This window comes from Aegilops tauschii, chromosome 7, assembly GCF_002575655.3.
Source record: "Aegilops tauschii subsp. strangulata cultivar AL8/78 chromosome 7, Aet v6.0, whole genome shotgun sequence".
Lineage (NCBI taxonomy): Eukaryota > Viridiplantae > Streptophyta > Magnoliopsida > Poales > Poaceae > Aegilops > Aegilops tauschii.
In genome coordinates this window covers 4376263-4448351 of record NC_053041.3, presented here as the reverse complement: position 1 = coordinate 4448351, position 72089 = coordinate 4376263, and the positions used below count along the sequence as shown (strand labels likewise).

The window sequence follows — 72089 nt, the reverse complement described above, 5'->3', positions numbered from 1 at the left end:
ATACAACGCGGAGAATCAGAGGATTCCAACCCCTCGCTATGAAGCTATCAATCTGATTCCCCCGGCTCGCCAGCACACCTTCGCCCCGGAGATTAACCCGGCCGGGTTAATTGACGAAGAAGCTCAGTTCGAAGCTCTCAGCGGCATCAACTGGAAGTCGTCGACCTTCGAAGCCTTGGGATCAGCCGAAGCAGAAGATGAGCCGGGGACTTCAACTCAGCAGGCGTCATAATCCGGCTAGCGGCTCACCAAACAACGCCCATCCTTGAAACTTTGAAAGATTTTTGTAATAGAGTAGGTGCAACAATTTATCTCTGCCGTGCCATCGTGCACGTAATGAATGCTGAAATCCTTTGAAGTCATTCTTTTGATGCTCCTCCGGGTCGGAATTATCCCTTTGTCCTTCTCAACCTTAAAAAGTGCCTTTAAATATCTGCATAGAAAGGCAAATTACAAGTCGCAAAGCGGCTTACCGCCCTGAGAATCAGGTGTTTGAGATGGATAACCCGGGATACGAACCAAAAAAGATCGGTCCTTAACTATACTCGAACATAGCTGTGATGACACACTTAACAGCCTGTAAGCATACTTCCGGGTTAAATAACCCGGGTAGCACGGTTGGTACCTTAACTCGAATTTATTTGTCTTGATGACATCCATGATGCTCAACTAACAAGATAAACCAAAATTAAACCGGCAAGTGAAACCCGGCAGTACATGCTTTGACATGATCAAAGCAAGTTTGTGGTAAAATATAAAAACTTAAGGGCTTCCGGTTCGAATACGACCAGAAACTCGGTCCAAAGGGGTTAAGCTAAGATTCGGATACGATCATATAGCCCCCAGTGGGTTTGGCGATGCCAATCAAGAGGGTATCGACAGCTATGTTCTCTTTGGTTCGAATACGACCCATGTTTGAACAGGAAGCCCCCAAGTGATTCTGAAAATTTGTTTAACGACGCTGATTCGAATACGATCCACGTCGGTTCTCAGAGGGGTTACACTATGATTCAAATATGACCAGAGGCAACTTCCCAATGAGCTCGGCACTTTGCCAATCAAATGGGTATCGACGGCTATGTTCTCTTTGGTTCGAATACGACCCATGTGTGAACAGGAAGCCCCCAAGCGACTTTACTGCTTACAGCTAGATTCGAAGATGATCATAAGCCGGATCTTCTGTAAGTCAGCATGTAACAACACACATTTTTGGAAGAGAGCAAAGGACAGAGGTCCTGCTTTATTGCTTTATCATAATATATACATGGCTGAGATAAATATGTACATCACAAGAGTCGGAAGCTCAAGTGTAGTAAGGCCGAAGCTGAGCTATGTTCCACGGCCGACGGGTCTCCTCCTCAGATTTACGTGAGTCCTTATGCTCCCGGATATCAATGAGGTAATATGACCCGTTGTGCAAGTTCTTACTAACCACAAAAGGCCCTTCCCAAGGTGGGGATAACTTGTGTGCATCTGTTTGATCCTGGATGAGCCGGAGCACCAGGTCGCCCTCCTGGAAGACCCGGGATTGGACCCGGCGGCTATGATAACGGCGCAGGTCTTGTTGGTAAATCGCTGAACGGGCGGCTGCCACATCACGCTGTTCGTCCAGCAAGTCCAGAGCATCTTGGCGCGCCTGTTCATTATCCGTCTCAACATAAGCCGCCACACGAGGTGAATCATGACGGATGTCGCTGGGGAGAACTGCTTCTGCTCCATAAACCATGAAGAAAGGCGTGAAGCCTGTAGACCTGTTAGGAGTAGTGTTGATGCTCCATAAAACGGAGGGCAACTCCTCCACCCAACAACCTGGCGTCCGTTGCAAAGGGACCAAGAGCCGGGGTTTAATGCCCTTCAGAATCTCCTGGTTAGCTCTCTCAGCTTGACCATTGGATTGGGGGTGTGCCACTGAAGAGACATCAAGCCGGATATGCTCTCTTTGACAAAACTCCTCCATAGCGCCTTTGGACAGATTAGTGCCATTATCTGTTATGATGCTGTGTGGAAAGCCGAAGCGGAAGATCACCTTTTTCATAAATTGAACCGCCGTGGCTGCATCACACTTGCTAACTGGCTCAGCTTCCACCCACTTCGTGAATTTGTCCACTGCCACCAAGAGGTGGGTCTTCTTATCCTTGGACCGTTTAAAAGGCCCGACCATATCAAGCCCCCAGACCGCAAAGGGCCAAGTGATCGGGATCATCCTCAATTCCTGAGCCGGCACATGAGCCCGTCGTGAGAACCTTTGGCAGCCATCGCATTTACTGACCAAGTCCTCTACGTCAGCGTGAGCCGTCAGCCAATAAAAACCATGACGGAAAGCCTTGGCCACAAGAGATTTCGAACCGGCATGATGGCCACAATCCCCTTCATGGATTTCGCGCAAGATCTCTTGACCTTCCTCAGGGGAGATACAACGCTGGAATGCCCCTGAAATACTGCGATGATGCAACTCGCCATCGATAACAATCATTGACTTAGCCCGCCGGGTTATTTGCCTGGCCAGAATTTCATCCTCAGGCAACTCTCCCGGGGTTATATAAGCCAGGTATGGTATTGTCCAGTCTGGTATGATATGCAGAGCCGCCACCAGTCGTGCCTCCGGGTCAGGGATAGCCAAGTCCTCCTCTGTAGGCAACTTAACCGAAGGGTTATATAGGACATCCAGGAAAGTGTTAGGCGGCACCGGCTTTCGCTGAGAGCCTAGCCGGCTTAACGCGTCAGCCGCCTCGTTCCGCCTGCGATCGATATGCTCCACTTGGTATCCCTGGAAGTGCCCGGCAATGGCATCAACCTCGCGGCGATAAGCCGCCATTAGAGGATCCTTAGAATCCCAGGTGCCAGATACTTGTTGAGCCACCAAGTCCGAGTCACCAAAACACCTCACCCGGCTTAAGCTCATTTCCTTAGCCACCCGAAGACCGTGGAGCAAAGCCTCGTATTCCGCCGCATTATTAGTGCAAGGAAACATCAACCGTAGCACATAATGGAACTTGTCACCTTTAGGGGAAGCCAAGACAACACCAGCCCCCGAGCCCTCCAGCTGCCTGGACCCATCAAAGTGAATAGTCCAATAAGTGTTATCCGGCTTTTGCTCGGGTACTTGTGACTCTGTCCAATCATTGATGAAATCCACCAAGGCCTGAGACTTGATAGCAGTGCGTGGCACATATTTAAGGTCATGAGGTCCAAGCTCTATAGCCCACTTAGCAATTCTCCCTGTAGCCTCTCTGTTTTGGATAATATCACCAAGAGGGGCGGAACTGACCACAGTAATGGGATGACCCTGAAAATAATGCTTAAGCTTCCGGCTCGCCATAAACACCCCATACACGAGCTTCTGCCAATGTGGATACCTCTGCTTGGACTCAATGAGCACCTCACTGATATAATAAACCGGCCGCTGAACCGGATGCTCCTTACCTGCCTCCTTGCGCTCCACCACAATAGCCACGCTGACAGCTCGTGCGTTTGCCGCTACATACAGTAGCAAGGGCTCCTTATCAACCGGAGCAGCAAGGACGGGGGGCTCTGCCAGTTGCTTTTTCAAATCCTCGAAGGCGGTATTAGCTGCATCATTCCAGACAAAGTTATCAGTTTTCTTCATCAATTGATATAAGGGCATAGCCTTCTCACCCAAACGGCTTATAAACCGGCTTAACGCAGCGATGCGACCCGCCAAACGCTGAACGTCATTTATACATGCCGGCTTAGCTAGAGAAGTGATAGCTTTGATCTTCTCTGGGTTAGCCTCAATGCCCCTGTCAGAAACCAAGAAGCCCAATAGTTTGCCTGCAGGAACACCAAAAACACATTTGGCCGGGTTAAGCATCATCTTATAGACCCGGAGATTGTCGAAGGTTTCCCTTAAGACATCTATCAGGGTTTCCTCCTTGATGGATTTAACCACAATGTCGTCCACGTAAGCGTGAACATTGCGCCCGATCTGCTTATGAAGGCAATTCTGCACACAACGCTGGAAAGTCGCCTGTGCACACTTGAGTCCAAAGGGCATAGACACATAGCAGAAGGCTCCAAAGGGAGTGATGAACGCCGTCTTCTCCTGGTCCTTAACTGCCATCTTAATCTGATGATACCCGGAATAAGCATCCAAGAAACTTAAGCGTGCACAACCTGCCGTGGCGTCAATGATTTGATCGATACGGGGGAGAGCAAAAGGATCAGCCGGACACGCCTTGTTCAAGTCCGTGTAGTCCACACACATCCGCCAGGTGCCGTTCTTTTTAAGTACAAGCACCGGGTTAGCCAACCACTCTGGGTGAAAAACCTCAACAATGAACCCGGCCGCCAAAAGCCGGGCCACTTCTTCACCAATAGCCTTCCGCCTCTCTTCGTTAAACCGTCGAAGGAACTGTCTGACCGGCTTAAATTTTGGATCCACATTGAGAGTGTGCTCAGCGAGTTCTCTAGGTACACCTGGCATGTCAGAAGGTTTTCATGCAAAGATGTCCCTATTCTCACGGATGAACTCGATGAGCACGCCTTCCTATTTCGGGTCCAGATTTGCACTGATGCTGAACTGCTGAGACGAGTCACCTGGAACAAAATCAACAAGTTTAGTCTCATCAGCTGATTTAAACTTCATTGCTGGTTCATTCTCCGTGGTTGGCTTTTTCAGAGAGGTCATATCTGTTGGGTCAACATTGTCTTTATAAAATTTCAACTCTTCTGTGGCACAAACAGACTCTGCATAAGCCGCGTCACCTTCCTCACACTCCAGAGCCACTTTCCGGCTGCCGTGAACTGTAATGGTCCCATTGTGACCCGGCATCTTGAGCTGTAAGTACACATAACACGGCCGTGCCATGAACTTGGCGTAAGCCGGCCGTCCGAATATAGCATGGTATGGACTTCTTATCTTGACCACCTCAAAGGTCAACTTCTCCACCCTGTAGTTGTTTTCATCACCAAAAGCCACTTCCAATTCGATCTTGCCGACTGGATAAGCCGACTTACCGGGTACCACACCATGGAAGATAGTATTTGACTGGCTGAGGTTCTTATCAACTAGCCCCATACGACGGAAAGTCTCATAATATAGGATGTTGATGCTGCTGCCTCCATCCATGAGTACCTTTGTGAACTTATAGCCTCCCACTTGAGGAGCCACTACTAAGGCCAGGTGGCCCGGGTTATCCACCCGGGGAGGGTGATCCTCCCTACTCCACACTATGGGCTGCTCCGACCACCGCAAGTAGCGTGGAACCGCCGGCTCAACAGCATTGACAGCCCTCTTGTGAAGCTTCTCGTCTCGTTTGCACAAACTAGTGGTGAACACGTGATACTGTCCACCGCTAAGTTGCTTCGGGTTGGTCTGATAGCCCCCCTGTTGCTGTTGATGACCCTGACCAGACTGTTGATTGAAGCCCCCTTGACCGTTCTGAGGACCGGAATTTGACCCGCCACCCGGGCCATGAAAGCCGCCAGCGCCGGAGCCGCCTGCGCCTGGGCTGCCGCCCGTACCAGTGGATGACTCGCCATCTGAGTAGATGGCCGTCTCACCGTCGGACACCGGTTCAGATCCCGCACCATGGATGAATCCTACGAACGCACGCTTCATGGCAGGCTGAACCCGGGCAGGACTTGCACGCTGAGCCGTCTCGACGAGGTCGGTGGAGATATCCGGCTCAGGGCCCGGTTCGCCGATCTTGCCGATGAAACGTGAATTCCGCCAAAGGGGACCCGATACCCGTACTCAATTGAGCCGGCCTCGGGACCCCATCCAGCATCGTCGATGTAGAGCTTGCCGCGACGACTCTTGGTCATCCGGCCAATCGTGTATCCCTTGAGTCCTTCAAAGTTGCCCTTTAAGAACTCGAAACCATCATGCGATAGCCCCACGGTGGGCGCCATCTGTCGTGGAATTAATACGTCAGATGTCCTAGCAAGAGGACTTAGTCGTGGAGCCATCGCAACGAGATTAGCAAAAAGGGGTTAAACCGGACAAAAGACACGGGGAGTTTATACTGGTTCGGCCCCTTGCGGTGAAGGTAAAAGCCTACGATCCAGTTGTGGTGGAATTGATGGGGTCTCGATGAGCAGGGAGTGAATCCGCTTTACCTATCTCTCGAGTTGTTTCTTGTTCCTGAACCGTCGTCAGGTCGTCCCTTTATATACACAGGTTGACGCCCGACGGTTTACAGAACACCGAGGCCGGCTCATACACGTGTCCGGCTCGGTTTCTACCTTTCCTAACTTACAACACAAGTTTACACATCTCATACCGGTTTACGTTTATGGGCTCTAAACCGCCTTTGGGCCTCTAAGCTTCAATGGTAGAGCGCCATACTCCTTGTCTTCATGGGCTTCAATACGGATGAGCGTAAACCAGCCCCTTCTGGGCGGTTTACACTCAATAGTTATATCCCCAACATATACGACAATTGATTTTATCTCATTGTTCGCTTCTGAAAATTGCTTGGCAAAGAGTTTACAACCGACTTCATTGGTTAAACACTACATCTGTGTGTAACGGACACACGACAAAATATAAGGATCCCCTAAACTAAAAAAATATGTATATGTAAACCCAAATTGTAAACACAATTACAAGTTAGAGATGATAATTAGTCGCGTGTTATCTTGTAATGCGATATCTGGGGATGGCAAGGCGTCCATTTTGGCATGTATTATGTTCCTGGATAATCTTTGGGTGTTTTTCAATGTGGTTTCAAAACATACTAGAGGTCAGCCCTTGTGGATTTAAAGTGAGGGGGCGTTGGGGATATCCAGCTCCTACAACAAGTTTCCTTGGTCATGGTTAAGATGCAATATGGTTGCCCATTAGATTGCCAAATTTTGTTACAAATACTAGAGCTGAGCTTTGGGTAGGGTTTGTTCCGTCCTGTGTGACATACTCTGTATTTTGTAATAAGCGACCATATAACTTTATCTTAATTAATATAATGGATGAGGGGTTATTTCAAGAAAATAAATAAGAAAAACTATAACTATATAACAAATTTAGAAATCCAAGTGTCAAGACAATAGTTGGACATGGTCGTGCAGAACATGCATGCTTCTTTTACCCGAAGAACATTGCTACATCATCGACCTGGAGTTCTGGACTCATGTACAAGAAGGGGCTTAAAAAACAATAATGGATACAATTTCGGGGCCACAATCTTGTGGGTATCGGTTGCTTCCTGGTCATGTTATCCACTTATCCATCTCCCTAATGCATCTCAACACGATTATTGATTAGGGGTAACCGTGACTCACATGTTGCCTTGTAGAAAAAATGGGGGGTACTTGGACATGAAGACAGCCATTGGTCACAATCGTGCATCACATGTTCTGTTGACACAAAGAACCAGATCATTGATTTGGACTAATAGAAGGGCCTTAAAAATGTGCAATAATGGATATCGTTTAGGGGCCCACAATATCACGGAATCGGTTGCTTCCGGGTTATCCACATCTGCCCGATAGACGACGACCACCAACCAGAATCAGACTGTCAAGATTCAAAGCAACAATTAGCTGGTGCAATAATGCTGATGGGTCTGATAGAAAAACAATGCAATGCTACCGTACATGTGGGAGAAGCGAAGCCAATAGACGGGAGAGAAGAAACTTATATATAGTACTCCCTTCGTCCGGAAATACTTGTCAAAAAAATAAATATATTTAGATGTATTTTTGTTCTAGAAACATCCACTTTTATCCATTTCAGCGATAAGTATTTCTGGACGGAGGGGTACTGTTTTGCCGGGTGGTGCCACGACGGCCTTCCTGCAAGTGGTAAGTTGGCGTGTCTCTTTCCTCCAGGTCAACCGTCCCTGGTGTACGAGCAGTGCATGCATTAAGTAATCAGCGAAGCCACGTGGGTGTCTCATGTGGTCGCGAAGTGTCAGGCTGGCAGAGACATGCAGGGGTGATGTGATTGGCTGGCCCATTGAGATCACCAAGTGGCACGTTGCTGACTCGACATACATGTGGCGTGGTGTATGTTATTGTGGGCATGAATTAATATGGTCGATGCACCGGCATGCTTGTAGGATCAGAATAGATCAAAAATATACTCCCTCCGTTCCTAAATATAAGAGCATCTCCAGCCGCGCCCCCAGAACGGCCTCCCCAGGTGATTTTTCCGCGCCGGCGCCGAAAAAACGTCCAATCGCGTCCCCAGGACGCCAAATTCCGCCGGCTCGGCCCGTTTTTGGGCCCGGCGATCGCAGGCCGAACCCGGCGCACTGGGGGGGCGCTCAGGGGCACCGACGCAAGAGAAAAGCGCTCCTGGGGCCACATTGGCAGGCGAAAAGTCAAGCCACCCATCCAGATTCGCCTCCTACCCCCCGCGCTCGGCCGCCACCCTGCGCCACCCTGCCGATCCCGGCGCTGTCCACCGCCCACCGCAGCTAGGTAGACCATCTCCCGCCGGGAAAAAGAAGGGGTTTCGCCGAGGCAGCCTCTTCGCCGCCGTCCGGGCAACTTTTCCGGCGTTCCGGCCGCGCAGGGTCTGTACACCGGCGGGCTTGCGCCCACCTCGCCCGCAAGGTGTTCGGTGAATTGCCCGGCCCGACGATGGACTCCGAAGATGAGGAGGCGCTCGCGGCGTTGCTGGAGGAGGAAGCCGAAGCCGACGTCCAGGAGCAGGAGCATCTCATGGTGCTCGCCGCCCTCGCCGGCCTGCTCGCGAGCAATGAAAAGCAGCGGCGAGGTGGCTCGGTGCCTGGGCGGGTGAAACCAAAGAACCGGCATCGTCTGGAAGGCTACTGCATGCTCTACTCGGACTACTTCGCCGATGCTCCATTGCACGGTGAAAAAACATTTCGGTGTCGTTATCGGATGAGCCGAAAGCTTTTCCTCAGGATTGTGAATTCCATCCGGGAGTTCGACAGCTACTTCAAGTGCAAGATGGATTGCACCGGCACACTTGGATTTACCTCGATCCAGAAGTGCACGACAGCTATGAGGATGCTTGCATACGGAGCTCCTGGTGATTCACTCGACGACTATGGGCGCATGGCCGAGTCCACCACCATTGAGTGTTTCTACAAGTTCTGCAGGGCAGTGGTGGCAGTGTTTGGACCGCAGTACTTGCGAACACCCAATGCGGAAGACACTGCTCGGATCCTGGCACAAAATGCAGCAAGAGGATTTCCTGGGATGCTTGGAAACATCGACTGCATGCATTGGAAATGGAAGAACTGTCCATTTGCTTGACAGGGGTTGTACAAAGGCGCCAAAAGCGGTTGCAGTGTGATACTTGAGGCAGTGGCCACACAGGACCTCTGGATTTGGCACTCTTTCTTTGGGATGCCAGGAACTCACAATGAGATCAACGTCCTGCAGTGCTCCCCAGTCTTTGCCAAGCTTGTTGAAGGTCATTCTCCTCCGATGAACTTCGAGATCAATGGGTGGCAGTACAACAAGGGGTACTATCTAGCTGATGGCATCTATCCGAGATGGTCGGCATTTGTAAAGACCATGTCAAACCCTGTGCCAGGAGGCAAGAACTCCTGGTTTGTGAAGATTCAGGAGGCTTGCAGGAAGGATGTCGAGCGGGCATTTGGTGTGCTCCAATCTCGATTTGCTGTTGTCCGGTTCCCTGCTCTGACCTGGTCGAAAGATCAAATGTGGGAGATCATGACTTGCTGTGTCATCTTGCACAACATGATCATTGAGAGCGAGCAGGAAGAGCCGGTGTTTGACACTGAACCATATTACAGGCAGGGTCCTCTTGCCCAAGTTTATCACCAGCTACCGGCAAACTGGACTGACTACCTCAATATGCGTCAGGAGATCCGAGACCCACAGGTGCATCAAGAACTGCAACACGATCTGGTGGAGCACCTATGGAGGCTCAAGGGCGAGGCCGGAAATGACGTGTGATGAAACTTGAGTTTTTATTTATTAAACTATATAATTTGTATTGAACTATTTGTTGAACTATTTGATTTATGTGATGAAACACGCCGAACCATGCCGAACTGTGTGACGAACTAATTGATTTCTATTTGTATGCAAAAATTCACGCCGAAACACGCCGAACCGCGCCGAATATGGGCCGATTCACGCAGATATCGGGCGGTTTTTGGACATAATTGGGCCAAAATCGGCGCCTGGGGGCGACCTGGGGGGCGACGGCTGGGTGCCAAACCGCCCCAGCGCCGAGTTTATCGCTGGCTCACCCCCAGGCCGCTCTTTTTCGGCGCCCTGGGGGGCCGAACGGCTGGAGATGCTCTAAGTCTTTGTAGAGATTTCACTATGGACTACATATGGAGCAAAAGTGAATCTACACTCTAAAATGCATCTACATACATCCGTATGTAGTTCACAATGGAATCTCTTCAAAGACTTATATTTAGGAACGGAGGGAGTATGATGGAGCAATTATGGGATATCGTTTAAGATGTCGTAGGAGCATGCATAATAATTATATATCGGTGCATGATGCAACTTGCGTACAGAGAAGAGAAGACGGTGCATAATTGAGGAAAGAAATTGAATGGATGATGCATGGCTAGGTAGGGCCGATCGATGCTTCTGAGATTAAACATGGGTGTTGGGTGGATCGGGCATGCTAAGTAGGTACGTATGTAACGTATATTGATGATCGTTAACTATATATAGTTAGCACGGTGGCTACTTAATATATGGACCGATTGGGCAGGCATGCAGCATGCAGGTCATGGAGCCAATGCACTAGCTAGAGTATTGAGGGCCATGCATGTCGCCAACTTACTTTTTCCGTCTCGTCTCTTTCATTACCCTTGGTCAGTCAGGTCAGGATGATGGTGGTATATATACATGTGGTATAGAGCTGATGAGCTGCATGTGCCAGTGGATCGATCGGTCGTTACGTGTACAAGCAATCTACACTGATTGATTAGGGACACACGCGGGGAGTTACGTCTAGAACGATGGAGCATGCAAGTGATCAATCAACTTGCCCATTCGGGTATGCCGCCGTGTCCATCATCGCATGCCAATCAGCGGGGTCATGAGCGTATATGTATTGGATGATGGGGTAGTTCCGTTCACGCCGGCTGTCTCTGTGCGGAGGAGCAACGGCACGTTGAGACAGATGGGTGATGGATCCATCAAATCAATGGCGACTTGCGCATGTGCTGAGTTCGTGAGTCGTGTGCCTTTGATGCGATGCGATACGATCCGATCCATGCATGGAGCGCGCGCGGGGGCAAGCGAGATGAAATGAAAATATATGAGGAGCAAGCGGATAAGTAACTTTCGCGGCGCCGGCGCATGCGTGCATGCATGCATGTGTGAATCCATTCTTTAAGATCATTTTTATGGTTGTGGTTTGCCGCCTCCCACTAATTTTAGCTGAAATTGTAGATCATTTTTATGGGACTATTATTCTCGTTCCGCTGCTAATACCATCGAGCAACTTGAGCGTGGCATACATATGCATGTCTGTGCACATGCAAGCTGCACTTCAGCTGGTTGTCAGTTTTTATTCAGACGGAAGCTGTTTTTTTTAGAGGAAGCTGGTGTGCACGTCCGTTGGGAGCACGATTGCCTTAGTGGGCTGGCCCATATAGAAGCACCAGATGCCATAGAATATTTCAAAAAATCTGAAAAAGAAATCAAGCACATTTTCACAACATCAATGTACGTTGCTATAAATTTTGTATCAAAATTTGAAACATTTACTAAGATATACAAAAATGATAAATTCGACATCAATGTGATAATGGGCTAAATCTAAAAGCCCAACTTACGTTATGTACTATTTAGTGTTGAATTTGTCATTTTAATTTTCTGAGCTATGTTTCGAATTTTGACTTGAATTTTTATGAAAACCTAGATTTATGTTGTGTGAATGTGCCTGTCTGATCTACCGTCCTAGCCAACTGAGTGCCTTCGCAACAGTAGCTTGTTGCGCTCATGGCTTTGCAACAAGGACCTTGTTGCAAAGGTCCACTGAAAAAGCACCACTGCCCCGCCATGGCCTGAGTGCCTCGGCCATGGAGCATCGCCGGCCGCCGGAGTCGTCGCGCCTCCTCCGAACCAGCACCCCGAGCAGCTGCCTCTACTCTAGCACGACAACAATGAACTCTCACGCCGGGCACTCCTCTGGCGATTTCTGCAACCGAAGCTATGTTTCTGAAACATGCGTCCTATTGCAAATACTTGCCCTCGTACGCTCTAACGCGGGGCGCTTACTCTGCGTTTTCTGCAACCAGGGCTATGTTTCTGAAACAATACTCTTGTTGTAGACGAGAAAATATTCATTGTTGAACCATTTTTCTTCTTTCTGAAACAAGACCTCTGTTGCAAAAACTTTCTGAAACTAGACCCTTTTGCCGAAAGAAAAGCTTCACCATCAAACACTTTTTTTTTGTTTCTGAAAATAAGATCTCTGTTGCAGAAAGCTTCTGAAACAAGACGCTTGTTGCAAAAACAAAAAAGGCTAGCTGCACGGGACTTGTCGCCAATGCGAGCGCTCGATCAAAATCAATCTAACGGCTACGCAAGCGGCGGATGTTGTGCGTGCATCAGCCGACTGAAGGTTAGCCTTTTCCATACAATTTCGGGGCCACAATCTTGTGGGTATCGGTTGCTTACAGGTTATGTTATCCATCTCCCTAATGCATGGTGACCACCAACCGGAATCAATCTAACTGTCAAAGATTCAAAGCACAATAAACTACTACTAGTACAATAATGCTGATATATAGATCCAAACGCAGATAATGCAGCCACGATGGATAGATGAGAGAAGCCCAACCAATAGAACGAAGAGAAGAAGCATCCGGATTTAGGTTTATGTGTGTATAGTGGCTACTCTTGTGGTGCCACCTCGGCACCTCGGATGTATGTGCCAGTGTTCCTCTTCCTCCAACAGGTAAATTGGTTTTCTTGCTTTCCACGTGGTCAATCACCGCTGGCAAAGGGTGCTGGTCAGATGTTGCTTCCTCGTGACCTCGTCATTTTTGTTTGTGATCCTTCTCCTCTATTTGCCTTTTGCTTCTTTGATCGATAGCTTCCTTTGTTCTCTCCGGCTCAACTGGTCTTTAGCCCTCTTAACAGTCGACGGTTACGTTGCTAGCTCCTACGTGTCAAGTCCCTAAAGCGTCTTATATTTGTTTACGGAGGGAGTAGCAGTCTCCCCATGCATCCATGAACCGCCATTGTCAACCAATGCAAAATCACCATCTCGTCGTTGACGGTTCCGAAAACCATCCCGCCTTTGTCCGAGCCTCTAGAGTGATGGCTTGGAGGCTTGGACAATCCTGGGGCTGGAGAAGATATAATCAGGTGAAGGTCTATTTTTTGTCTTGCCGACGTGTCAGAAATTACTCTCTGAAGGAGGTTACGATTGACTTCATCATAACTAAAAAATACAGACTAAAAAATACACATGTGTGTAAGGTAAGTATATGTGTACGCACATTTAATCTTGGTTGTCCGTGTTAACGCCTTGAGTTAGGCACTTTTCATACACGCAACATTATTTTTAATTGTAATCTAGAAGTTGAAATTGTCAACACGGTTATTGATTAGAGGTGACCGTGAACCACATGCGTTCTTCTACAAAAGATGTTGGCACTGCTGCACGAAAACAGCTATTTGGACAGGCATGAACATGATCGTGCATCACATGCATGTTTCTTTCACATGAAGATCATTGCTACACACCAACGATTTGGACCAATACAAGAGCCTTAAAAACGAAAAAATAGGTAATGGTTTGGGGCCTACTACGAGATCGCGGAATCGGTTGTTTCCGGGTTATCCATCTGTCTGATGCACGACGAGCACCAACCGGAATGACTCAAAGCAACAATTAGCTAGTGCAATAATGCTGACGGATCTAATAGAAAAACATTGCACCGCTACAGTACATGTGGGAGAAGCCCAGTAGACAGAAGAGAAGAAGCTTAGGGCATCTCCAACGACCCGCAAAAAACCTTCCGCGCGAGGCCAGTCCGCGGACACGGATACGGGAGGCAACCATTCAACGCTAGCCGCATACATCTGGCCAACAATTCAAACCAACCGGGCGAAATTCGATCAAACCGACGGATTTCCTTCAAGTTCGAATATAATTTACATAAAAAGGTTGAAATTTCCACTGTTTAACTAAAAAACTAGAAAAAACCTAAACCCTATACTCGTGGCCGCCCTGCCCTGCAGCACCGCCGTCTCCGTCGGTGCCATCGTCGACGTCGTCGTCCCTCCGTCGGCGGTACGGCGCCGGAAGGCCGCGACAGCCTTATCCAACGGCTGCCTGCCGCTCGTGGAGGAGCCGCTCCGCCTCCTATTGCGCCGTGTGGAGTGCCACCGCGGCCACTGTCGGCGTGGCCATCAGAGCCCTGGCGGTGGCCTTGCCGCGGCCGGCATTGGCAGAGTAGTCGCTAAGCAATCATTCCTCGCTGAACTTGGCGAGCTCGCCGTCAAGGTGGCGGCGACGCCTGGCGGCCGTCTCAACGGGGGTCACGATGCAGTGGAGCGCCCACGCGGCGGCCAGGTCTGGGTTGTTGCGGACCCAGTCTGGTGCCACATCGCTCTTGGCGAACGCGGAGCGACAACTAGCATACTGGCATTGCGTCGGTCGTACCGCTCTTGCCGCCAAGACGTGTGCTCAGCCTCAGAAACGACGGACCTCGAGCCCGAGGGACCGCTGAGGTAGTGGAGGAGGCGGCCCCGCACCTTCTTGATCGCGGGCGGCAGCTGTTCCTTGATGGCGAGGCGGCGAGGATGACGCGTCGATGCGGCCGTAGCGGCTGTGCGGCGGGGACGCAGGCTCGTCCTTGACGCGGCATCTGATATGGATGCCACGGGGTGTTGGGGTGACTGCCGAGAGGCCACGTTGGCCAGCGCCGCCCTCCCTCCCTCCGGTCACATCGCGGCATCAATGGTGGCCTCCACGTGCTCTGGACCGGCATGAATGCGGTGCGGTAAGCAGCGCGTGCATCGGAAGGAAAGCGCAGGAGGGGTGGGTGAGGGGTTTTTGGTGGGTCAAGGCGGTCAGAAGCGGGCTTGGGATCGGTCCGGACTCCCGCAAACTCCCCCCGCGTTTGCCTTCGGTCTGCGGGAGAAATCGCGTTCGGACCGCTCAGTGGACCGATACAGGTCAGCGTTGGATGGCTTCCGTGTTAGGACAGCGCGGTCCGGACGATTGCGGGATGTTTACGGGGCCGCCTTGGAGATGCCCTTAGGGCATCTTCAACGGCGACCCGCAAATTTCCTCCAGCATCCGTCTGCGGATAGGGGGACCAGTCCACGGACGCGGATGCCGGAGACCGCCATCCAACATAGCCCGCATACATTGCAAACACTATCCGAACAACCGGACAAAATTGGTGCAAACACATCCGGATTTTCATACAAACCGGACAAAGTTCATACAAGCACAGCGGATTTCCATTAGATTTCATATAAACATAACGGAATTCATTACCCCTTGTCCGTGAACACGGATGTGGGAGACCGCCATCCAACGCAGCCCGCATACATTGCAAACACTATACGAACAACCAGACGAAATTCGTGCGAACACGACTAGATTTTCATACAAGCCAGACGAAGTTCATGCAAACACGGCGGATTTTCATTATATTTCATATAAACATGATAGAATTCATTACATTTCGGACATAGTTCAACTAAAAGCGGTGCTCGTCTGATTCTAGAGGTATAATACCTAAACTAAAAGATCGCCGGCGCCCGTTCCCCATCTCCGACCATGAGCCCCGAAAAATGAAGCTTCGCCTTCTCGAGCTCCGCCTCTGTAACCTCCGCCTTCGGAGCCCCGAGAACTGAATCTGTCCGCCTCCATGTCGCCGCCGAGCGACTAATCGACCGACAATGCTCAGTCTACCAAGCTTGGTGTCGACGGGAGGGGAGGAGCGGTGGCCTTCTTGGGACCCGAGCTGCGGTGACTTACCGTACTCTTTCTCGCTACCAGCGGCGCCCGCGGACATGCCGGCTCCGTGGTCGTGGTGGCGGGGCACGGCCTCAGTGGAGCCAACGATGTCGTCCTCGTCGTCGGTCATGCCAAACACCTTGTCTGCCGCCTCGTCGTACTCCTTGTAGGCGGCCACTAGTTCCGCCTCCCGTTGACAGTACAACCAGCTGGCGAGGCAGATCTCACGGGCCAAGTAGTAGGAGTCGAACAACACCGTCTGCTCTGCGAGGTCCGCGTCTAGAGTGATCGCCCTGCCGACGACGAGTGTGGCGCGAACGAGGAGGCTGGCGTGGCCGCGTCCTCCATTGGGACGTCGCCATCCTCCGGCTCAGTGGCGGTGCCAGCGTGAAAATCATGTGGGTTCAAGTATACTAAACTATCCGATGTGTCATTTTTTTCACAAATATTAACTATATCTAAGGGTGTAATCCAAAAGGCTGTGGGGTCTGACCCCACAGCCAACACATGGAATCGCCGCTGCTCCGGCTGCCTGCCGGCCTGCCTACCGGCATCAATGGTAGTCATCTCCTTGTTCTGCTTCGGAGTCGGCCCATCCCAGAGAGCTTTGGCATGGGAGGAATCCACGATGAGAGTGGTGCGAAGAGGGATCGAAGGCGGATGGCTGTGGATATGGCCCGCAACATTTTATATAGTAATGGTGGGCGGCAGAGGGACAGACGAGTGATGCTAGAGTAACCATCTCGGCAACCGCGTGACACTAATGTGGGCGACGGACGGACGGTTTTAGAAATCGCTTGTCAAGGAGTTACATTGACCGACCTCACTTGCCTGCTGCTTGCTTGTCAAATGGAAATCGGCAGGTCGTGGGGTTCAGAGAAACCTATAGATGGAAGTAGAGACAACCGTGAGTAAACACATGTACGACAATTGATATTATCTCATTGTTCGCTTCTGGAAATTGCTTCTCAAAGAGTCTACAACCGACTTCATTGGTTAAACACTACATCTGTGTGTAACGGACACACAACAAAATATAAGGATCCCCTAACCTAAAAAATATGTATATGTAAACCCAAATTGTAAACACAATTACTAGTTAGAGATGATAATTAGTCGCGTGTTATCTTGTAATGCGATATTTGGGGATGGCAAGGCGTACATTTTGGCATGTATTATGTTCCTGGATAATCTTTGGGTGTCTTTCAATGTGGCTTCAAAAGATACTAGAGGTCAGCCCTTGTGGATTTAAAGTGAGGGGGCGTTGGGGATATCCAGCTCCTACAACAAGTTTCATTGGTCATGGTTAAGATGCAATAGGGTTGCCCATTAGATTGCCAAATTTTGTTACAAATACTAGAGCTGAGCTTTGGGTAGGTCTGTTCTGTCCTGTGTGAGATACTCCGTATTTTGTAATAAGCGTCTGTAGAACTTTATCTTAATTAATATAATGGATGAGGGGTTATTTCAGAAAAAATAAATAAGAAAACTATAACTATACCTAATTTAGAAACCCAAGTTGTCAAGACAATTATTGGGCATGGTCGTGCAGCACATGCATGCTTCTTTTACATCATCGACCTGGAGTTCTGGAGTCATGTACAAGGGGCTTAAAAACCAATAATGGATACAATTTCGGGGCCATAATCTTGTGGGTATCGGTTGCTTCCAGGTCATGTTATCCACTTATCCATCACCATAATGCATGACGACCACCAACCCGAATCAATCTTACTGTCAAAGATTCAAAGCACAATTAACTGCTAGTACCACAATAATGCTGATAGCTCAAAACGAAAATAATGCATCTACAGTAGATGAGAGAGACACAGCCAATAGAACGAAGAGAAGCATCCGGAATGGGTTTATGCGTAGTGACTTAAAAATGGATAAAAAATAAGGTAATGGTTTGGGATCAGCTGACCCCACAGCCAGCACATGGAATCGCCACTGCTCAGGTTGCCTAGCCTAAAAATGGACACGCGACAAAATACAAGGATCCCCTAACCGAAAAAATTCTACATGTATCACTACAGGAATCAGGCACTTTGCCGTCTGCCATGGCGGACGGCAAAGGCATGCCTGGCGGACGGCAAAGGCCTTTTTGCCGTCAGCCAGCAGATGACAACAGGTCCGGCCAAATAAGCTACGGCAAAGGCCTCTTTGCCGTCTGCCAGCAGACGGCAAAGAACCTGGATGGCACACGTGGCAGCTTAGGTCCGTTAAGGGGTTAACGGCGTGCTTTGCCGTCTGCTGGCAGACGGCAAACATCTTTGCTGTCTGCCAGCGGACGACAAAGTGCCCATATAGGCCAGACCAGGTAGCTGTGCTACCTCTTGAGCAGTGCGTTGGTTTTCCCTTGAAGAGTAAAGGGTGATGCAGCAAAGTAGCATAATTATTTCCCTCAGTTTTTGAGAACCAAGGTATCAATCCAGTAGGAGGCCACGCACGAGTCCCTCGCACCTACACAAACAAATAAATCCTCGCAACCAACGTGATAAGGGGTTGTCAATCCCTACACGGTCACTTACGAGAGTGAGATCTGATAGATATGATAAGATAATATTTTTGGTATTTTTATGATAAAGATGCAAAGTAAAATAAGAAGTAATAAAAATAACTAAGTGTTGGAAGATTAATATGATGGAAAATAGACCCGGGGGCCATTGGTTTCACTAGTGGCTTCTCTCAAGAGCATAAGTATTTACGGCGGGTGAACAAATTACTGTTGACCAATTGACAGAATTGAGCATAGTTATGAGAATATCTAGGTATGATCATGTATATAGGCATCACGTCCGAGACAAATAGACCGACTCCTGCGTGCATCTACTACTATTACTCCACAAATCGACCGCTATCCAGCATGCATCTAGAGTATTAAGTTCATAAGAACAGAGTAACGCTTTACGCAAGATGACATGCTGTAGAGGGATAAACTCATGCAATATGATATAAACCCCATCTTGTTATCCTCGATGGCAATAATACTATACGTGTCTTGCTGCCCCTACTGTCACTGGGAAAGGACACCGCAAGATTGAACCCAAAGCTAAGCACTTCTCCCATTGCAAGAAAGATCAATCTAGTAGGCCAAACCAAACTGATAATTCGAAGAGACTTGCAAAGATAACCAATCATACATAAAAGAATTCAGAGAAGATTCAAATATTGTCATAGATAAACTTGATCATAAGAAGATTACATCGAGTAGATCTCCACAAGAGAGGGGGAGAACATTGTATTGAGATCCAAAAAGAGAGAAGAAGCCATCTAGCTAATAACTATGGACCCGAAGGTCTGAGGTAAACTAGTCGGAGAGGCTATGGTGTTGATGTAGAAACCCTCCGTGATCGATGCCCCCTCCGGCGGAACTCCGGAACAGGCCCCAAGATGGGATCTCACGGGTACAGAAGGTTGCGGCGGTGGAATTAGGTTTTTGGCTCCGTGTCTGGTAGTTTGGGGTGCATAGGTATATATAGGAGGAAGGAGTACGTCGGTGGAGCAACAGGGGGCCCACGAGGGTGGAGGGCGCGCCGGGGGGGTGGTAGGCGCGCCCCCCTACCTCGTGCCATCCTGGTTGATGTCTTGACGTAGGATCCAAGTCCTCTGGATCACGTTCGTTCCGAAAATCACGTTCCCGAAGGTTTCATTCCGTTTGGAGTCCGTTTAATATTCTTTTTGTGCGAAACTCTGAAATAGGAAAAAAACAGCAATTCTGGGCTGGGCCTCCGGTTAATAGGTTAGTCCCAAAAATAATATAAAAGTGTATAATAAAGCCCAATAATGTCCAAAACAGAATATAATATAGCATGGAACAATCAAAAATTATAGATACGTTGGAGACGTATCAAGCTGCCACGTGGCATGCTATGCCGTCTGCTGGCACAAGGCAAAGGCCAGTGTCCAAAGTGTCCAGATGCACAGACGGCAAATCTCCTTCTTTGCCATCTCTTTCATTGATTTACAGTATGTTCAGCAATTGATATTCATATGTATAGCCCATGCATATATCACAAATATCAACACAGACCACAGGAAAATAAGAACATCACAAGATCATCCATAAAAACATATATATCATACGACCTGTATCACAAAGTAAGACGAGATCACACAAGTGTTGACAAATAAGATCACAAAGGTTGGCCTCCACATAACACAAAACTCAGGTGAGCATCATGGGATCTAGCAGCAACATCACCTAACCTACTGGATGGACACTGCAGTCCGGACCCAACTCCACAAGCACACTACATACTGATTTGCGACCGCGCCGGTGATGCAACCACCACAACCAAAATTAAAAGGGACAATTGCATTTTTACCCCTAGTTGGGTCCTACCCACGGGTTTTGCCCTTACTTTTCGAGCTTGCTCAGTTTTGCCCTTACTTTTTCCGTCGAGGTCCCTCGACTGCCCTTTGACCGTTTGACCAAAACTTTGAAAATTCATAACTAATTCATATGAACTCACAAAAATGCAAACAAGATATCAAAATGTTCAGATAAACACTACCTTTATGTGCATATCATTTGCATTCAGGACAAAAGCACCCTTTAAACTACCTGAGGTAATTAACGTTATTAACATTATTAAAAATAAAAAGGTATAAACAATATTTTTTTCATGAATAAAAATTACATGCAAATGTAGGTGATGTTTTCTGAACATCCTGATATCTTATTTGCATTTATCTGAGTTCGTATCAACTTGTTATGAAGTTTCCAAATAATGGTCAAAGTCGTTAGAACATTCTTAACAAGATGATACAAACTCAGGAAAATGCAAATAAGATATCTGGATGTTCAGAAAACATCACCTACATCCAGGTTGCTGTCTCCACGCGCATGTGTTTGCCATCTCTAAATGCCAACAGGTCCAGGTTGTGGTCATCAGCCTTCTTCATGCCATCGGCATGATCACCATTGCCTCCCGCACCCCGTCATCATCAGGCTGATTTGCTGCTGCTGCTGCTTGCTACCTCTTGAGCATTGCGTTGGTTTTCCCTTGAAGAAGAAAGGGTGATGCAGCAAAGTAGCTTAAGTATTTCCCTCAGTTTTTGAGAACCAAGGTATCAATCCAGTAGGAGGCTACGCGCGAGTCCCTCGCACCTACACAAAACAAATAAATCCTCGCAACCAACGCGATAAGGGGTTGTCAATCCCTACACGGTCACTTACGAGAGTGAGATCTGATAGATATGATAGGATAATATTTTTGGTATTTTTGTGATAAAGATGCAAAGTAAAATAAAAGCAAAGTAAAAGGCAACGGAAATAACTAAGTGTTGGAAGATTAATATGATGAAGATAGACCCGGGGGCAATAGGTTTCACTAGTGGCTTCTCTCAAGAGCATAAGTATTTTACAGTGGGTGAACAAATTACTGTTGAGCAATTGACAGAATTGAGCATAGTTATGAGAATATCTAGGTATGATCATGTATATAGGCATCACGTCCGAGACAAGTAGACCGACTCCTGCCTGCATCTACTACTATTACTCCACACATCGACCGCTATCCAGCATGCATCTAGAGTATTAAGTTCATAAGAACAGAGTAACGCCTTAAGCAAGATGACATGATGTAGAGGGATAAATTCATGCAATATGATAAAAAAACCCCATCTTGTTATCCTCGATGGCAACAATACTATACGTGCCTTACTTCCCCTACTGTCACTGGGAAAGGACACCGCAAGATTGAACCCAAAGCTAAGCACTTCTCCCATTGCAAGAAAGATCAATCTAGTAGGCCAAACCAAACTGATAATTCGAAGAGACTTGCAAAGATAACCAATCATACAGAAAATAATTCAGAAGATTCAAATATTGTTCATAGATAAACTTGATCATAAACCCACAATTCATCGGTCTCAACAAACGCACCGCAAAAGAATATTACATCAAATAGATCTCCACGAGAGAGGGGGAGAACATTGTATTGAGATCCAAAAAGAGAGAGAAAACCATCTAGCTACTAACTATGGACCCGAAGGTCTGAGGTAAACTACTCACACTTCATCGGAGAGGCTATGGTGTTGATGTAGAAGCCCTCCGTGATGGATGCCCCCTCCGGCGGAGCTCCGGAACAGGCCCCAAGATGGGATCTCGTGGGTACAGAAGGTTGCGGCGGTGGAATTAGGTTTTTGGCTCCGTATCTGATCGTTTGGGGGTACGTAGGTATATATAGGAGGAAGGAGTACGTCGGTGGAGCAACAGGGGGCCCACGAGGGTGGAGGGCGCGCCCTAGGGGGGTAGGCGCGCCCCCTACCTCGTGGCTTCCTCTTTTGTTTCTTGACGTAGTGTCCAAGTCTCCTGGATCATGTTCGTTCCAAAAATCACGTTCCCGAAGGTTTCATTCCGTTTGGACTCCGTTTGATATTCTTTTTCTGCGAAACTCTGAAATAGGCAAAAAAAACAGCAATTCTGGGCCGGGCCTCCGGTTAATAGGTTAGTCCCAAAAATAATATAAAAATGAATAATAAAGCCCAATAATGTCTAAAACAGAAGATAATATAGCATGGAGCAATCAAAAATTATAGATATGTTGGAGACGTATCACTGCTCGTCCTCCTACTCCATCTGCATAGGCAAGAGCAAGTTAGTTGAATGACATGCACGATAAAACTGCAAGGCATATATATTCATCTACATTAATTCTACTCATAGATTAAAATAGCCCGCGAAATAGCCGCGATAGCTGCGCTATAGCTGCGTGAGAGCCTCGCCGCTAAGCTATAGCCGTTGCCGCGCAAACCTCAACATATCCCTATAAATGGCTCAAAAATCAGCAAAACCCTCCAAAATCATCTCTCCCACCAGAAAATTTTCCGCTATTTGCCGCTATTGCCCGCTATGGCGGCCGCTATAGCTCCTGGGAGAGGCCGCCGCGAAATCATTTCTCCCGCGATTTTAATCCATAATTCTACTACAGTACAGATTTTGCATGGATGGGTTTGACTTCAACAGAGACTGAAAGAAGAGCATTTTCCCCTCCCAATCCAAAACCTGCAGTACAAGTACAACTCTAAGAGAAGGAACCGTGGTACAACAAGTGGCGCTCCAAATCGAACTAAATCTCAATTTCTTTATTTACTTAAGAAACAGCACAACCATAACTTCTGCCAAGCAAGCAGTTATCATACTATCAGCTAAAGAAAAACAAAGGAAGATCACTTGTCACTTTCAAGGAAAACATCAGAAGTAGATGATAGGCAAAAGTAGATGATCATCAAATTCCCTCACACTCAACAGTGAATAATGCTACTACTATTGATAGCAAGGACTAACCATTCCCACTACCTGGATGCAGCGCCCTTCATTTTGCAAACAAAAAAAGAGCACATTATCCAATTCCTTCACATACATAAATGAATAGCAGCAACCAAATTCAACGGTACTACCAAAATCAAATTACTAATATAATAGCTGGACCCCCATCATCAAAATTGGTAACATAATCCAAGAAGTTCAGTAGCTAGTATTAATTAATATAATCTAGTTGATTAAGAGGAGCAAGCACAGATTGGGTTTGAAGCAGTCAACTTACATCTGGCGCTGCTTGAGGATGGTCTCCTACAAGGGTCCACAGGAGCATATACAGTAATAGTATGAAACAAGGAAAAAAAACTGTACAAATTTAACTAGTGCCAACTTTCTAGTATAAAAGAAGTTGATTGCGAGGGAGGAAGGTTTCCTGGGATGGAATTCAGAGGTGCTACAGCTGAGCAATTTCAGAGAAATAACCATGTGTTTAAGCAGGATAGAAGCTACTTGTATTCAAATGGATATTTCTATCTCTCCATTCATGTTTTTGTGCTGCCAAACTTGCGCAACTTTTCTGTCTATTCTTTCTCCTTTTATTCAGCTTACAACAGAAATAACGGAAGAGGTGGAGTGCTGCATGCGCCACGATCCGTTCTGATCGTGCCATCCCACGACCTCGCATTGTGGTGCGCATCAACACCCTCCCAAGCTACAACTACGGAACTAAAAAAACAAAGTCTGAACTAGTCTGCTAACTGAAGAAACGGAAAAATAGCTAAGGAAACACATGTGCACGAGATTACTAGCTAACAGTACAATGCACGAAAAATTCAGTACCGGTAGCCTTTTTTCATGAAAGGAGTACAAGTAGCATTGCTTTGATTCTAATTGTAATTCCTAGTTGATTATCAAAATTCTGTATGAGAAAATATCCATTGCCAAATACTCCTACATGACAGATCTAGCACATGACCAAAAGAAGTGCTCCATAGCCACAACCAGACTGACAAAAATGCAACTAAATATGACCAATAACTACCAATTCATGGATGATCTGAACCTGTACTACATTACTGTTGTACATGGCACAAAAATAATGAATACTTAGGCCAGAGAAAGAGGAGCTTCCGTTGACTCGGGGAAAGGAGAGACGTCGCGCCCGTAGCAGCAGCAGCTCGACGCAGTAGCAGCAGCCTGACGCAGCTGCTCCCCGGCTCGTTGTCGTGCCCGCAGCAGCAGTAGCTCGGCGCAGGAGCAGCATCCCGACGTAGCTCCTCCCCAGCACGTCGCTGTGCCCACAGCAACAGCAGCTCGACGCCGCTGGGGCCTCCTCGCGGTGCACCACCACCAGTGCCTGGGCGTGGCTCTCCTAGGCGAGGAGAGAAACCGGCCGGTGGAGATGGTGAGCGGGGAGAGGTGACCTCGGGGAGGAGAGCTAGGCGGTGGGCAACGGCTGGGATCGCCGGAATCTGGCGGCGGCGTGGGGTGGAGAAAGGGGATCAAGGAAGACGAGAGAGATGGGATCCAACGTGGGTGTGTGTGTGTGTGCGGGTTGGGCGTGGGTGTGTGTGCATCGTGGGTGGGGCCCGGGGCTGTGAGGGTCGTGGGTGGGGCCCGGGGTTGTGTGGGTCGTGGGTGGGTCTGTGCCAAGTCATCGATCCGTGGGATCGATACGTGGCATGTGTTTCTTCTTTGCCGTCTGCCGGGGGCGGGGGCGGCCGTTAGATACGTTAGGTTATTTTCTTTGTCGTCTGCTTTCGGGCTCTTAAGAAAGTGGCCGTTAGGTCGTTCACGTTAGTCGGCCATTCACCCTCGTTGCCGTCTGCTAGCACACGGCAAAGATTCTATGCCATCAGCTAGCTGACGGCAAAGAGCAAGCTGACGGCAAACACCCTCTTTGCCGTCAGCTTTCTGTAAGCTGATGGCAAAGACCTTCTTTGCCGTCAGCTAGTAGACGGCAAAGAGCTGGCTGACAGCAAAGATCCGGATTCCAGTAGTGTATATGTAAACCCAAATTGTAAACACAATTACTAGTTAGAGATGATAATTAGTCGTGTGTTATCTTGTAATGCGATATTTGGGGGTGGCAAGGCGTCCATTTTGGCATGTATTATGTTCCTGGATAATCTTTGGGTGTCTTTCATTGTTGCTTCAAAAGATACTAGAGGTCAGCCCTTGTGGATTTAAAGTGAGGGGCGTTGGGTATACCCAGCTCCTACAACAAGTTTCCTGGTCAATACGGTTGCCCATGGGATTGCCAATTTTTTTTTACAAATACTAGAGCTGATGAGCTTTGGGTAGGTCTGTTCCGTCCTGTGTGACATACTCCGTATTTTGTAATAAGCTAACTGCATAGCTTTATCTTAATTAATATAATGGATGAGGGGTTATTTCAGAAAATAAATAAGAAAAACTAGAACTATAGCTAATTTAGAAACCCAAGTTGTCAAGACAATTATTGGGCATGGTCGTGCATCCCATGCATGCTTCTTTTACACGGAGAAGAACATTGCGACATCTTCGACCTAGAGTTCCGGACTCATGTACAAGGTGCTTAAAAAACAATAATGGACACAATTTCGGGGCCACAATCTTGTGGGTATCGGTTGCTTCCAGGTCATGCTATCTACTTATCCATCTCCCTAATGCATGACGACCACCAACCGGAATCAATCTAACCGTCAAAGATTCAAAGCACACTTAACTACTAGTACAATAATGCTGATAGCTCCAAACGAAAATAATGCAGCTATAGTAAGTAGATGAGAGAGACACAGCCAATAGAACGAAGAAAAGCATCCGGAATCGGTTTATGCATAGTGCCTTGTCATGTGGTGCCAATGCAAATTCGCCATCATGCCACTGCCCCGAGCGTCTAGAGTGATGGCTTGGGACAACCCTAGAGGCCAGAGAAATCGTAACTAGGTTGAGGCCTATTTTCTTCTTGCCCACGTACGTTCATGGACGTATATATTGTAGCTGCTTACCATTTGAGTTTTGTCAGTTACGATCGACTTCATAACTTAAAAAAAATACTCCCTCCGTCTCATAATATAAGAGCATTTTTCACACTAGTGTGAAAAATGCTCTTATATTATGGGACAGAGGGAGTACTTGTGTGCAATTAGATATATATTGTCGCGCATGAAAAGTCTCCAACTCAAGGCGGTGTAACAACTAACAAGGTACACCATGATAACTGCAATTAATCTAGAGGTTGAAATCGTCAACACGGTTATTGATTAGAGGTAACCGTGAATCACATGTTTTCTTCTAGAAAAAAATGTTGGTACTGCTACATGAAGACAACTATTGGTCACGGTCGTGCATCACGTGTTTTGTTGACACAGAGAGCCAAATCATTGATTTGAACTAATTGAAGGGCCTTAGAAATGTGCAATAATGGATATCGTTTAGGGGCTCACAATATTGCCGAATCGGTTGCTTCCGGATTATCCATCTCCGTAATACAATAGGAGTACATGACAACCACCAACCAAAATCAAACCACCAAGATTCAAAGCAACAATTAACTAGTGCAACAATGTTGATGGATCTAATAGAAAATCAACAATGCATCGGTACAGTACATGTGGGAGAAGTGAAGCCAATATATATACTGGCTTGCCAGGTGGTGTCAGGTATGTCAGTATGTGGGCTTGTTTGTGTGTGTGTGTTTTTCCTGTATAAGCTTCTTTATAATTTGGGGGATAGTTGTCATAGCACCGAATAGTTGTTGTGCTTCTTAATTTCTATAAGATACTCCCTCCGTCCAATAATATAAGACATAGCTTGCAAAAGCGTCTCATATTATGAGTCTGGGGAGTATAATATAAAATACCCATTGCAGTGTTTTAATGACACACGTACACACATAGTGCATTTTTAGGGTGATTTTTTCTTCTTTTTTTCGGAAAGGGAAGCAAGCCCCAGCCTCTGCATTTATAGGGTGATGAAGCCACGTGTCTGGGTCGTTGCATTGCAAAGTGGCAGGCTAGCAGAGCCGTGACTATGTTTGCTTGGTTGATGAGAAAAAAACAATCATCCTTTCCTAGATACTCTTATTATCTCAACTTTTAAGCCAAGGAAAAATAACCATCCTCCTGGACATCCAACCACAAGAGTGCCAATACGTTCACCTCTTCTCTCCAGCTCAAGCGTGCAGTCTTATGTTCTCTAAAAAACGCCTTGCATCTTTTACCACTATGTACCCACTTGTGGCGTTTATGAACGGCCAACGGTGACGTAGCTCCCTAGAACTCTCCCCATGCACCACCATCTGTCAGCCAACGCAAACTGATCATCTTGTCGATGCCCCGGGTGATGGCTTGGGGTAGATGCCTCGGTTGATGGCTTGGGACAACCCTAGACCGAATAGGTCGAGGCCTATTTCGTCTTGTGTAACTGCTTATGAAAATTGCTTGTTGAAGAGGTTACCACCGACTTCATTAATTAAAAATTACACATGCGTGTGAAGGAAGTGTATGTTTGTGTGTGCACAATTAATATATCTTGTCATGTAAGAAAAGTCCCTAACTCATCGATAACACGAAACACCATGATAACTACAACTAATGTTGAAGTTGAAATTTTCAACACGATTACTAATTAGAGATGACCATGAATCACATGTCCCTGCTAGAAAAAATGCTGGTACTTCGACATGAAGACAACTATTTGCCATGGTCATGCATGGGTCACATGTTTTGTTTACAGAGAACGTTGTTACGTCATCGATTTGGATTAATGCAATGAATAAAAAAAGTGTGATAATGGATATCGTTTGGGGCCCCACAATATCGCGGAATCGGTTGCTTCCGGGTTATTCATCTCCGTAATACAGTCGGAGTACATGACAACCACCAACCAGAATCAAACTACCAAGATTCAAAGCAACAATTAACTAGTGCAATAATGCTGATGCATCTAATAGAAAAACAATGCATCGCTAGAGTACATGTGGGAGAAGCAAAACCAATAGAGGGAAGAGAAGAAGTTTATATATACTGGCTTGCTCCAAGTGGTAAGTTGGCTCGTCGCTTTCCTCCGGGTCAACCATCGCCGGTCGGGTCCAGGACCAGTGGCTGCATGCATATGGTAATCCCTAATCAGCGAAGCCACGTGGGTGTCTCATGGGTTCGCGAAGTGTTAGGCTGGCAGAGACATGCAGGGGTGATGTGATTGGCTGGCCCCTTGAGATCACCAAGTGGCACGTTGCTGACTCGGCGTACAGGTGGCGTGGTGTATATTATTGTGGGCATGATGCACACCGGCATGCGTATGTGGTATCAGAATGAATCAACACTTATATATGGAGCAATTATACGAGCGGATAATATATATTCATATTGTTTAAGATGTCGTAGGAGCATAATTGAGAAACAGATTGAGTGGATGATGATGGTGGCTCGGTGCTTCTGAGATTAAACTTTGGGTGCGTTGGACTTGGACGGCTATATCGGGCATGCAAACTATATATATGCACACTTACATAACGTAATCAAAGCAGGATGTGTGATTAGAAAATTAGCACACATGGCGGCTAATTAATCCGGACCAATTCCTAAACACAAAATTCAATCTGGACCAAATGGATCCAGCACTATGTGTAGTGTAGCTAGGGTACTTATGGAGGGCCATGCATGCATGCGGCCAGCTTACTTTCCGTCTCGTCTCTTTCATTCCTCTTGATCAGTTGGGAGGACCGATCGTGAAAGATTCGATTCTATACATGTGGTGTAGATGGTGAGCTGCATGTGCCGGCCGGCCTCAACACTATAGGATCGATCGACGGTGCCACAAGCAATCCACTGATTGATCAATTAGGGACACACACGGAGAGTTAGGTCTAGATGGAGCATGCAAGCGATCGATCAACTTGCCCGTTTCGGGTATGCCGCCATGTCGATCATCACATGCCAATCAGCGAGGTCATGGGCGTACATCTATTGGATGATGGGGTAGTTCCATTCACGCCGGCTGTCTCTGTGCGGAGGAGCAACGCCACGTTGAGGCAGATGCGTGGAGGATCCATCAAATCAATGGCGACTTGTGCATGCATGTGCCTTCCGGCCGGTGGGCTGTGCTGTACTTTACTGACTACGTGAGTTGAGTGCCTCCGATGCGATGCGATCCGATCCGATCCGATCCGATCCATCATCCATGCATGGCAGGTGAAACGAAATTATATGAGGAGGAAGCAAGCGGATAACCAACTTTCGCGGCGCCGCCGCGCCGGCACATGCATGTGTGCATCCTCCACTACTTTTAGCTGAAATTTTGATTTTTTTTAAATTTTGAATACCAGTGGGATGAGTTTGCCACCTCCACTACTTTTAGCTGAAATTTGATTCCCTTCCTAGTGCCATCGATCGACTTGATTAATTGTAGCGTGGCATGTGTCTGCAGCATGCGTATGCATGTCTGTGGACGACATGCAAGCTCCACTTTCAGCTGGTTATCATATCTTTCATTTCTTTGAGGGAAAGCTGGTTTTATTTTTTTAGCAAACGAGAAAAAGCTGGTGTCGAGGTCGCCCGCAAAGGTTATATCTCGCTTCACGCAAGACCGAAGGATCTCTGACGTGAAGCACCTATAGTAACAGGCCGGCCCACTCGCGAACGCTTAAATATAAGAAACATTGATCCCTGGTCTCCTGGATAGTTGGAAATGGTGCTAGTTCTCACCAAAAAAAAGAAGGAAATGGTGCCAGTCACCAGGCTCCCTTTGGGTTCCTGATGAACAAGTAGGTCGCGAAATACTTGAGGCGAAACTAGACCGGTCTCAACTTGTTTTTCCCAGTTTCCCAGTATTTACTTTGTTTTTCTTCTCTTTCCTTTTACTTCATTCATATTCGGTTTTCTCTGTTTATTTTTATTTTCTTTTGTTTTTGGTTTGGTTTCTTATTTCTTCTCCAGCTTTTTGTTTCTTCTTTTGGTTTTCTTTGTTTCTTTCATTTTTTTTCTTACACATTTCCCCCTCTTTTATCTTCAGTTTTATTTATTTATTTCATGGTTCTTTCTTTCTTTACAGATTTTCGCTGTTTTCCCATTCTTTTTTGCATTTCTTTCTTTCTTGGTTATAAAGTATTTTGGCTATTCTTTGTTTATTTACAGAATTTTGTTGTTTTTCCATTCTTTTGCATTTATTTCTTCAAAATTATTTTTTAATTTATTTTTTGGAAGACATTTTTTGCGGTCTACTTTGTTTTTTTGTTTTCATTACACATTAATTGTATATGTCAAGAACATTTTTCTAATAATTTTTTTATTTTTTCCAATACAAATATAACATTTTCTGAATACATGGTCAATTTTTTTCATATGCTTGATTAATATTTTTCAAATACAAATTTAATTATTTTTTAATACATGGTCAACAATTTTTCTACACACATCTTAAACATTTTTCAAATGCTTGATTAACATTTTTCAAATACAAGAATGACATTATTCGAATAGATGGTGAAAAATTTTCATACCCACACTTTTAAGCATTTTCAATTGCTTGATTAACATTTTTTTAATACATGATTCATTTTTTAACACATAGTCAACATTGTTTCTATGTACATTTAACATTTTTTAAATGCTTGATTTACATTTTCCAGATACAACATTAACATGTTTAAACACATAGTCAACATTGTTCCTATACAAATTTAATATTTTTAAATGCTCGATTAACATTTTTCACATACTTGTTAACATTTTTAAATGCTTCATTAACATTTTATTCAAATACAAGATTCACATTTTTCCAATACATGGTCAATATTTTTCTATGCATATTTAACATTTTTTAAATGCTTGATTAACATTTTTCATGTACTTGTTCAACATTTTTAAATGCTTCATTAACATTTTATTCAAATACAAGATTAACATTTTTCCAATACTTGGTCAACATTTTTCTACGCATATTTAACATTTTTTAAATGCTTGATTAACATTTTTCAAATGTATGATTAATATTTCTTTCAAATACAAGATTAACATTTGTTAACATAGCGTCAACATTTTTATATGCACATTTAAAAAAATTCAAATGCTTGATTAACATTTTTCATATACTTGTTGAACATTTTTGTCAAATTCTTGATTAACTTTCTTAAATGCATGATCAAATTTTTTTGTACACATTGTGGTTTTTGTATACGTGATAAATATTTTCTCCATACACATTTAATATTTTTTAAATACTTGATTAACATTTTTCTAATGTTTATGCATAGTTTTTCCTAATATATATAAGCATAATATTTGTAACTATAAACAAATTAAAAAATAAGCAAAAAATAAAACACGAAACAAGGAATGAAATGAGGATGTGACCAAGCGTGCGCCTCGGCCGACTCATCTGGGGCTCCCGACGGTTCCCTCGGCCGCGCACTGTGCCGACTCATATGCTCGCGCGACTTCGGCGAGTCGGAAGGTTGCCTCACTATAAGCGAGGTATAGGCGCGCCCGCTGGTCGCTAGAGGAGCATCCATCTAGGTTGGCCATGTCGGGCCTGGCCGATCAACCAAGGGTTGCCAATTTCATTCCGTCCAATGTTCGACCCGCTGCACCTTTGTTATGTATCGCCTATGGTGTTATGTATTGTACAGATCGTCCACTAGCGCTGCCCATTTGGGGGGAGGCAGCGGTTCATTGCGACACGATTTTGACTCGTTTGAGGAAGGTTATGAAACATTCCGCCTGGTTTTTGGGAAGGTTCCCAATATTGTTTTCCAGTTTTCTCTTTCTTTTCCCCCTCTTTTCCTTTTTAATTGGTGAAGAAGATTAGTAAAATTCGCGAATATTATTTTAGTTCTTGATTTTTTTCCAAATTACAAAACGTATTCCCCAGTTTAGGAATACTTTGTGGATGTGTAAATAATTTTTTCTACTTAAAGAACATTTTGTACAATTCCTGAACATTTCCTTAATTCATGGACATTTTCTAATTCAATATATGTTTTTCAAATTCACTAAAACATTTTAAATATGTGAATTTTTTTAAAGTAATGAAGAATTTTCAATTAATAAACGTTTTTCGAACTCTCAAAAAAATTCACATTCAAGAACATTTTTTGCAGATTCGTAAACTTTTTTAAATTTGTTTTCAATTCACGAATTTTTTTAAATTTTTTAACATTTTTTAAAACTTGTGAAATTTGGAGTACAATTGTTATTATTGTGAAAATATTTTCGTATTCATCAAAATTTTCAAATTAAAATAAAAAAGGAGAAAAAATCTAAAGTGTGAAACAAAAACACACAAAGTGAGTATGCTTGGCAGGCCCTTGTAGGAACGGTTCAAGCATAATTGCAGGCGATGTGTTGTGGTATTGCTCGCTAGGAGCGATACATAGTAGTTCCCGGCCTGCTTGGCTCACCCCCGGACGAAGGCCCAAGGTTACAGTACGCAGTAAGAAGCTGGCCCACGTGTTCAAGGCCTAAGAGATCTTGGTTTGTAATACGATGTGCATTGCTAATTTCTCTAAAAAAAGTGCTCTTTTGTGCGCATGCCATGGGAAAAATAACCTGGTGCACAATTAATTGCTGATCCTCACCCTGTCCTCCTTTTTTGCACATAGCACATGATTTTTGCGAGCGCAAATATTGTATAAAAATGTGATTTAGAAAGACGCAGATCTTTTTTAATAAACGAGTATTTTCTTTGAAGAGCCAACCAACATGCCATTCTCTCAAGTCTCTCCGTACTTCACACCATCATTCACTAAATAAAAGAAGCCATCACACCTTTGATACGTTGGGTGAGCTAGTACTGAAAAATATATGGTGGCCTTCAGAACACTGTCCCTTGGTTGGTGAGTGACTGACTGCATCTCTTCGTCTTGCTCCTGCGTTCAAGAGAGCTCCAAGCTCTCTAGTACCACGTCGTCTCGTCAATTTGTGCATCGTGAAAGGTTAGCTTTCTCATGGTTGTTCCTCTGCTCTGATCACACCATCCCAGCCTCTGATTCAGTTTGTTTTCCAGATAATTACTTCTTTCAGTAGTTAGCTGTTCCCAGAGGTAGAGGGGAAAGATTGGCATCTGTTTTTTTTAACAGACTGAGCCTTTGCTCGGTTTGTGAATTTTATCCCCCCTTCTCCTTTTTCAAGGAAAAAAAACACACAGCATTCTCAGCTTCCGTCCTTAGATTTCTGGCATTTCTAATTTCAGTGTGTATTTGTGCGGCTGTTTTTCTTGATGTGGATTGGTGTTGGGTCGCATTACTTGCTTGGCAGGCTCTGTTTCTAGGACACAACATGTTAGCCTGTAGCCCCTGCAATTGTTCGGTCGTTCGGATCAGTGTTAATGCCTTGGCTACTTTTCTGAATATCGATTTTTCAGATAATGATTTTTTGAACACCAGATGACTTCGAATCCTCTATTTCCATGAGTATTAGAATATTATGTAAAATAGATGAGAACACATAGTTCGAGTCCCCAATTATGTTGTTAGGACATATATATGTTTGCTATTTTTTTCAATTAAAATTCATGAAATGAGCAGTAATGGACATGCATATGAAAACTGTGTTGTTATGCTCTATATTCATTCTGCTACTATCTTTGATAGTCCAAATTTCATTCATCAGTTACACTGTTGTCTGTTAATACAAAAACAGAGTGTAGTTACTCTGTTTCAACAACTGGAGTAGGTCACAAATGTTGGCCCTCTTTGTTGGTGCAAGCTCCGCTACTGCTTATGCTAATTTTCCATATTTTTTTATTTGAAGAATCCTAATTGTCCATTCTAAATGACCTATTATATATTTGTGATATTCTGTTAGCAACCGAACTTGCAGGTTATATATGGATGACATTGTTGATGCATTGGTTCTCAAGCTTCACTCAAAGATATGTTATCATAGGGATGCCAGTGTCGACTACCTGGAAATAAAGACCACGGTTGATAAACTCGTAGAAGCGAACAAAAAACTCAAGGATGAGAAAGTGGACTTCCAGGATGTCATTAATATGGTCACAGAAGAAAAGGAGAATTTGCAGCATGACTGTCAAGGTTTGTGATCTTTAGGTGGCGCAGTAATTAGTTTATTACTTATCAGGACCCTGATTTATTTATTATGCTGACTCATTTGGTAGCGCAGTAATCAAGGAGCGGGTGGCAAAAAAGGAGGAGCAACTTGAAACTGTAAAAAGGGAACTTGAAGAAGCAAAACATGAACATGTGGCAGCAAAGAAGGAGCTTGAGGAAGAAAAACTTGGCCATGTGGCAACAAAGAAGGAGCTTGCGGCGGCACAACAACAACTTGCTCAAAGGAACGAAGAGCTGGAGATTTTAAGGAAGAAGCTTCAAGAGAGTGAACATGTACCTTCCAAAAGGGTAAAAACTAATACATATATCCTTCTCCATGGAAGCCATTCATATTTTAGCCTTGTTAACCTTTTTATCCTGAATGCTTTAAGCATTTTTCTGCAGAATGAAAGCGTAACTTATGTTTAGTATTTGTTTTTCTTGTTGGCTCGTACTTTGATTATCGAAGTCTATGTGCTAGCAGGTAACAAGATCTGCACATAAACGGGAAATGCTACTCAAAGGATCGCTGAGCAATGATGCGGATGGACATCGCCCAAAGAAACATAGGTCCTATTAGCATGCAAGCCATACACTCTAATACAGGTACAATGATAGATCCCTGAATTTGTACTCATCATCTACCTAGAGACTGCATACACTCTAAATCAATGAGTACAGAGTACAGACATACATGTATGGCTTCAGTGATTCAGAACTTAGTACAAACATCTCGCTGATTCTATTATAATACTGGAGTATAAGATGATATGAGCACGCCGACATTTCATTAAGTTTGTCCTTGCTCCTGATTGGAGCATCGGACTAGTTTTATCGCCGGTTTTGGCTTGAGCATTAGCTTGTCTTTAATTATTTAAGGGATCAGGCTGCTACTAATTACCATTTGTTATTCTGTTTGTGCATAGTTTGTTTAGACATCATGTATACATGCTCAGTAAAAAGAGGTCAATATTTCATTATCTAAAGGGAGCAAGTTTGGTCTTGTCAATCTAGTTCCTATGCTGCATGAGTTTCTGCGTCGAGCTCATGCTTACATTCTATTGTTGCACAGGTCGAGGTGGAACAGTGTGTCCTAGCTGTTGCAAGTGAGGAAGGAAGCCATCATCGTAGCAGGCCATGACTAACACTAGCAACTAGCAAGCATGCAAGAAAGTTACTATGTTAGCTACCTATGACGCTGGTGTTGAATAGTGTTATAATCGCCATTTCATGTATATTTTAGAATTTATTTCAGAACCTTGGTGTGTAAAACATTTGGCACTTTGATTCGCGCTTCTACTATAGTAACTGATGTATAAATATTATATGACTTAATTTTATGAAACCTTCATTTAACGGTCCTTAATCGATTATTCAGTGTCCTCTCAGTGTAATGTGATGCCTGAAGAGTGATGAATAGTCCCTTGGACTGGATCTGCACATACTAGTGTATTGTTGGTTCATTTTCAAGTGAAGCTAAGCTTATCCTCTAAAGTTCTTTCAGTTTATGTTTGTGCATGATTATGTTTAATTAAATTGGCTCAAGATTAGCCCTTGTTCAGCCTTTGCTTGCTCAAATTTTTGGCCTAAACTTGCTCCCCACCGCATCAGAGAGCTAAGGACCTAGGGTTTCATGTACTAAGCAATTAAGAAAGAGCAAATTTAGATTAATTGATCAAATCATAAGTTTGAGTTGAGTTAGATGGGATGAATCCTAAACAAAATTCCCTATTTCCAAGACCCTAGAATAAGAACCTAATCCTAAGTGCTTAAAGGTGGCGGATGTGCTTGCCTTAGGACCACGGTGGCCATCACCAGCCTCCATGACCACCCCTCAGCTTAGTGAGCGTGATCGGGCTTGTAACCGAGCGGTCTCGTCGTCCTTCCTCACGCCCTTGTCATCGTCGTGGAGGATATGGCGAAGCCCGACGTCGCCGCCGCGAGGACACCCGGCCGTGCTCGCAGAGGGCACCTCCGAGAGCCGCTCGACGGAACCGCGTGCAGGCCAAGGCAGCACGCGTGCTCCGGCGAGAGGACGTCGATGGCAAGCGCTCCGTTGGATCTTCGTCCGACGACTCGCATGTGTGGCCAGCTGAGCAGGCTGTGTGGGTGCGCTGTTATCCGGCCCAGGACCAGATTGTTGTCCCTGTGACTCCAGCAGGGCAGGCGATCGACGGTGGGAGGTCGCCGCGTCTATTTCTCACATTAAGCGAGACGGACGGGATCTCTCGTCCCTGGCAACTACAGTAACGTGCCGGCCAGCTCGCGCATTTTTTTGCACTAGCCAGGGTTCAAACTAGTTAACAAGCGCTTTTTCGGGAGCCTCGCAACGATCAGCGCCACTTGACGCACTCTCAGCCATTCACCACGTGTCGCGCTCTGGGCGCTTCCTTCGTATTTTGTTTTTTTTATTTTTCCGCACGCGTTTTTGGCTTTTTAAACTGTTTTTTCTGGGGTTTTTTCGACGTTTTGGTTTTCCACCGGTCTTCCTTAGCTTTTCGATAAGAAAAAATTTTAAAAAAAAATTTTTGCATGAAAAACGTGTTTTTTTTCCTTTCGCGAGAGTCGCGGTTTTGCTTCCGCGAGAGGCACGGTTTTACTTTCGCGAGAGTCACGGCCATGCCTCTCGGAAACGGAAAAAAACGTGTTTTCTGTTTTTTCCTTTCGCGAGAGTCACGGTTTTGCTTCCGCGAGAGGCACGGTTTTGCTTTCGCGAGAGCCACGGCCGTGCCTCTCGGCAACGAAAAAAATGCGTTTTTCTGTTTTTTCTTTTCGCGAGAGTCACGGTTTTGCTTCCGCGAGACATGGTTGTGCTTTCACGAGAGTCATGGCCGTGCCTCTCGGAAACGGGAAAAGACGCGTTTTCTGTTTTTTCTTTTCGCGAGAGTCACGGTTTTGCTTCCGCGAGAGGCACGGTTGTGCTTTAGCGAGAGTCACGGCCGTGCCTCTCGAAAACGGAAAAAACGTGTTTTCTGTTTTTTTTTTTCCTTTCGTGAGAGTCACGGTTTTGCTTCCGCGAGAGGCACGGGTGTGCTTTCGCGAGAGTCACGGCCGTGCCTCTCGAAAACGGAAAAAGACGCGTTTCTTTTGTTTTTTCCTTCGCGAGAGTCACGGTTTTGCTTCTGCGAGAGGCATGGTTGTGCTTTCGCGAGAGTCACGACGCCTACTCGGAAACAAAAAAAAACGTGTTTCTCTTTTTTTCCTTCCGCGAGAGTCACGGTTTGCTTCCGCGAGAGGCACGGGCGTGCCTCTTTCGGAAGGGAAAAAACCCGTGCTCCCGGTTCGGTTTTTTCGTGTTTTTTTTTCATAAAATAAAGTTTGTCAAAACCTATCAACATGGAATCTAGTTTTGAAGATCTCGACGCGAGGAATCCAACGGTGAAAGCGGTTCGAGATTTAGACGCACAGTTAAAGAGATAAAATGTTTTGAATAAACGAATCTACGAAAAAAGAGAAAACTTCCAGGTTGCGACAAGTGGTGCACATGCAGCATGCCACTTGTCGCAACCTGGGGAAGAGCAACGAGTACTCCTCAACTAGTGATTTCGTCAAAAATCTGAGATCTCCTTGTTTCCTCAAAGCACCACAAACCAGTACGCTACCATCCACTTCACGTACAATTGCTAGGACGCGACTTAATAGAAGGGAAAAGAGCCGGTTTTTTCACACTGGTCCATTTTTCTTTTCCCTCTTTTACTGCCATTGTTTTTCTTATTTTTCTTCATTTGATTAGGTTTTCTCCTAGTTTCTTTATTTTCACGCTTTTCTTTTTTAGCTCTCCTTTTTTCGTTTTTCATTTTCTTATCAAGTTTGTGGTTTCCTTCTCCAATTTTTTTTGTTTTTTATTCACCATATTTTTGCTTTTTTTATGTTTGTTTTCGTTTTCACTCTACAATTTCGTATATGTTAAAAAGAGTTTTTAATAAGTCATAAAAAAGATTTATAAACACGTTCAACATTGCGCAAACACTTATTAAAAGAATTTCAAATACTTGTTCAACATTTTAATACTCGTTCAAAAATTTTCAAATACTCGTTCAATATTTTCCGAATACTCGTTCAATATTTTTAATATTTGTTCAACATTTTTCAAATACTTGTTCAACGTTTTAAATACTTATTCAATATTTTCAAATACTTGTTCAACATTTTTAAAATACTGTTCAACATTTTTTAATACTTATTCAACATTCTCAAATACTTGTTCAACATTTAAAATATTTTTCGAAAAACTTCAAATACTGGTTAAGAATTTCAAATACTTATTCAGCATTTTCAAATAGTATTTAAACATTTTTCACCAGTTCAACAATTTTTAATACTTATTCAACATCTTTCAAATGCTTGTTCAACATTTTTAATATTTATTGAAAAATTTCAAATACTTGTTTAATATATTTCAAATACTGTTTCAACATTTTTAATATTTATTCAATATTTTTCAAATACTTGTTAAATAGTTTTAAAAATGTGTTTTTGAAGAGTGTTTGTATGTGTGTGTGTGTATATATATATATTTTAAAACATAAATAAAAATACAAAATTAAAGCAAAAAGCAAGAACAGAAAACAGAAGAAGAAAAACAGGCTTTGCCTCCCGCGCGGCTGGGCCGGCCCATCTGTGCTCCCCCCGACGTGAGGTGTCCCCATGTGCTTGCTTAAAACGAGAAATAGGGGTGCCCATAATTGGTGCAGCTGCTGCAGTATGGATGAATGACCAAGGTGTATATTTGGGTTCTTCAGCTCTTGTATTACCTCGTGAAATTTTTAAGACACATTGTACTATAGCATGGATTATTCGTCATAACAGAAGATGATGTATAAATAAAAGAAGTATCAAACAAGACTGTAAAAACAAAGTACCAATCGAAATCAACTTCGTCGTCTTCACCGACATCTCTATCACCTTCCTCCACCTCTATTATGTGGCTCACTCTCCCGTAACCTGTTGTAATCCCTACTTGAACATGGTGTTGGATGCTATTAATTATTATATCATGATGTCTTGCATCTTCTTTATGTCTGAGTATATTATTTTTGCCTATGGTTTAGTTGGTGACTTGTTATGGTTGGTTTGAGTTGCATGATTATTATGTTACTGTCCTTTGATACCCATCATATGAGTGCGCGCGTGGATCACACCTTAGGTTTAGTTGTATGTTGAAGAGAACTATGCACAGGCCGACCAAGTGACAGATATTACCGAGGCTGGGTGTAGGGATCAGTACATATATGATTGAAGAGGAACCAATATATCTTAATGCTATGGTTGATTTTATCTTAATGAACGTGTTAGTATTTGTGCATGCTTGCTAATAGTTCCAATCATAAATACATCAGGCATGGATTGTATGTTAGCACAGGCTCTCCCACATGTAAAACTGCAATGATAATAACCGGTCTAGTAACTTAGCAAATTGCCTAGGGTTGTATCAGTTTTTCACACTTTTGCACACTTTGCAAAATTAATTGGTAATCCTCACCCTGTCCTCCATTTTTGCATATGGCACATGATTTTTGCAATCGCAAATATTGTATAAAAATGTGGTTAAAAAAGACGCAGATCTTTTTTAATAAATGTAAACGAACGGAGAACGTTGTACCTCGTTAGAGGCGACGGTTGCGTGTTATATAGGCAGGGGCATCTCCCTGATAAGCATACAAAGTTGTTGGGATTACATCTTGAGAAACAAGGAAGATCTAGAGAGATAGAGAGATAAGAAGTTACAACAAGATGGACTCTATCTATCTAGCCAGGCTAGGTTCGGCCGGTGCGCCCTATGGGCCTATTGCACTATGTTTAACACCCTCCCATAATCACAACTTGGACATGTTGAGATTACGCTTAAATTCCTCAAAACTTCTTGTAGGCAAGGCCTTGGTAAATCCATCAGCAACTTGATCTTGAGAATGAATAAACCGAACATCCAATTTCTTGGCAGCAACCCTTTCTCTGACAAAGTGAAAGTCTATTTCGATATGTTTAGTTCGTGCATGAAAAACTGGATTAGCAGAAAGGTATGTAGCACCAAGGTTATCACACCATAAGCATGGAGCTTGTTTGCAGCGTATGCCAAGTTCCTTAAGCAGAGACTGAACCCAGATAATTTCAGCAGTAGCATTTGCTAGTGCCTTGTATTCTGCTTCTGTGCTGGATCTAGACACAGTAGCTTGCTTTTTAGCACACCAAGAAATCAGATTTGGACCAAAGAACACTGCAAAGCCACCAGTTGATCATCTGTCATCTAGACAGCCTGCCCAATCAGAGTCAGAGAATGCACTGACAAGTGTTGATGGTGACTTGCTGAAAGTTAGTCCAATGCTCAAAGTATTTTTAACATATCTAAGTATGCGTTTTGCAGCTGTCAAATGTACTGTAGTAGGTGCATGAAGGAACTGACATACTTTGTTCACAGCAAAAGAAATATCAGGCCTAGTCAAGGTTAAATATTGTAATGCACCAACCATACTTCTGTACCTGGTGCTATCCTCTTGGTTCAAGAATTCTCCCTCTGACAAGGACAATTTTTCTGAGCTGGACAAAGGTGTCAATGCTGGCTTGCAACCTTTCAACCCTGATTTGGCTACAAGATCAGTTGCATACTTTTCTTGGGTAAGATAGAGGTCATTTCCTGCTCTCTTTACTTCAATACCAAGAAAATAATGCAGGTCTCCCAGATCCTTGAGAGCAAATTCAGAATTTAAATCTTTTAACAATCCTGTGACAGCCTCATCTGATGAACTTGTGACTATAATATCATCAACATATATAAGTACAAATATGGAGGTATTTGACTTATTATAAATGAATAATGAGGTGTCAGATTTGGAAGGAGCAAAACCAAGTGCCTGAAGTTTTGAGCTCAACCTGGAATACCATGCTCTGGGGCTTGTTTTAACCCATACAAAGCCTTATCAAGCTTGCAAATGTGAAGGGGTTTACTTTTGTCCTCAAACCCAGGAGGTTGTCTCATGAACACTTCCTCTTCCAGAACACCATGGAGAAACGCGTTCTGTACATCTAGCTGACGGAGACTCCATCCCCTAGACATGGCAATAGACAAAACAAGGCGAATAGTGGCAGCCTTTACAACAGAACTAAAAGTGTCCTCATAGTCTAAGCCATACCTTTGCTTAAAACCTTTTGCAACTAGTCTGGCTTTGTAGCGATCAATGGTTCCATCAGACTTCTTCTTTACTCTGAAAACCCATTTACAATCTATCACATTTTTACCTTTTCCTTGATGTACAGAGACTAAATGCCAGGTTTTATTTTTGTCAAGCGCCTTGCACTCTTCTTCCATGGCCCTTTTCCATCATGGATCATTCAAAGCTTCTGCTACAGTATGTGGAACAGTATCTGCATCATGTGTATTACAAGCATAGCCAAATTTTGCTATATGTTTGTAGTTTTTTGGTTGGATTACTCCCCTTTGAAGTCTGGTCCGAGATGGCGAAGAGGCAGGCACAGAAGATCCAGCGCCTGGATCAGCTGCAGATCCCGAAGACGATCTGTCGGGTGCGTCAGGCGCGGGTGACGAGGCGGGATCTTCTGTGGCCAAAGGGCGTGACGTACTGGAGGATGGCGGCACAAAAGATCCCGCAGCTGCGCCAGCCGCAGCGTCCGGCTCATGATGGGGCGATGATGAGTGGGCCCCCGCAGATGCGGCGCGGGACTCCACGCCCGGATCCTGCCGAGGCGCGCGCCGCGTGTAGTGACGCGGTTCGGGGCCGAACCGACCGGACGTAGGCGGCGCGTGGTCCACCCGCGAGGGCGCGCCGTGATTGGCCGGACCGCAGCTGTCGTGGCGTGGCGCGGGGCTCGGTGCAGATTCGTCTGTCCCGTCACGCTCGGATCCCGCGGCTGATGCGCCCCGATCCTGAGGCGGATCTGCCTCGATGGTGCTGATGCTGCATCCAGGAGGCATAAAATGACAGTTTTGGCCGATTTCTTCATCATTTTCTGTCCCATTTTTTTCTGCTTCATCACAAAACTCATCACCACCATTAGTAGGAGGATTAGTCAATAATTGATCATTAGTAGTAAAACCATCCCCATTATCAGAACCGGTGAGATGAGATGGAAGAAGAAGAATTTCCTTTTGAAGGAGAGCGCCGGCGTTTGGGTGGAGATGTGCAAAAGGAAAAACTGTCTCGTCGAACACAACATCACGGGATATATAGACACGACCCGTGGATACATCAAGGCACTTAACACCTTTATGTTGTGGACTATAGCCAATGAAGACACATTGTTTTGACCGGAAAAGGAGCTTGCGATTGTTGTAGGGACGAAGATTTGGCTAGCACGCACAGCCAAACACTCGGAGGGATTTGTAATCGGGTTTGGTGTGAAGAAGGCGTTCTACCGGAGTTTCATTGTTGATGACTCTACTAGGAAGAATATTAATAAGATGAACTGCGGTGAGAAAGGCTTCATCCCAGAATTTTAATGGCATAGAGGCAGCTGCAAGAAGAGCTAGACCTACTTCGACGATATGCCTATGCTTACGCTCAGCGGACCCGTTCTGTTGGTGAGCATGAGGGCACGATATGTGGTGAGATATGCCAATCTGTTGGAAGAAGGAATTGAGGTTTCTGTATTCCCCTCCCCCAATCAGATTGGATAGCTAGAATTTTGCAGTTGAACTTTCTTTCTACAAGTGCTTGAAAGTTGTGAAAAACTTGAAACACATCAGATCTCTTTTTGAGGAGATAAATCCACGTGTACTTACTAAAATCATCGATGAAGCTTACATAATAAGTGTGGCGCCCAACTGAAGTAGGCGCGAGACCCCAAACATCAGAGAAAATGAGTTCAAGAGGCTTGGTAGAAACACTTGTAGATATAGGATAAGCTAACCGGTGACTTTTAGCACGCTGGCATGAGTCACAAATAGTTTCACAATCACGCTCACCAACAAACCGGAGCTTATTCTTTCTAAGTAATTTCTCAATCAAAGGAAATGATGCATGCCCTAATCTATCGTGCCATCGTGTTGAAGACACTTTGCTGACACCATAGGCTTGTTTATTCAATCTCCTAAGCTCTGGAATCAATGGGTAGAGCCCTCGAACGCATCTACCTCGATAGAGGATTTTCCTCGTGACCTGATCCTTGATAAAAAGAAAAATGGATGAAACTCAAGGAATACATGATTATCGAGAGCAATGCGATGAACGGAAAGGAGATTCTTTGATGCACTAGGGACATGCAAAAAATTTCTGAGACGAATATTTTTGTGGGGAGTTTTTATTACTGAATGACCAATATGACTAATGCTCATACCTTCTCCATTGGCGGTATGGACTTGGTCTTGCCCACGATACTTTTCGCGCATGGTCACCTTCTCCAACTCCCCTGTGATGTGATCTGTCGCGCCGCTGTCCACGTACCAGTTCGTGTCGACGCCGTAGGAGCCGTCGGCTGCCCCCGCAACCTTCTCATCTTGGGAAGATTCTTCATCTTCCTCGTAGCAGTACCAGCAGTCCCGCGCGGTGTGGCCTGGCTTGCCACAGATTTGGCAGCGCGGCACGTCAGGAGCAGCTCGTGGGCGGCCTCCGCGGCGACCCTTGTTGCTGTTGTTGTAGGGCCGACCGCCGCTGCCGTTGCCACTGCGTGGAGGAGGGTTGCCATCGCCGCCTGATGGCTTGCCCTTGGTGCGCTGCGGCCCACGATAGCGAGATGAGCTGCCACCGCCGCGTCCACCGCCACCGCGGCCGCGAGCAGCCGCGTTAGCAGAGGATTTGAAACCTCCACCGGACCCCGCCGAGCTGTAAAGGGCGAGACGCTGATAGAAGTTACTCATCTGGGCGTAGAGATCGTCGATGCTGATGGGCTCGGTGCGGGCATCGTTGGCGGAGACGAGAGGTTGGTACTCCATGTCGAGGCCGGAGGTGATGTAGGAGATCAGCTCATCATCATCGATGGGCTTGCCGGCAGCTGCGAGCTCATCCGCCAGGGACCTCATGTGGGCGAAGTAGGCGGCTACCGACTGCGTCCCCTTCTGCGCCGTGGAGAGCGCGACTCTGATGTTGTTGACGTGCGCCCTGGACTGCGATGAGAACATGTGGGCAAGGGCTGCCCAGAGCTCGTGCGGCGTGGCTATAGATGTGACCTGCACGAGGACTTCCTTGGTGAGGTTATTAAGCAAGTATCCAAGTACCTGCTGCCCTTCTCTGAACCAGATCGGATAGAGAGGGTTGGGTGTTTTCTCCTCCTTCCCGTCCTTGTCCTTCGTGATGATGAACTGGGCGGGCTCCGGCATCGTCCCGTCGACGTAGCCGAAGTAACCAGCACCTCTCAGCTGCGGCGTCACCTGGGCACGCCACAGAACATAGTTGGTGCGGGTAAGCTTCTCGGCGACCTGCCCCATGGAGGCGATCTGAGCGGAGCTTGAGGAGGACGACATGGCTGGTGGTAGGTTTTGCTAGATGTAGTGGATAGAGGAGGCTCTAATTACCATGTAAACGAGCGGAGAACGTCGTACCTCGTTAGAGGCGACGGTTGCGTGTTATATAGGCAGGGGCATCTCCCTGATAAGCATACAAAGTTGTTGGGATTACATCTTGAGAAACAAGGAAGATCTAGAGAGATAGAGAGATAAGAAGTTACAACAAGATGGACTCTATCTATCTAGCCAGGCCAGGTTCGGCCGGTGCGCCCTATGGGCCTATTGCACTATGTTTAACAATAAATGAGTATTTCTTTTGAAGAGCCAACCAACATGCCATTCTCTCATCTCTCCCCGTACTTCACACCATTATTATTCACTCAATAAAAGAAGCCATCACACCTTTGATACGTTGAGTACTCGTCAGTTGCTACGAGATGAGGTGAGCTAGTACTGAAAAATATATGGTAGCCTTCACAACACTGTCCCTTGGTTGGTGAGTGACTGACTGCATCTCTTCCTCTTGCTCCTGCGTTCAAGAGAGCTCCAAGCTCTAGTACCACATCTAGTTTTCCTCTCTCTCGTGAATGTGTACATCGTGAAAGGTTAGCTTTCTCAATGTGCTGTTGTTATTCTGCGCTAGTTTATGTCTGTTCCTGTTGATTGGGTGATGATCGCACTATTCCAGCCTCTGATCCTCGAATACTTTCTAGATAATTAGTTCTTTCACCAGTTAGCTGTTCCTAGAGGTTAAAGACCGGCCTCTGTTTCTTCACAGGGTTGAAGGAACTGTTCCTGTTTGTGTTTGAGCCTTTCCTCGGTTAGTGAATTTTTGTCCCCTTCTCCCTTTTCAAGGAAAAAAACACACACAGCATTCTCGGTTTCTGTCGTTAGATTTCTGGTATTTCTTACGTTTCAGCTAAATTTCAGTGTGTATTTGTGCCGCTGTTTTTCTTGATTTGGATTGTTGTTGGGTTTGCGTTACTTGCTTTGGCAGGCTCTGTTTCTAGGGCACAACATGCTAGCTTGTAGCCCTGCAATTGTTCGGATCAGTGCTAATGCCTTGGCTACTTTTCTGAATATCGATTCTTTTTAGATGATAATTTCGTGAACACAAGATGACATTGATTCCTCTATTTCCATTAATATTGTGTAAATTAGATAAGGACACATTTAGTCCGAATCCCCCAAATCTGTTATTAGGACATATGTTTGCCATTTTTGTCAATTAAAATTCATGGAATGGTCAATAATGAACATGCACACGAAATATTCTGGATGGTCCCAATGAAAACTGTGTTGTTATGCTTCATGTCCATTCTGCTACCATCTTTGACAGTCCGAATTTGATCCATCAGTGACACTGTTGTCTATTAGTACAAAAGCAGAGTGTAGTTACTCTGTTTCAACTACTGAGCTAGGGTCACAAATAAGCCTTGCTACTGCTTATGCTAATTGTCCATTATAAATGGCCTATTCTATCTTTGTGAAATTCTGTTAGCAACTGAACTTGCAGGTTATATATGGATGACATTGTTGATGCATTGGTTCTCAAGCTCCAGTCAAAGATATGCTATCATAGGGATGCCAATGTCGACTACCTGGAAATCAAGACAATGGTTGATAAACTCGTAGAAGCGAACAAAAAGCTCAAGGATGAGAAAGTGGACTTCCAGGATGTAATTAATATGGTCATGGAAGAAAAGGAGAATTTACAGCATGACTATCAAGGTTTGTGACCTTTCATGTAGTCCAAGTTCCGCTCCAAAATTAATTTACTAGGATCCTGGTCTATTATGCTAACTCATTTGGTAGCACAGTAATCAAGGAGCAGCTGGCAAAAAAGGAGGAGCAACTTGAAACTGTAAAAAAGGAACTTGAAGAAGCAAAACATGAACATGTGGCAGCAAAGAAGGAGCTTGAGAAAGAAAAACTTGGCCATGTGGCAACAAAGAAGGAGCTTGCGGCGACAGAACAACAACTTGCTCAAAGGAGCGAAGAGCTGGAGGGTTTAAGGAAGAAGCTTCAAGAGAGTGAACCTGTACCTTCCACAAGGGTAAAACCTAATGCATATATCCTTCTCCATGGAAGCCACATTCATATTTTAGCCTTGTCAACCTTTTTATACTGCACGCGTAAGCTTTTTTTTCTGCAGAATCAAGGCATAAATTTATGTTTAGTATTCTGTTTTCTTGTTGGGTCGTATTTTGATTACCGTTATCTCTGTGTAAGCAGGTAACAAGATCTGCACATAAGCGGCAAATGGTGCTCCAAGGATCGTTGAGCAATGATGCGGCTGGACATCGCCAAAAGAAACATAGGTCCTATCAGCATGCAACCCAAGATGTGACTTGGAGGTGATCAGGCAAAGCTGATCCAGGTTTAATCATAAATCCCTGAATTTGTACTGATCACCTACCTAGAGACTGAATACGCTATAAATCCATGAGTTCGTTGTGAGCATATAGATAGATGTTCAAAGGCCGAACCCCCCCCCCCCCCCCCCCCCCCCTGAAAATAATATAGATAGATGTTGCTTATACACTGTACAGACATACAAGCAGTGATCCTGAACTTAGTACAACCATCTTGCTGATTCTATTATACTTGAGTATAAGATGATATGAGCACGCCAACATTTAATTAACTTAGTCCTTGCTCCTGTTTTATCGCCGCTTTTGGCTTGAGCATTAGCTTGTCCTTAATTATTTAAAACACCAAGCTGTTACTAATTACCATTTGTTATTATGTTTGTGCATAGTCTGTTTAGATATCCTGTATATATGCTCAGTATAAACACCATAGTAAAAACATAGACCATAGATACAAAATATGTGTAGGTGGCTGAAGCAACAACACGAGAACCCCGTTAGATTTGAATTGCCCATGTGGAATTTGTAGATACTTTTTGGTTTAATCCTATCTTACAAAGGAAAAAGGATCAAAGAAATAAGTAGCAAACGTGGAATCGATAGGTTTCAGGTACAGCGCCTATCATAATGTGACTTTTATGGTTAAGAATTACAGAAACCTTTGGATGCAAGCACGCGCTGTGGGTTTAAGTATCCTAGTTTCAGGTTCTGGTGAAGTTACATATGCTTCTAAACCTCGACCTGGCCTCTTGTAACTTTTGCACCGTGTATGCCACAATTACCTTTTGATATTAAATACCTTTATATATGTCGCCTATATCAGGCCAGGAGGGTTTTCTCTTCCATTATCTAAAGAAGAGAGCAAATTTGGCCTTGTGAATCGAGTTCCTATGCTGCATAAGTTTCCGCATCGAGCTCCTACTTACTTTCTGTTCTCACGCAGGTCATGTGCTAGCAGTTGGAAGCAAGGAAGGAAACCATCATCTTAACACTAGCAACTAGTAGCAAGCATGGAAGAAAGTTACTATGTTAGGTACCTATGGCACGGATGTTGAATACTGTTATAATCCCCATTTCATGCATATTTTAGCATCTATTTCACTCCTCATTTCAGAACCTTGGTGTGTAAAAAACTTGGCACTTTGATTTGTGCTTCTACTAAGAACTCTGAAGCAAAAATATTTTATGAATTAATTTGATGAAACTTCCATTTAACACATGCTAGTGCATTGTTGATTTATTTGCAAGTAGTGGTAATGTCGTTCTCGCGTTAGATTGTGTTTTCCGTAACCAGCGGGAGCTCTGCTTTTTACTATAGAAGAAGAGGGGAAACCATACAATCAGTTGAGAGTGAGCTTAAATTATTGCTCGCCTTTTTTAAGAGAAAAAAAGATACGACGTTCACCACTTCGCTGTCTATAGTGAACGCTTGCGCCATGATTTGGACTGTAACCAGCGCGTTCGCTGGGAAAACGTCCCCAACGAACATTCGCTGGATATCATTTCCGATAATACAATTCCCCTCTGCCAACCACTGCTAAGTATCGTGAAATCTTGACAACATGCAGAGAGCATATTAGCACATAGACATGATCGCTTGATCAATGTAGTCAGATGATACTGAACTTAATTACTGGAGTAGATTTAGCATGTTTGCATGTGCCATCTAGCCAGGCCGCTGAGTTTACAGATTCAGAGAAAGAAGGCAAGTGAACCAAGGAAATAAACAGGGGTCGCTTCAGATGTTACCGCACAACTGAACCATTCAGATAGAAGAGCATTGGAATGGTTCAGTTGATAGGAGAGGACATGGCATTTTTTTCAAGATGATTTTTGGGCATGGCATTTTTTTTTTGAAACAAGGTAAAAGATTTGCCATTTTCATTGATTAAGAAGAAGAGAGTTGTCCGGTTAATTAGAGGAAAACCGGACGAAAACCTAAATTACAAACCCCACAAGGGGCACACACGGACGACCAGGCCACCAACAAGATCACGACACAACCAACGACACAACTGTCGAGAGGTAGCACCGAACAACAAAGCAACACCAAACAGTCGACCGCAGCGTCGAGGACATGGCAGCTCCGATTTTGCCGATGAGCATCACAGGAGAAAGTTACAAGCCTCGCACCAACCTACTCCAGCGCAACACCCGAAGAGCACCGCTCGTTGAAAACCGCCCTCATGGAGTCATCGTTGCCGCAGTGGCCCCGCCGCCCGCAGCTCCAACTTCTCTGTCACAGCCAGAAGCCAACATAGGCACACCGATTGGCGCACCGGACCTTCGGCATCAAAAGCACAAGTCGCGACCCAGCTCTCCTCGCCACCATTGTCGTTGCCACACATGTCGCAACGCCACACCACCTCATCGCCGGTCGGGCACCTGCCGACCACAATGTAGTGCACATCCAGCCTGCTGGAATCACAAATGGGACCAAGATCTTCAAGACGATGCCCCCAAGAGGGAATACGACGTTGAAGACGCCGCCGCCGCCTGATCCAACCAGGATCATGACTTTCGCCCGAGGATCTTGACCCGAGAGCGCAGGAAGCCCAAATCACCTCGACAGCGCCTCCAAGGAAGAAAGCGACGCCCACTGGCGCCGCCGCCGCCGGCCAGCAAGAACCAGCCAAGCTTTCGCTTGGATCATTGACACCAGCACTCTCAGGCAAGCAACTCCACTGACCCACGCACCCCTGGACAACCACGGCGCCATGACCGTGCAGGGACCACCACCACGCCTTGCTGTCGAGTCAACCACTGCAAACCACCAGCACGTAGACTGATGCACGTCCTCCGAGCAGGGAAGGGCAGACTGCCACCCCAAATCCTCCCGCCGACCAGATCTGGTGGTCCAAAGACCGCACAGAATGCAGACGCCACAGCCCGAGCCGCCGGAGCTGTGACCTGCCGAAGAACAGCCGTCGCCGAGCTGCCTAGACAGGCAGGACGAGCCTCCCACCACTAGCACACCGCGGCCGCTGCGTCGCCCGCGCAAACTCCACAGCCGCCGACACGTCAACCACCTTCCCGGGGCCGCCGCCCCGGATGCCAGCCCTCGATGCCCGCCAGAGCTCACAGCTCCACCATGGAGCCGCCAAGCACCACGTCGTCGACGCACGCCGCCCGTCGTAGCCCCTCGCCGGCACCAACAACCCTGCCATGGAGCCCCCGAGCACCGGCCCGCGACGCGTCGCGCGCCCCTACGCCGCAGCCACCGATGGCGGAGAAGCCAGATCCGGCCAAGCCCGGCTAGGATCCAGTCGCTCCCCGCGCAAACGCCGTCCCCGCAACCCCACTGGCCGCCCGCGCCTTCGGGAAGATGCAGCCGCGCGCGCTACGCCGCGGAAGAGGAGAAGCGCCCCGCTGCCACCCTCCCTGGGGCACGCGCGGGCTTCGCCGGCGGCGGCGATGCGGAGGAGTGGGGAGAGGAGAGCTTTGTGGCGGTGGCGCTAGGTTCCCCCGTGTCGCCCGAGCTAGGCGACGCGGGGGTCGGGAATTGATACGATCGTTTTGTTTATGGCATTTTGAAAGGACGGGTATTTTCACGGTCAGGTCATGCTATAAGATGCTTGTCTCCATCAAGAAGGAGAGGGAAGACTGGTTGGAGGAGCGTCCTGCTACAAGTTCAGCAAAATCTGAGAAAGCTTGGTCAAGTCTTTGGAAGATTAAGGTGCCGGCCAGGGTTAAGACCTTTGCGTGGAGACTTGCACAGAATTCTTTACCTAGTGGGGATGTGCTCAAACACAGGAATATGGCCAAGACTGTTGCGTGTGCTATTTGCCACGACGCATACGATAGTTGGAAACATTCACTAGTAGACTGCACCATGGCGAGGTGTGTGTGGAGCTTGTGTGATCGACAACTGACACAACATGTGTGTATGCCCGAGTGCCCGGATGCACGTGAGTGGCTTTTTCATCTTATGGAGACGACGTCCCATGAGGAGTTCATTGAGATCTTGCTGATGTTGTGGGCTATTTGGACAGCTAGAAGAAAGGCCATTCTTGAATCGATCTATCAAAGCCCAGTCACTGTAAGAGGCTTTGTTACAAATCTGTTGGGTGAACTACAGCTTATTACTGATCATAAGGAGAAGGCCAAGCCGATGGGGAAACAGTCGCCGGGCTTGAACAAGCGCTAGATAACACCACCGGTTGACTTCATGAAGCTAAATGTCGATGGGGGTGGCGAAAGTACAGAACAAAGGAGCAGCAACGGTGGTATGTCGAAATGCAGATGGAGTGTACCAAGTATCGCCAGCTCGTGTTTATGATGATATAACAGATCCTCCGATGCTTGAGGCTCTTGCTTGCTGCGAAGCTATGGCCCTAGCTAAAGACCTCAACATTCAAAAGTTGCGGATTGCATATGATGCTTCTGTTGTGATCAAGGCGATAAATGTAGGGAGCCGATGCAGCTATAGTTCGGTGCTGAAGGAGATTGAGCACAGGCGGTGGGACTTCCAGGTTGTGGAATTTGTCCATGAAGGCAGAGAGTTCAATACACATGTGCATAACCTCGTTTAGTGTTCTCTGTCTTTAGATCACGGTCGGTATGTTTGGCTCCTGGAGCCTTGGGATGTAATAATTGTACCCATTGTCGTTGATTAATAAAGACCGTGGTAATCATAAAAAAAGCTATTGAAACATTCTTCTCAGAAAAAAAGCTATTGAAACATAGTCCCTCAAAAAAAAGCTATTGAAACATAGAAATATGTCAACTGAAGATACTTGTCACCTTTGTGGAGCGTGGGATACTTGGAAGCATGCCCTGTTCATGTGCCCGATGGCTGCTGGTGTTTGGGCCCTAGCGCCGGAGGACCTAGTACTTCAACTGGTTGACAGGCAGGAGGAAGGATCCAGGGAGTGGCTCTTCGCGCTTCATGATACTCTGGACATGGAGTCTTTTGTGCGGCTGATTGTCACTTTATGGGCTATTTGGGGAGCGAGGAGGAAAGCGATCTATGAAGATATATATCAATCTCCGCATGCTGCCAACGGGTTCATCACAAGCTACCTTGCTGAAATCCGGGCTATCAACTCCACATGTCGAAAGCTGGCACTTCCATCAATCCTGAGACCAAACCGGTGGCAGGCACCGGAAGAGGGATGCGTTAAGATAAATGTTGACGTCGCAGTTTCGAGCCATGCTAGATATGGTGCAGTAGGGGCAGTATGCAGAAGTTCGGAAGGAGTTTTCTTGGGAGCCTCGGTGCTGGTTCTTAGACATATTGCAGATCCACAGACGCTTGAGGCAATTGCAATCAGGGAAGCTTTAGCTCTAGCTAGCGGATGATTTATACCAGAGACGTGTACATGTGGCCTCTGATTGCAAGGTGGTGGTCGAAGACCTGAAGAGGGAGAACTCATCAGTTTATGGCGCTATCATACATGAGATCATACATCACTCTTTAGATTTTGCTTTTTGTAAGTTTAGTCATGAATTTAGGAGCTCGAATTTCGAAGCTCACAACGTAGCGAAGTATGCTTTATCTCTCGGGGGTGGTCGCCATGTGTGGCTGGGACACCCGGGAGACCTTCCATCCGTCCCTGTAAATATTGTGACGAATTAATAAAAACTTCGCGAGGTTGTCTCAAAAAAATAGCGAGACGCATCCTGAAATCACTATCTAAGAGCATGGTTAATAGTACAGCCAGTTGATGGCTATATGACATTGCCATGTCATCTATAGCCAACCTTGTAGCCTTCAAGTATAATAGTAAGATACAAAGATGAGCTACTTCATTAGTATATGGCCCACCTCTCACTCTCACATAGTGCCTAGGAGCACGTGCTGCAGCTGGCTCTTATTCTGTAGCCGGCTCCTCTTCTCTCTCCTCTTCTCTCCCCTCCATGTCAGCAAAAGGATAATATTTTAATCCTTACAGTCTGCTTACATAAGCTTATTATACTTGCAGTACTCATTGCAAAGATCACTCCAACCTTTCCCAGGTTGCGACAAGTGGCGCGCTGTATGTTCGCCACTTGTCGCAACCGGAGAGTTTTCCCTTTTTTCGTAGATCCTTTATTCAAATCTCGAACCGCTTTCATTGTTGGATTCCTCGCGTCGAGATCTTCAAAATTAGATCCCATGTTGATAGGTTTTAACGAACTTTTTTTTCACGAAAAAAACTGAACGAAAAAACCGGACGAAAAAACCGAACCGGGAGCACGGTTTTTTTCCCTTTCCGAAGGAGGCATGCCCGTGCCTCTCACGAAATCACAACCGTGCCTCTCGCGGAAGCAAAACCGTGACTTTCGTGAAAGAAAAAAACAGACAACGCGTTTTTTTTTCGTTTCCGAGAGGCTGGGTCGTGACTCTCGCGAAGACACAACCATGCCTCTCACGGAAGCAAAACCATGACTCTCGCGAAAGAAAAAAAATAGAAAATGTGTTTTTTTCGTTTCCAAGAGGCACGACCGTGACTCTCGCGAAGGCATAACCATGCCTCTCGCGGAAGCAAAACCGTGACTCTCGCGAAAGAAAAAAAACAGAACACGTGTTTTTTTCGTTTCCAAGAGGCTAACGTGTTTCTTTTTCGTTTTCGGAGAGGCACGGTCATGCTTCTCTTGAAAGCACAACCATGACTCTTGCGGAAGCAAAACCGTGACGTTCGTGAAAGAAAAAGAAAACAGAAAATGCGTTTGTTTTTTTTTCGAGAGGCACGGTCGTGACTCTCACGAAGGCACAACCATGCCTCTCGCGGAAGCAAAACCGTGACTCTCGCGAAAGAAAAAAAAACAGAAAACGTGTTTTTTTTCATTTCCAAGAGGCACGGCCGTGACTCTCGCGAAAGCACAACCGTGCCTCTCGCGGAAGCAAAACCGTGACTCTTGCGAAAGAAAAAAAAAGAAAAAACATGTTTTTTTTTTGTTTCCGAGAGACACGGCCGTGACTCTCGCGAAAGCAAAACCGTGCCTCTCGTGAAAGCAAAACCGTGACTCTCACGGAAAAAATGCGTCTTTTCGCGCAAAAAAATCGATTTTTTATCCAAAAGCTAAGGAAAACCGAAACATCGAAAAACCCCAGGAAAAACCCTTTAAAAAGCCGAAAACGCATGCGGAAAAATAAAAAAATAAAATCCAAAGGAAGCGTCGAAAGCGCGACACGTGGCAAACGGCTGAGAGCGCGTTAAGTGGCGTTGATCATTGCGAGGCTCCCGAAGGAGCGCTCGTTAACTAGTTGCTCCCGACACATCCTCTCGCCTGAAGCTTTTCTGCAGCGTGCTTCACTGTATTCATTCCTATGTACCTGTTTCTACGGTTTTCTTTCTTTTTCCTTTTCTCTTTGGTTTCCTATGTTTCCTTTTATGTTTCATTAGTTTTCCCATTTTTCTTTGTTTCTTTTGGTTTTGATCCTACATTATTCATATATGTCAAGAACATGTTTCTAAGACACGTTTAACATTTTTCAAATACATGTTTAATATTTTTCAAATTCAAAAAATAGTTCATGAGCTTAAAAATACTTCATGATTACAAAAAAGTTCATGATTTTCAAAAACGTTGTGAATTTTAAAAATGCTCACAAAATTTAGAAATTTCATGGATTTGAAAAAACATTATGGATAGAACAGTCATAAATTTGGAAAAGGTAAAAGTGCAAAAAAAAAAGCAAACAAATAAATAAACCAATAAAACAAAAACATAAGGAAAAAATAAGGGATGCTCCTTAGGAGGTTCCCAAAACCAGCAATGGAGAGACATACATATGGGCTGGCCCAGTGAAGGAAGGCATGTTTAACATTTTTCAAATACACGTTTAACATTTTTCAAATACAGGTTTAACATTTACACATTTACCTTAGGCGGGACACCGTCACCTGACTCCAACATGCCTTCCTTCACTGGGCCAGCCCATATGTATGTCTCTACATTGCTGGTTTTGGGAACTTCCTAAGGAGCATCCCTCATTTTTCCCTTATTTTTTTTGTTTTATTCCTTTATTTATTTGTTTTTATTTTTCCTTTTTTTCATTTTTACCTTTTCAAAATTCATGAATGTTCTATCTGCAATGTTTTTTTCAAATATATGAAATTTCTAAATTTTGTGAACATTTTTAAAATTCGTAAATTTTTTAAAAATCATAAACTTTTTTGAAATCATGAAGTATTTTTAAGCTCATGAACTATTTTTTGAATTTGCGAATATATTTTGACTTGAACATGTTTCAAATCCGTGAACTACTGTTTGAATATATATGTTTTTTAAAGGTAATCATTTTTCTTGAACATTTCTCTGGAGCAAACATAAAGAAAAAACAAGAAGCAACTTTTACTGGAGTGATTGAAAGAAAAAATAACATGGCGTGCAAATCGAACTGAGCCAACCCGTACATGCGCCTTTAGGTACTGCGGGCTCAAACTAACGCCTGAAATGCTGACAAGGAACTCTTAATATAAACAACCATTAAAAGGGGGGACAACCAAGACAATAGACCTCAAAAATCTCACTCAAGACACAATGGAACTTATTGTTGTTGTGCTACCATAGCTCTTGCCAGCGACGAAGAACATCAAGAAATTCAACAGCTGAAGTCCGAGACTTATAGTGGAATGAACCTCATTAAATCACCACAATATTATATAGTTACATATGACGAAGGTTGGCAAACATTCTAGGCACATTGATGGCACATAAAATTAAAAAAGTTGCATGCATACCAGATAATAAAGAAATAGAAACAGTGAGTATGTTATGTTAAATATGCTCACCAAGAAAACAAATATTTAGAAATTCTTTGTGTCTGCGCGCACCCAAACACGCACACGCGTGTGTACATACATGATGACCCAGAAGTATAAGAGATCCAACAGTCTTCGAGGGTAGTATTTCACCCAAGTTTGTGTGTCTATAAATTGAAGAAAGACTAAGCATCCCAAATACCAGCCTCTCTCATGCAGGGTGGGTGAATAAACTCTCATCATGAGTAAAACACGCTTAGCATGGAAGATATTGACCGCCCTGTCGCTCCATGAGCTGTACGGGCACACGAAACAAATGTTTTATTTGAAGGATTGAGGATGACACATGCAAATTTACTTGGGACGGCTAGGTAATACCGTATATAGGTAGATATGGTGGACTCTTATGGCATAAATTTTGTTTCAGGAATTTGGATGTACAAGTAGTATTTCCGCTTACTACCGGCGAAGGCGAGCAAATAGATTGAGAAGCGACCAGCTAGAGAGCGACAATGGTCATAATCATGCATTTTGAATAATTAACATTGAACATGAGCATGATGAGGATATAAACACTCTGAACATGAATATCATGAAGGAAATATGCCCTAGAGGCAATAATAAAGTTGTTATTTATATTTCCTTATATCATGATAAATATTTATTATTCATGCTAGAATTGTATTAACCGGAAACTTAGTACATGTGTGAATACATAGACAAACAGAGTGTCCCTAGAATGCCTCTACTTGACTAGCTCGTTAATCAAAGATGGTTAAGTTTCCTAACCATAGACATGTGTTGTCATTTGATCAACATGATCACATCATTAGAGAATGATGTGATGGACAAGACCCATTCGTTAGCTTAGCACTATGATCGTTTAGTTTATTGCTATTGCTTTCTTCATGACTTATACATGTTCCTCTGACTATGAGATTATGCAACTCCCGAATACCGGAGGAACACCTTGTGTGCTATCAAACGTCATAACGTAACTGGGTGATTATAAGGATGTTCTACAGGTGTCTCCGAAGGTGTTTTTTGGGTTGGCATAGATCGAGATTAGGATTTGTCACTCCGTGTATCGGAGAGGTATCTTTGGGCCCTCTCGGTAATGCACATCACTATAAGCCTTGCAAGCAATGTGACTAATGAGTTAGTTGCGGGATGATGCATTACAGAACGAGTAAAGAGACTTGCCGGTAACGAGATTGAACTAGGTATGGTGATACCGACGATCGAATCTCGGGCAAGTAACATACCGATGACAAAGGGAACAACGTATGTTGTTATGCGGTTTGACCGATAAAGATCTTCGTAGAATATGTAGGAGCCAATATGAGCATCCAGGTTCCGCTATTGGTTATTGACCGGAGATGAGTCTCGGTCATGTCTACATAGTTCTTGAACCCGTAGGGTCCGCACGCTTAACGTTCAATGACGATTTGTATTATGAGTTATGTGATTTGATTACCGAAGTTTGGTCGGAGTCCCGGATGAGATCACGGACATGATGAGGAGTCTCGAAATAGTCGAGAGGTAAAGATCGATATATTGGAAGGCTATATTCGGACATCAGAAAGGTTCCGAGTGATTCGGGTATTTTTCGGAGTACCGGAGAGTTACGGGAATTCGCCGGGGGAAGTAGTGGGCCTTAATGGGCCATACGGGAAAGGAGAGAAGGGCCTCAAGGAGTGGCTGCGCGCCCCCCATGGCAAGTTTGAATTGGACTAGGGAGGGGGCGGCGGCCCCCTCTCTTTCCTTCTCCCTCTCCTATTCCTTCCCTCTCTCCCCTCTTGGAAAAGGAAGGGGACTCCAACTAGGATTGGGAATCCTAGTTGGACTCCCCCTATAGGCGCGCCCCTCCTAGGCCGGCCTCCTCCTCCTCCCTCCTTTGTATAAGTGGCCAAGGGGGCACCCCAAGACACAAGTTGATCTTTTAGCCGTGTGCGGTGCCCCCCGCCACAGTTACAAACCTTGGTTATCGTCGTAGTGCTTAGGCGAAGCCCTGCGCCGGTAACTTCATCATCACCGTCGCCACGCCGTCGTGCTGACGGAACTCTCCCTCGGCCTCAACTGGATCAAGAGTACGAGGGACGTCTTCGTGCTGAACGTGTGCTGAACACGGAGGTGCCGTACATTCGGTGCTAGGATCGGTCGGATCATGAAGACGTACGACTACATCAACCGCGTTGATATAATGCTTCTGCTTTGGATCTACGAGGGTACGTGGACACACTCTCCCCGCTCGTTGCTATGCATCACCTAGATAGATCTTGCGTGATCGTAGGAAATAATTTTTTGAAGTTACTGCGTTCCCCAACATATCATAGAGGCAATATTGGGTTTGAATCAATTAAATGCGTGAACATGCGCCAAGTCAAGCCACTTAAATTATTCAGAGGTTGATATCATCCTAACATACTACATCATAATCATTTTAATGCATGTTAACACAAAAGATAACCTATTATTCACTCCTAACTACTTAAGCATGGTATTAAAAACTATCATCTCTAATTGTCATGACAAACATGTTTACCCATAATATGTTTAATCCGGACTACTGTGTTAAACATATTTACAAAACAAAACAAGAGTTCATACCAGCTTTTTTTCACCACAGTCACTTCATCATTATTGCCTTTCACTTACACGACTGAATGACGTGAAAATATAATAATGCAAGTGCGCCATGGACTAAGTTGAAATTTACAAACACTTCATACACAGGAGAAGACAAGGAAATATTTTGCCTTTCATTAGATCAACAATAAAGCGCATAAGAGCCACTCGACAATTCTTACAAAGTCTTCTCCTTACGATGACTCAAGAAAATAAAAGAAGTTCAAAAAAACACACTGGAATGTGTTTGGAGTTTTTAATGTTTCTGAAGAACGCGAACGAAAGAAGAAAAATAAAAACCGAGAAAAAGTATTTACATCGAAGAACTCCCAACAAACAACAAAAAAGAAATGAGATCTCTTTTTGGGTTTTCTTTTAATACTACAAGCTAACTAAAGGTAAGACAACCCGCAAAGAAATGAGAAACCTTTTTTGGATTTTCGAAGTTTTTCAAACACGCGAAAGAAACAAATAAAAGTAAACACGAATAAGCAAAGAAAACGATGAACAACAACAAGTGAAATGAATACATTGTACATGAATGAAATGTCGGTGAGAATAAGTACTTCCACAAGATTAGGCTATTGGCCTAACTTGGTCTATATCCACTGAAAGAATCTCCCGGACCCCGGTGCATACTCTTAACGGTAACCTGGTGTTGAGGATATAACCATTAGAGTCACCCGCCCAGGAGGGGCCGGGTTACGTCATAATGATCATCACGTGAAGCCCAGTACCAAACTTGAGGATGGCGGTTCAGTAATGGGCTTAAGACCCAGAGGCGGCTTAAGGCCCGTAGTGATAAACCGCCGTTATGGCAAGACTTGTAGTGTAAGGCAAGAATAGTTAAGAGTCCGAGCCGGACACTGTTATAAGCCGGATGGGACTCTGAGAGCCGCTGGGCGTCAACCTCTCTATATAAAGGGACGACCCGGTGGCGGTTCAGGACAAGTAAGATCAGATCGATAGCCAAGCAGAGCGGTTTAGCTCCTGGTCATCGAAACCCTAAGTAATACCACCTCAACTGGACGTAGGCTATTACCTTCAACGTAAGGGGCCGAACCAGTATAATCTCCGTGTCCTTTGGCCCGTTTAACCCCTTTAAGCTTCCTAGCTGCGATGGCTCCACGACTAAGTCCTTGCACGAGGACATCTGCCGTGACAATTCCACGACAGTTGGCGCCCACCGTGGGGCCAGCGCACGGTGGATTTGAGTTCTTGAAGAGCAGCTTTGAAGGGCTCAAAGGATACGCTGTGGGCCGGATGACCAAGAGTCGTCGCGGCAAGCTCTACATCAACGATGCAGGCTGGGGCCCCGACGCCGGCTCAATCGAGTACGGGTACCGGGTCCCCTTCGGCGGAATTCACGTTTTCATTGGCAAGATTGGCGAGCCGGGCCCTGAGCCGGACCTCTGCGCCGACCTCATCGAGACGGCTCAGTGTGCGAGACCCGCCCGGACTCTGCCTGCTTTGAAGCGTGCTTTTGTGGGATGCGTCCATGGAGGACTCTCTGAAGGATCTGGATCTGGCGATGAGACGGCCGCTCGCTCTGACGGCGGGTCGTCCACAGACGAGACCAACTCGTTATATCAACTTCAAGATGGCAGGCTCAGGGGTGGCTCCGACGGCGGCAGTATTCCGGACCCCTTTGAGCCGCCCAGCCGGGTCGGGATCTTCATGGCCGGCGCACAACCTGTTCAAAACCCCGCTGCTGGGGCAGGAGGCTCTGCGCACTCGCTGGCTCAGGCGCTGATGGATCTCACAGATAAGATGACAGCCCTGCTAACTGCTACGGTCATCCCAGCGGATCAAGCTCAGCATGATACGGAGGTGGCACAGTTAAAGCTGGATATAACAAGAGCCAAGGAAGATCTAGCAGCGGAAGGGATCAGGATGGCTGCAGAGCGGGCGGCTCTCGACGCCCAGACTCAGCTGATTCAGGCGCAGTCTTTCCGGCTCACGATGGATCAGAACGCTTCCAATGAGATCATGAGAAGGAGGCATCAGAAGGCTCAATCTCGACTCCCTCCGGTTTACGATCCTCGAAACCTTTTCAACACGCCTGGTGCAGGGCCCAGTAACCCGCCAGAGATCACTACCCCGCCTCAGTACGTGCCAATACCACCGGGTCATTATGCCAACCCGTTGGAAAACATGGTCGCCGCGGCGGCGCGACTGGCGGCTCTCCCAATCGATGGCGACTCTCCAACGGCAGTCGAAACCCGCCGGGTCAGAGAACTTCTTCAGACGGCTCTGGCGCAACAGGAGGCATATTCATATAGCCGGGACAAGATTCATTCAACCCCTCGTCCAGGCCGGAGCCCAAGTTATAGCAGACACATGGTCTCAGCGACCGGCTCAAGCAACGTCCGGCACTGTGACTTGCCAGCGGGCCACGGCCCGGCTAATAACGGAGCCTTTAACGCAGTAGACCAAGACAGAGCACGGCAAGAGGCGGAGCAGGCGCCTCAGTTAACGGCTTACCAGCCCCTCCCGGTTTATCCGACGGCTTCTATAGAGGCGGGTGTACCTACGAGGACCGGAGGTGTCCCTTGTCTGGTGCCGGCCCTCCGTAATGAACGTCTGCCCAAGGATTTCAAAGGACCTAGGAAGGTACCTAATTATACGGCTGATTTACAACCTGGAGCATGGATCGAGAGCTACGAGATGGCTATGGAGTTGCTAGAGGTCAGCGAAGCGGCAATGGCCAAATACTTCACCATGATGTTGGATGGAACTGCCCGCACTTGGTTGAAAGGACTACCGCCTAATTCTATCGGGTCATGGGCAGAGCTAAAAGCCCGGTTCATCCAAAACTTCAAAGATACATGTAGGCAATCTATGTCAATTGTGGATTTGACCAACTGCAAGCAGCAGGAGGGTGAGTCTACAACCCATTGGGTTCACCGGGTCAAAGAGATAATACATTCGTCTGATAAGATGGATGCCGGCTCTGCAGTTTTAATGTTGGAGCAAAATTGTCGTTTTGCGCCCCTAAAGATGAAGCTCGGGCGGCTCAAGCGCGATTGCAATGATATGGGTACGCCGATGGTGGCTCTGGTCAAGTACGCCGACTCTGATAGTACCAAGGATCCCGCGTCGGATGATGAAAGGACAGGGAAGGGAAAGAAGAACGGTAATGGCAAGGGCCCTCAGCATAACCCGGCGAACCAGGGAGGTAACAAGCGTAAGGCTGATGGCAGTATGGAGTTTGTGGCCAACGCCAATTCACAGGGTAACAACCACCGACGTAAGGGGAGACCACCTCCCTGAGCCGGCGGGTCAGGCCCGACGCTTGAGCAGTTGCTGAATGAGCCTTGTCCAAGGCATGGCTCTAGGGAGAAGCCGGCCACTCATCTATGGAAGGACTGCGCAATCATGAAGGCCTTCAAAAAGTCCAATGCTTTTAATGGCAACAATGGCCCTGGCGGTGGCTCAGGCGCCGGCGGTTTTCATGGCCCGGGCGGCGGCTCAAATCCCAATTCTCAGAGTTTCCAAGGGGGTTTTAATCAGCAATCTGGCCAGGGTAATCAGCAGCAGCAGCAGGGGGGGTACCAGACCAATCCAAAGCAGCTCAATGGTGGACAGTATCATGTGTTCACTACCAGCCTGTGCAAGCGAGATCAGAAGCTTCATAAGAGGGCTGTAAATGCTGTTGAGCCAGCGATTCCCCGCTATTTAAGATGGTCTGAGCAGCCTATCATATGGAGTAGGGAAGATCACCCTCCCCGGGTCGATAATCCGGGTCACCTGGCCTTGGTGGTGGCCCCTCAGGTTGGGGGATATAAATTCACTAAAGTGCTCATGGACGGAGGCAGCAACATCAACATCCTCTATTATGAGACCTTCCGTCGTATGGGATTAACTGATAAGAACCTCAGCCAGTCCAATATTGTTTTCCATGGGGTGGTGCCCGGTAAGTCGGCGTATCCAGTCGGTAAGATCGAGCTGGAAGTAGCCTTTGGAGATGAGTACAACTACAGGGCGGAAAAACTAACCTTTGAGGTGGTTAAGATAAGAAGTCCGTACCATGCTTTATTTGGGCGGCCGGCTTACGCCAAGTTCATGGCACGGTCGTGTTACGTGTATTTGCAGCTCAAGATGCCGGGTCACAATGGGACCATTACGGTTCATGGCAGCCGAAAGATAGCCTTGGAGTGTGAGGAAGGTGACGCGGCTTATGCTGAATCTATTTGTGCAACAGAGGAGTTGAAGTTTTACAAGGACAATGTTGACCCGGCAGATATGACGTCTTTGAAAAAGCCAACCATGGAGCATGAGCCGGTAATGAAATTTAAGTCAGCTGATGAGACAAAACTTGTTGACTTTGTTCCAGGTGACTCATCTCAGCAGTTCAGCATCAGTGCCAATCTGGATCCGAAATAGGAAGGCGCGCTCATCGAGTTCATCCGTGAGAACAGGGACATCTTTGCATGGAAACCTTCTGACATGCCGGGTGTACCTAGAGAACTCGCTGAGCACACTCTCAATATTGATCCAAAATTTAAACTAGTCAGGCAATTCCTCCGGCGGTTTAATGAGGAGAGGCGGAAAGCCATTGGTGAGGAAGTAGCTCGGCTCTTGGCGGTCGGGTTTATTGTTGAAGTTTTTCATCCAGAATGGTTAGCTAACCCGGTGCTCGTGCTCAAGAAGAACGGCACCTGGCGGATGTGTGTGGACTATACGGATTTAAACAAAGCTTGTCCGGCTGATCCTTTTGCTCTCCCCCGTATTGATCAAATTATTGATGCTATGGCGGGTTGTGAGCGTTTAAGCTTTTTGGATGCTTACTTTGGATACCATCAGATCAAAATGGCAGTTAAGGACCAGGAGAAGACGGCGTTCATCACTCCCTTTGGAGCCTTCTGTTATGTGTCTATGCCTTTTGGGCTCAAGAGTGCACAGGCGACTTACCAGCGTTGTGTGCAGAATTGTCTTCATAACCAGATTGGGCGCAACGTTCATGCCTATGTGGATGATATTGTGGTTAAATCCAGGGAGCAGGAGACCTTGATAGATGATCTGAGAGAGACCTTTGATAATCTCCGGGTCTACAAGATGATGCTTAACCCAGCCAAGTGTGTTTTTGGTGTTCCCGCAGGCAAGCTCTTGGGTTTTCTGGTCTCTCACAGAGGCATTGAAGCTAACCCGGAAAAGATCAAGGCAATCACCTCTCTGGCTAAGCCGGCGTGCATAAACGACGTCCAGCGTCTGGCGGGTCGCATCGCTGCTTTGAGCCGGTTTATAAGCCGGTTGGGTGAAAAGGCCATGCCACTGTACCAGATGATGAAGAAAACAGATGACTTTATCTGGAATGATGCTGCTGATGCTGCTTTTGAGGATTTGAAAAGACAGCTAGCTGAGCCACCAGTCCTTGCTGCTCCTGTTGACAAGGAGCCTTTATTGTTGTATGTAGCCGCTAACGCATGAGCCGTCAGTGTGGCTGTGGTGGTGGAGCGTAAGGAAGCGGGTAAGGAGTATCCGGTTCAGTGGCCGGTTTACTACGTCAGCGAAGTACTCATTGAGTCCAAACAACGGTATCCACATTGGCAGAAGCTTGTTTATGGGGTATTCATGGCAAGCCGGAAGCTTAAGCATTATTTCCAGGGTCACCCTATCACGGTGGTTAGTTCTGCTCCCCTAGGAGATATTATCCAAAACAGAGAAGCCACAGGAAGAGTTGCTAAGTGGGCTATAGAACTTGGGCCTCATGGTCTAAAATACGTGCCGCGCACTGCTATCAAATCTCAAGCATTGGTGGACTTCATCAACGATTGGACAGAGCTGCAGGTGCCTGAAGAGAAACCGGATAATACATACTGGACTATTCACTTCGACGAGTCCAGGCAATTGGAGGGCTCGGGGGCTGGAGTTGTATTAGCTTCCCCTCGAGGTGACAAGTTTTGCTATGTGCTACGGTTGATGTTTCCCTGCACTAACAATGCAACTGAGTACGAGGCCTTGCTCCATGGTCTTCGGATGGCTAAGGAAATGAGCTTAAGCCGGGTAAGGTGCTTTGGCGACTCAGATTTAGTGGCCCAACAAGTGTCAGGCAAGTGGGATTCCAAGGACCCCCTCATGGCGGCTTATCGCCGTGAAGTTGATGCCATTGCTGGACATTTTCAGGGTTACCAAGTAGAGCACATCGATCGCATGAAGAACGAGGCGGCTAATGCATTAAGCCGGAAGGGCTCTCAGGGAAAGCCGGTGCCGCCTAATACTTTCTTGGACATTTTGCATAACCCTTCTGTTAAGTTGCCTACAGAGGAAGACTTGGCTGTTCCTGACCCGGAAGCACAGTTGGTGGCGGCTCTCCACATTATCCCAGATTGGACAGTACCATACTTGGCTTACATGACCCGGGGAGAATTGCCTGAGGATGAAACTTTGGCCAGACAAATAACCCGGCGGTCTAAGTCAATGATAATTATCAATGGCGAGCTGCATCGTCGCAGTGTCACTGGAACTTTCCGGCGTTGTGTTTCCCCTGAGGAAGGTCAAGAAATTTTACGTGAGATTCACGAGGGGGATTGTGGCCATCATGCCGGCTCAAAATCCCTTGTGGCCAAGGCTTTTCGTCATGGTTTTTATTGGCTGACGACTCATGCTGATGCAGAGGACTTGGTCAGTAAATGTGACGGTTGTTAGAAGTTTTCAAGACGGGCTCACGTGCCAGCTCAAGAGTTGAGAATGATTCCAATCACTTGGCCGTTTGCAGTCTGGGGGCTTGATATGATTGGGCCTTTCAAACGGTCCAAGGATAAGAAGACCCACCTCTTGGTGGCGGTTGACAAGTTCACAAAGTGGGTTGAGGCAGAGCCCGTTAGTAAGTGTGACGCAGCCACAGCGGTTCAGTTCATGAAAAAGGTGATATTTCGCTTTGGTTTTCCACACAGCATTATAACTGACAATGGTACCAATCTGTCTAAAGGCGCCATGGAGGAGTTTTGTCAACGAGAGCATATTCGGCTTGATGTTTCATCAGTGGCTCACCCTCAATCCAATGGTCAAGCTGAGAGAGCCAATCAGGAAATCTTGAAGGGCATCAAGCCCCGGCTTTTGGTCCCTTTGCAACGGACGCCGGGTTGTTGGGTGGAGGAGTTACCCTCCGTGTTATGGAGCATCAATACTACTCCTAACAGGTCTACGGGTTACACGCCTTTCTTCATGGTTTATGGAGCGGAGGCGGTCCTCCCTAGCGACATCCGTCATGACTCGCTTCGAGTGGCGGCTTATGTTGAGGCGGATAATGAGCAGGCGCGTCAAGATGCTCTTGACTTGTTGGACGAACAGCGTGATGTAGCAGCAGCTCGCTCGGCGATTTACCAACAAGACCTGCGCCGCTATCACAGCCGCCGGGTTAAGTCCAGGGTCTTTCAGGAAGGTGATTTGGTGCTCCGGCTCATCCAGGATCAAACAGACGCACACAAGTTATCCCCGCCTTGGGAAGGGCCCTTTGTGGTCAGCAAGAACTTGCACAACGGGTCATACTACCTTATCGATGTTCGGGAGCACAAAGATTCATGTAAGTCAGAGGAAGAGACCCGTCGGCCGTGGAACATAGCTCAGCTTCGGCCTTATTACACTTGAGCCACCGGCTCTCATAATGTACATATTTCTATAGCCATGTAGATATTGTGATAAATAATAAAGCAGGACCTCTGTCCTTTTTTCCTCCAAAAGGTAAATGTATTATTGTTATTTCCATTACAACTTTACATGGTCACTTGGAGGTTGATCCGGCTTATGATCGTATTCGAATCTAACCGTTAATAATATGATCATTTGGGGGCTTCCTATTCAATCATAGGTCATATTCGAACCAAAGAGAACATAGCTGTCGATACCCACTTGATTGGCATATTGCCGAGCTCATTGGGGAGTTTTTCTTGATCATATTTGAATCATAGCTCAACCCCCTTTGGGAACTGACGTGGATCGTATTCGAATCAGCGTCGTTAAACAACTCTCAAGGTCATTTGGGGGCTTCGTGTTCAAACATAGGTCGTATTCGAACCAAAGAGAACATAGCTGTCGGTACCCTCTTGATCGGCAACGCCAAGGCCACTGGGGGCTATATGATCGTATTCGAATCTTAGCTTAACCCCTTTGGGACGGTTCTCTGGTCGTATTCGAATCAGAAGCCTCAAAATTTTTGACATCTTTTTGTTGCAAACAAGTTCTTTTGATCATATCGGAAGTATTCAAGGGTGGTTCTACTTCCACCGGCTTAACCTTAATTAATAATGTTAATGGCATATAATAAGCATTATAAGTGCTGGTGAGCCGGAGTTCTCCACCTTATTATTCGGGTTATATAAACCGGAGGTATATTTGAAGGCTCGCAAGTATGCTATTATGGTATCTCGGAGATATAATTGAGAGCCGGTTTATTATGACTTTGATTCGTATTCCGGGTTATATGACTCTCCGTGCGGTAGGCCGCCTAGAGACTTGTGACTTGTTTTCCATGCAGGACAATTAAAGACAGCTATTTCAAACTTAAGGAAAGCAGAGGATCAAACATAACCCGGAAGCATATAAAGGAGCAGTTTACATGGAGTTAAGCACTACACATGTGCACGATGGCACGACAAAATTAAGTGTTCATCCTACTCTGTTACATGACTCCCCGAGTCCAAAAGGTGGGGCATCGTTTTTTTTAAGACATCGTATGAGCCGCCTGCGAGATCAAGGGCGTGGTTGGCCTGAGGTTTCCGGGTCATCCCTCTCCGCTCCTCCGGCTGTGTCCATGACCTAGAAGGTTGATGATTTCCAGTCAATGCCACTCAAGGCTTCAAATTGAGCCTCATCATCAATTAACCCGGCCGGGTCAACTTCAGGGGCGAAGGTATGCTTACGAGTCGGAGGGATCAGGCTGACTGCTTCATAGCGTGGAGTTGGGATCCTCTGATTCTCCGCGTCATAGCCCGGTTGATACTTGGTAAGGTCTGTGTCATTCCCAATCAAGGTGGCCACCGGGCGCACGCTCTTCACACAGGCGGCGAAGTCTTTCTGGTCAAAGGGGGTGCCGTCTTCTTCCAAGCTGGGGTATCCAAGAGCGATGTCGGCCGGGTCTACCTCCGGTAGAAACGCCTTGGCCCGGCTCAGAGCAGCTATAGCTCCGGCTCTTGCAGAAGCCCGTCTCAGCTCTTGGAAGCATTGAGGAAGTACGGCGAGCCGCCTAAGTACGTCTGCCAGGTGAGTGGGAACCTCGTTTGACAGAGCCACAATGGCTAAGGCACGCTGTGACCCGGTGTAAAGTTGCTCTACCAAGGTATAAACCGCCTTCAGCTTGGTCAGCATATTCTGATTGGGATTGGAACTCCTGGGACCTGCATTACAAAGTCAAGTGAGCTGTTGGCAATTAAGATGTTTATGGGAACTAAATGATGTAAACTGATTAGAAATTTACCAAAGATTGCGGAGACCATCTGAGAGACATGGCGTTTTAAGCCGGATAGCTCGGCGGTTCTTTCAATAAGAGTGGCCTCCGCTTGTTCGGCCCGGCTGAGCAAAGCAGCTTTTTCATCTGCCCAGGCTTTCCTTTCTGCTTCAAACTTTTTCTTCAGTTTCTCTTGTGCGGATACACTGAGTTCAAATTTGGAGTTGGCTTTTTGGGTTTCACTTTCCTGGGTCTTCAGGCGGCTCTTCAGATCAGAGATTTCCGATTCAATTTTCTTACAGGCGGCCTGTACAAATTCCGGGTTACAGTAAGGTGATTATAATGCAATATTAAGTCCCAAGCACTTTGCAAGCAAAGACACTTGGCACTTGGGGACTAATTGTTGGGAATTGTAGCATAATTTTAAGATTTTCCTACGCTCACCAAGATGCATCTATGGAGTCTACTAGCAACGAGGGGAAAGGAGTGCATCTACATACCCTTGTAGATCGCGAGCGGAAGCGTTCCAATGAACGTGGATGACGGAGTCGTACTCGCCGTGATCCAAATCACCGATGACCGAGTGCCGAAAGGACGGCACCTCCGCGTTCAACACACGTACGGTGCAGCGACGTCTCCTCCTTCTTGATCCAGGAAGGGGGAAGGAGAGGTTGATGGAGATCCAGCAGCACGACGGCGTGGTGGTGGACGTAGCGGGTCTCCGGCAGGGCTTCGCCGAGCTTCTGCGAGAGAGAGAGAGAGAGAGAGGTGTTGCAGGGGAGGAGGGAGGCGCCCAAGGCTGTAGGCTGCTGCCCTCCCTCCCCCCCACTATTTATAGGACCCCTGGGGGGGCGCCAGCCCTTGGGAGATCGGATCTCCAAGGGGGGCGGCGGCCAAGTGGGGGGGAAGGGGTGCCTTGCCCCCCAAGGCAAGGGGGAAGCTCCCCCCCTAGGGTTCCCAACCCTAGGCGCATGGGGGGAGGCCCAAGGGGGGCGCCCCAGCCCACTAAGGGCTGGTTCCCTTCCACTTTCAGCCCACGGGGCCCTCCGGGATAGGTGGCCCCACCCGGTGGACCCCCGAGACCCTTCCGGTGGTCCCGGTACAATACCGGTAACCCCCGAAACTTTCCCGGTGGCTGAAACTTGACTTCCTATATATAATTCTTCACCTCCGGACCATTCCGGAACCTCTCGTGATGTCCGGGATCTCATCCGGGACTCCGAACAACTTTCATGTTTCCGCATACATATATCTCTACAACCCTAGCGTCACCGGACCTTAAGTGTGTAGACCCTACGGGTTCGGGAGACATGCAGACATGACCGAGATGCCTCTCCGGTCAATAACCAACAGCGGGATCTGGATACCCATGTTGGCTCCCACATGTTCCACGATGATCTCATCGGATGAACCACGGTGTTGAGGATTCAATCAATCCGTATGCAATTCCCTTTGTCAATCGGTATGTTACTTGCCCGAGATTCGATCGTCGGTATCCCAATACCTTGTTCAATCTCGTTACCGGCAAGTCTCTTTACTCGTACCGCAATGCATGATCCCGTGACTAACGCCTTAGTCACATTGAGCTCATTATGATGATGCATTACCGAGTCGGCCCAGAGATACCTCTCCGTCACACGGAGTGACAAATCCCAGTCTCGATCCGTGCCAACCCAACAGACACTTTCGGAGATACCCGTACACCTTTATAGTCACCCAGTTACGTTGTGACGTTTGGCACACCCAAAGCACTCCTACGGTATCCGGGAGTTGCACGATCTCATGGTCTAAGGAAAAGATACTTGACATTGGAAAAGCTCTAGCAAACGAAACTACACGATCTTTTATGCTATGCTTAGGATTGGGTCTTGCCCATCACATCATTCTCCTAATGATGTGATCCCGTTATCAATGACATCCAATGTCCATAGTCAGGAAACCATGACTATCTGTTGATCAACGAGCTAGTCAACTAGAGGCTTACTAGGGACACTTTGTGGTCTATGTATTCACACATGTATTACGATTTCCGGACAATACAATTATAGCATGAACAATAGACAATTACCATGAACAAAGAAATATAATAATAACCATTTATTATTGCCTCTAGGGCATATTTCCAACACTAATGTATGCTGAAAGGCTCTATCTACAGTGCCGGTTCATGAAAGTAAGTCCCAAGCACTTTGCAGGCAAAGGTACTCGCACTTGGGGGCTAATGTGTAAAGCTGTTCAACTACTTGATTAAAGTAAGGAAAGAACCGGGTCAACTATGCTGTTTAAGCCGGCCCTTGAGTGGTACCAGGTAAGCCGGTTTTCTTGCATTAGTTATTAAGCCGGTATTAAGTCTACAACATATTTTATCATAAGTCATAGACTTGGGGGCTGGCATGGTAAGGGTAACTATGGAGTAAGCAAGAGAATCACACCTCAGATTTTTGCTGGATTTGCTTCACCATGTCAATTTCCAGGTCCCGGCTGTTGTGCACTTGATTAACATAGCCGGAGACAATATCTCCAATGCTCAAATCAGCATAGTCAGTGATATCCAGCCTGGCCCTGCGGCGTTCCAGCAGTTCTTCCTTGGCAGAGCATCTAGCTAACACAGTGGGTCTCCCCGGCTCGACAAACTCTGTCCGGGTGATTACAACGTCCGGATCATCGGCCGGTTGAGCCGGGCTGGGGATCTCCGGGTTATCAGAACCCTCCATAACTTGCTCATCAGATGGGGCAGTGGTGGTTTCCGGAGCTGGTGCAGACGGCGGCTCAGGGGCAGAGGCATCAGGTTCAGTCAAGACCGGCTCTTCGGCCGGCTTACTTTTCTTCGCCCTCTTGCTGGGCTTTACTTGTACACTGAAAGTCAAAGAGTTAGTGCAAAACCATGAGTAAGATAAGCACAAAGTAAGCTGATCATCATTACCCGGGGGCGGTCTTGAAGGCCGGCAAGCTAGACTGCATTGAATCGCCGGAGGAAGGTGAAGTTCCCTGGTAGTTTGAGTCAGAAGAATTGAGTGGTTGACGAGTGACGCCCGCCAAAGGATGAAAAGGATATAAGTCGGAGATAACCTCGGTCCGGCGCTTCCTTGATGCTTCGGGTAAGCCGGAGGAGAGGTCTGCGTCCTTGCTAGTCCGGGTCTGCCTCCGACTCTCATGAATCTGTCGCTTCAAAAGAAATTGAGGATCTTGATAAGCTAAAGGATGTGAAAATCTTACTTTCCGGGTTACTCTTCGGACTTTCAGTCTTGGCAAGGGCTCCGAGTCGGAGGAAAGTATAGTTACCTCTTCAATCACCGGGTTACTCGCTCCGGTATCCTCCTGCTGATAATCAGTGTCAATAAGATGGTTAAAAAAGGAGCCTAAAGAATCAAGGGCTACCTCTGACTCGGAGGTGTCTTCCAGGTGAAGCAGGTCCGAGGCGCTAGGCTTACTCCCCTTCTTGCGGGGAGCGGCTCTCCTGGCGGCTTTTTTAACCTTCCTGGCTTTCTTAGCAGCTTCATGGTCATACCTGACCTTCCAGAATTTATCATTAGCCTGTAAAATACAACAAAGATTAGTAAGCTAAGACAAAATCGTTAAAATGAAAGGAGAAGCATTCAGGTCAATGGTTTACCGCAGGAGCCGGGTTAGTCTTGCGGAAAGGGCTTAAGCCCACTCTCCCGCAATCTGCCAGGCTCTCGTTCAGAAGCAACTTGGTTGTATCGTCAATAACGTCCTCAGGTAAGTCGTCTGGACTGTGTCGTAGAGGATCATCTTTCCGGCCTGTGTACTCACACATCAAGCCGGGGCGGCGGCTTAAAGGAATCACCCGCCAAGCAATCCAGACCCGGACCAGATCAACGCCGTTTAGGCCGTTTCCCAGAAGAGCTTTGATTTTGTTGATGGTGGGAATAAGCGGTTGACGCTCATCTTGAGATAATTTGTCTGGCAGGGGGTGATTTGACTCCAGACGCAGGGCGCGAAAGCCGGCAGAGGGTTCTCATCAACCGGAGAAGTATCTTGGCAGTAGAACCATGTCTGGTTCCAGTCCTTCGGGTGGCTTGGCGGCTCAGCATAAGGAAAGAGACAATCTCTCCGTCGTTGGATTGAGATTCCACCAAGTTCCAAGCTAGGCCCGTTGGCACATTCATTCTGGCGGTTCAGGTAAAATAACTCCCTAAAGAGTAGCAGGCTGGGTTCTTCTCCAAGGTATGCCTCACAGAACACTTGAAAGTTACAAATGTTCGACACGGAGTTGGGTCCAATGTTTTGAGGTCGCAGATCGAAAAAGTGCAGAACATCTCTGAAGAATTTTCAGCCAGGAGGAGCAAAGCCCCGGCTCATGTGGTCAGCAAATATGACAACCTCTCCGTCCTTTGGTTGAGGTCTCTCTTCGGACGGGTCAGGAGCTCGGTAGGACATGACCTCCTTCTTAGGCAGGTAACCCGTTTTTACGAAGTCATCTAAGGTGCTATCAGTGA

The 72089-nt window shown here is 46.2% G+C and overlaps 1 protein-coding gene and 1 non-coding gene across 2 annotated transcripts; one reads left to right on the top strand and one right to left on the bottom strand.

Annotated features, from left to right (window-relative positions):
* Positions 1 to 32950: 32950 nt before the first annotated feature.
* On the top strand, positions 32951 to 35554 carry LOC109742047 (uncharacterized). The gene is made up of 5 exons (XM_020301131.4): positions 32951 to 33045; positions 33932 to 34146; positions 34235 to 34470; positions 34646 to 34767; positions 35234 to 35554. Exons 2-4 carry the CDS (start codon positions 33939 to 33941, stop codon positions 34739 to 34741), a joined length of 540 nt encoding a protein of 179 aa, XP_020156720.1. The 5' UTR covers positions 32951 to 33045; positions 33932 to 33938; the 3' UTR covers positions 34742 to 34767; positions 35234 to 35554.
* An 8399-nt stretch (positions 35555 to 43953) lies between these two features.
* LOC120970109 (small nucleolar RNA Z247) lies at positions 43954 to 44092 on the bottom strand. The gene has a single exon (XR_005764855.1). It is a non-coding gene; the product is annotated as a small nucleolar RNA Z247 (small nucleolar RNA).
* Between the last annotated feature and the right edge of the window lie 27997 nt (positions 44093 to 72089).

What these genes read in the sequence shown, in the direction of transcription:
- LOC109742047 (XM_020301131.4), top strand. Translation starts at nt 33,939, where the DNA reads ATGGATGACATTGTTGATGCATTGGTTCTCAAGCTTCACTCAAAGATA. An exon ending in TTTGCAGCATGACTGTCAAG is followed by an intron (nt 34,147 to 34,234) that starts GTTTGTGATCTT and finishes TTGGTAGCGCAG; the next exon opens with TAATCAAGGAGCGGGTGGCA. An exon ending in AACATGTACCTTCCAAAAGG is followed by an intron (nt 34,471 to 34,645) that starts GTAAAAACTAAT and finishes ATGTGCTAGCAG; the next exon opens with GTAACAAGATCTGCACATAA.